The sequence below is a fragment of the Carex rostrata genome, chromosome 12 (assembly GCF_964058835.1).
Source record: "Carex rostrata chromosome 12, lpCarRost1.2, whole genome shotgun sequence".
Classification (NCBI taxonomy): domain Eukaryota; kingdom Viridiplantae; phylum Streptophyta; class Magnoliopsida; order Poales; family Cyperaceae; genus Carex; species Carex rostrata.
In genome coordinates, this window is record NC_135929.1 from 11,564,587 (window position 1) to 11,625,534 (window position 60,948).

General features: G+C 34.8%; 8 protein-coding genes and 2 long non-coding RNA genes across 17 annotated transcripts; 7 read left to right on the top strand and 3 right to left on the bottom strand.

The window, feature by feature from the left end:
* The first annotated feature begins 5,737 nt into the window (after positions 1–5,737).
* LOC144563634 (zinc finger BED domain-containing protein RICESLEEPER 2-like) lies at positions 5,738–8,111 on the top strand. Its single transcript, XM_078313115.1, has 5 exons — positions 5,738–6,014; positions 6,354–6,655; positions 6,770–7,795; positions 7,888–7,977; positions 8,066–8,111. Exons 1-4 carry the CDS (start codon positions 5,738–5,740, stop codon positions 7,945–7,947), a joined length of 1,665 nt encoding a protein of 554 aa, XP_078169241.1. The 3' UTR covers positions 7,948–7,977; positions 8,066–8,111.
* Positions 8,112–11,565: 3,454 nt separating this feature from the next.
* LOC144563635 (uncharacterized) lies at positions 11,566–14,996 on the top strand. The gene is made up of 9 exons (XM_078313117.1): positions 11,566–11,635; positions 11,934–12,096; positions 12,287–12,308; positions 12,649–12,782; positions 12,969–13,018; positions 13,169–13,266; positions 13,468–13,752; positions 13,869–14,158; positions 14,582–14,996. Exons 1-9 carry the CDS (start codon positions 11,566–11,568, stop codon positions 14,796–14,798), a joined length of 1,329 nt encoding a protein of 442 aa, XP_078169243.1. The 3' UTR covers positions 14,799–14,996.
* Positions 14,997–15,643: 647 nt separating this feature from the next.
* On the top strand, positions 15,644–17,707 carry LOC144563100 (large ribosomal subunit protein eL43). Its single transcript, XM_078312490.1, has 5 exons — positions 15,644–15,764; positions 16,412–16,451; positions 16,547–16,635; positions 17,026–17,108; positions 17,468–17,707. The coding sequence occupies exons 1-5, from the start codon at positions 15,762–15,764 to the stop codon at positions 17,529–17,531; spliced, it is 279 nt and encodes a 92-aa protein (XP_078168616.1). The 5' UTR covers positions 15,644–15,761; the 3' UTR covers positions 17,532–17,707.
* A 1,292-nt stretch (positions 17,708–18,999) lies between these two features.
* LOC144563636 (uncharacterized) lies at positions 19,000–23,296 on the top strand. The gene is made up of 8 exons (XM_078313118.1): positions 19,000–19,580; positions 20,223–21,065; positions 21,283–21,383; positions 21,627–21,758; positions 21,857–21,907; positions 22,015–22,155; positions 22,698–22,775; positions 22,904–23,296. The coding sequence occupies exons 1-8, from the start codon at positions 19,178–19,180 to the stop codon at positions 23,294–23,296; spliced, it is 2,142 nt and encodes a 713-aa protein (XP_078169244.1). The 5' UTR covers positions 19,000–19,177.
* Positions 23,297–26,860: 3,564 nt separating this feature from the next.
* LOC144562577 (uncharacterized) lies at positions 26,861–32,804 on the top strand. 6 transcript variants are annotated; one of them, XR_013514161.1, is made up of 5 exons: positions 26,861–27,251; positions 27,830–27,903; positions 28,748–28,893; positions 29,338–31,253; positions 31,492–32,804. It is a non-coding gene; the product is annotated as an uncharacterized LOC144562577 (long non-coding RNA). The 6 variants fall into 6 exon arrangements; XR_013514158.1 differs by having other exon boundaries at positions 26,865–27,251; positions 29,338–29,439; positions 29,704–32,804; XR_013514159.1 differs by having other exon boundaries at positions 26,865–27,251; positions 29,338–29,439; positions 29,743–32,804.
* Positions 32,805–36,760: 3,956 nt separating this feature from the next.
* On the top strand, positions 36,761–41,124 carry LOC144563101 (uncharacterized). 3 transcript variants are annotated; one of them, XM_078312492.1, is made up of 4 exons: positions 36,761–37,471; positions 38,117–38,959; positions 39,903–40,300; positions 40,601–41,124. In XM_078312492.1, exons 1-4 carry the CDS (start codon positions 37,069–37,071, stop codon positions 40,691–40,693), a joined length of 1,737 nt encoding a protein of 578 aa, XP_078168618.1. In that variant the 5' UTR covers positions 36,761–37,068; the 3' UTR covers positions 40,694–41,124. The 3 variants fall into 3 exon arrangements, with proteins under 3 accessions (XP_078168618.1, XP_078168617.1, XP_078168619.1); XM_078312491.1 differs by having other exon boundaries at positions 36,765–37,471; positions 39,897–40,300; XM_078312493.1 differs by having other exon boundaries at positions 36,766–37,459; positions 39,897–40,300.
* A 693-nt stretch (positions 41,125–41,817) lies between these two features.
* LOC144563048 (nitrobindin heme-binding domain protein) lies at positions 41,818–43,948 on the bottom strand. The gene is made up of 4 exons (XM_078312414.1): positions 43,645–43,948; positions 43,224–43,364; positions 42,624–42,692; positions 41,818–42,063 (listed from the first exon to the last, which is right to left on the bottom strand). The coding sequence occupies exons 1-4, from the start codon at positions 43,828–43,830 to the stop codon at positions 41,944–41,946; spliced, it is 516 nt and encodes a 171-aa protein (XP_078168540.1). The 5' UTR covers positions 43,831–43,948; the 3' UTR covers positions 41,818–41,943.
* Positions 43,949–44,903: 955 nt separating this feature from the next.
* LOC144562578 (pentatricopeptide repeat-containing protein At4g39530-like) lies at positions 44,904–47,879 on the bottom strand. The gene is made up of 2 exons (XM_078311768.1): positions 47,748–47,879; positions 44,904–47,395 (listed from the first exon to the last, which is right to left on the bottom strand). Exon 2 carries the CDS (start codon positions 47,283–47,285, stop codon positions 44,913–44,915), a length of 2,373 nt encoding a protein of 790 aa, XP_078167894.1. The 5' UTR covers positions 47,286–47,395; positions 47,748–47,879; the 3' UTR covers positions 44,904–44,912.
* Positions 47,880–50,024: 2,145 nt separating this feature from the next.
* Positions 50,025–53,266, top strand: LOC144563470 (uncharacterized). Its single transcript, XM_078312947.1, has 4 exons — positions 50,025–51,722; positions 52,083–52,190; positions 52,334–52,443; positions 52,926–53,266. Exons 1-4 carry the CDS (start codon positions 50,081–50,083, stop codon positions 53,007–53,009), a joined length of 1,944 nt encoding a protein of 647 aa, XP_078169073.1. The 5' UTR covers positions 50,025–50,080; the 3' UTR covers positions 53,010–53,266.
* A 1,904-nt stretch (positions 53,267–55,170) lies between these two features.
* Positions 55,171–58,076, bottom strand: LOC144563301 (uncharacterized). The gene is made up of 5 exons (XR_013514308.1): positions 57,818–58,076; positions 56,961–57,035; positions 56,474–56,517; positions 56,171–56,279; positions 55,171–55,683 (listed from the first exon to the last, which is right to left on the bottom strand). It is a non-coding gene; the product is annotated as an uncharacterized LOC144563301 (long non-coding RNA).
* Positions 58,077–60,948: the final 2,872 nt, after the last annotated feature.

The following is a 60,948-nucleotide window of genomic DNA, read 5'->3' on the forward strand; positions in this document are numbered from 1 at the left end:
AAAATAAAGAATTTCCATATCATCAAAGAAGAAAGATGAAGTAAAGAATAAAACATATGGATGCAAGCAAAGAATTTCTATATCATCAAAGAGGAAAGATGAAGTAAAGAATAACATAAAAGAAATAAAAAACAAAAGTATTTCATAGTATCCTTGTGGCAAGCAATGAATTTCCATATCATCAAAGAGGAAAGATGAAGTAAAGAATAACATAAAAGAAATCAAAAGCAAAAGTATTTCATAGTATCCTTGTGGCAAGTAATGAATTTCTATAACATCAAAGAGAAAAGATGAAGTAAATAATAACAGAAAAAAAAAATCAAAAGCAAATGCAAAAGCAAAAGTATTTCATAGTATCTTTGTGGCAAGCAACGAATTTCCATATCATCAAAGAGGAAATGAAGTAATGAATAACAGAAAAGAAATCAAAAGCAAATGCAAAAGCAAAAGTATTTCATAGTATCCTTGTGTTGCCATTATGCTCCACCTCTTTTAAAAAATAAAATCTTCAAATTTGCAAAAGAGAAGAGAAAATCAAAAGGAAGAGGTACCACAAAACGAAAAGAATAAGTAATTATCTTTGATCCTAGTAATAGTATTGAATTATGGTTACTTATTTATTGGGATAGCATGTCTTTGAGATTGACATATTGTTTCTAAATTACAGTAAAGAAAAGAAAAAGAAATGACAAGATTTAGGTACAATTGAAAACTAAAAATTTATTATCAAATATTTTTCTTATACAACAAAGACAACACCCTGGTTTTATATATGAAGAGGAATCCACTTACACTCTTTTTTGGTAACACCGGATTATACTCTATATTTTCAAAGTCCAAACAATCGATCCAAACCGTTCAACATGATAGATATGTTAAAATGTACTTGAATATCAAATTTTATATTTTTGTTTGAATTTTTTTACTATTTATTAAAATGAGTACAAAAATTCAATGGTCTGAAAACAACGATTTTGTAAAATACTTAATAAATAGTAAAAAGAATTCAAAAAAATATAAAATTTGATCTGCAAACACATTTTAATATATCCAGCATGTTGAACGGTTTAGATCGACTGTTTGAAATTTAAAAACTTTAAAAATAAAAAATGTAATTTAGTGTCATAAAAAAATAGTGTAATCGGATCCTTTCCCTTTATATATATGAATCGGACAATTATTATTATCGGCTATTGGGCTAATGGGCATACTGTATTGTTCATTGTTCTTATCTTTCAATATTTTTCATTTTCATAACCGTCCAACGCCGCTCCGTGCGTTAATTAAAGAGAAGTTTGGACTGGGCTGAGTCGTTATTGGGCTAATGGGCCATAACATAGATGCCTAAGTCAATAGGACTCATCTAAAATGGGTATACTTCCCAAGCAACCTCTCTCTTTTGCTCTCTGTCAACTATGTTTATTTTCGAAAGCTCAGTAGAGACTACCAAGATCACTGTCAACTATGTTAAAACTTGAAATTTATCAAAAAGTGTTGTTTAATGTTCAGAGAGTAAAATTGAATTTTTAAATTTTCCATGACAACTGGTTTATATTGCCTCATTCTAACCATTTTGAAACTCAGGCGTCATCATCTTTCCTCACCATTTTCTGGGTTTTCTTTCTTTTGATTGGATATGGGATTTCCATTCATATATGGGACATGCTATTGCAGGAATTTGTCCAAATTACTCTTAATTATTATCCTTTTTGCGGTGACAAGTAGGAATATATATTGTTCCAGTTGGGGCTGTTCGGCAACAAAAAATTAAGCCTCCTTAAGACTTAATCTGTTTTCTTTAACTTCCTTAGCTGCTTAATCCTGCCGAACACTGATTCTTTAGCGCTCCTTAGGCTCTTAATCCTTCACTCTTAATCTTTTATAGCCGAACGGTCCCAATTCAATCAAATTATCACCAATCGCAAGTGACTGAGATGTTTTCTAACGAGTAGGGAGAGGTATTAATTATAACTAGGAACCAATAGGCTTAATTTGAGTTTTATTTTTTCAACCAGCGTAATTAATTTTGGTGCATATTTCCTTTTGATTCACATTAGGACTAGTTATAACTTGATATTCTAAATTAACAATTTTAAGAGATGATATTGCATCATCTTGAAATTAATAATTTTAGAGTTATTAAGAATTTATATAAGTAGAATTAGAATATTACAGTAGTTTAACAAAGTAGATCTAAATATTACTGTTATTTGAATTAATGAAATTGTCATAAAGTTGTTAATTTAAAAAATATATATTCAACATTTTTAATTAGAACTCAGCCACGTACTTAGCTTCAATTATGATATAATATGTAAAAATATCATAAAATGCACTGAGATCAAAATTGCTTCCAAATTTATCTCGTAACTTTTGAAAATTGGATTACTTACGGCTACTTAACTGCTAGGCTTGTCTTAGTTTGCTGTTGCAATATAATGAACTAATACTCTGGTATACTGATGCCTTGATGTAACCCTTTGGAGTCTTTTTTTTACCAGTGTTAATAAAACCTGGCAGCCTCTTCCTTTGATCTCAAAAAAAAAAAAAAAAACTTTTGAAAATTGGAATATCAGTGATAATCTTGTCATTAGAATAAGAGCAATTTCCAATACATCATATTTTGTAAAAGAAAAAATAATATAACATAATTATTAGATCAACTAAATATGAATCACCCAACAAAATAAATGAAGCAATTTTCATAAAAAAAAAAAAAAATCATACGTTACATAGAGACTTTGCAATCCGTTACATAGACCACTACACGGCAAGTTACACTATAAATCCAATAAGAAAACAAAAGCCAGCTCACCGACTTTCTAGTTCCAAGGCCATTCAGGATTGAAATCCGCTGCTTTTCTCTTCTCATAAACAGTAACCCTGCTATCTCTGTTTTTTCGAATCCAACCGTTTAATTTTTTTCGGGAACGAATCTCAAAGTAACTTTTTTTAAAACTTTTCTGTGCACGCATATCGAAACAATTCAATGACTGGATATGGAAAAACAAAGATAGCAGGGTTATTATTCATGCACGAGAATTACAGCAGATTTTGATCTGGCCATTCAAGGGGTAAAGATTTTAACAGAGCACATTTTGCTCATTGCAGCGCACGAACACTATAAAGTGTTGTTTTGATTCTTTAATCGGTGCGCAGCATGAAGCTAAAACTACTGTGTTAAATTGTTTACCCAATTCACGGCACAACACCGCTCATACAAAAAAGAAGGAACCGAGAAGAAAATATAAATATATGGAGGAGAAGCTAACTGGAGAGAAGCAGGGGACATCATTGGAAATGAATATTTACCTTAAAAGAATAACAAAAGGGTTATGCTTTTTGACACAACAATATTACACCAAAAATGTTAATTATAAGAAGTTTAAAAAAAAAAATAGTATAGACGTGTCAAATTAGGGACGAAAGTATACAACTCAGTTTAATAAGTATCAATTATAAAATAAAATTATATTATAACTGCCTCACTTATATCTGCCTCTATGTATACAACTCAATTTAATATCAATTATTAATTATGTATAGTTATTATCTTAGTCTCAGCCAAGCAAATACTTATACATAGTTATTAAATTCAACAATTAAAAATATAATTCATATTCTATTTACATAAAAACATGAGAAATAAGGAATTTTTCTCAAAATGACTAAAAAAATTTCAACGATCCATATTTAAAGACATTTGATCAAATATCGATATTCAAATTGTAATATATAAAATAGTTCACAATCAATCTGAAAGATGATAACATAGTTAAAGTCTTTTAAAAAATAATAATTAATTTGACAAAATATTGTCAAAATTATCAAGTTAAGTTGTTGTCAGTGAATCTCAAATTCATAAATAAATATTCTGTTGTCAAATAATTATCAATAATTTTTTTCTAAATAATCAATGTTTTATATCAATTTCCACATAAAAAGAAACTCTTTTTTTTTTTTTAATTCCGGACAAGGACTGAAGGAGCCATTTTGGAGACAGTTAACAGCTCTGCATGGATCCATGGCAACATGGTCCTTTTGACCATCTATTTCTGGATAGGCTCGCCCACACGTGGCGACAGGATAACACCCGTTGCTATCACTTTATACACTGTTACCATATCTTTCTTTTTTCTCCGTAAAACCTCTGCAATCGATAATTCTACGGTAGGGCTGGCAAAAAAATTCGAGGTTCGTAATTCGATTCAGGTTTGATTCGAGTTTAGTTCGATTCGAAATGGGTTTGAAATGAAACGAACCAAACCAGGTTCGGTTCGGAATTAATTCAAACCAAACCCAAACCTAGCATGGTTCGATCGAAATAGGTTCGTGATTTTTTTTGAGTTCGGAATTAATTAAAATCACTAGCCATTCATTTTACCCGATTAAATCGAATCTCATAAAATCCAACCGATCATTTTACCCGATCATTTAACCTAACCGTTCATTTTACCCGATCATTTAACCTAGCCTCCGATGAAAGAGCCATTCATTTAACCTAGCCGTCCCCAGCCTCCCACGCTCTCATCTCGCTCTCTCTCTAACTCGCTCTCATCTTGCTCTCATATCGCTCTAAACCCTAACTTGGCCGTCGCTCCTCTCTGTCTCGCAAGTCGTAACTGCTCTCTCTCCTCTCTCTAATCGAACAGTACACCTCACGATCTGTTTCAGTACTGCACTAGACGGGCTTCGGAGCTAGGGTTTGGACTTCGGAGCTAGGATTCCAGCACCAAGGCGTAGCTCCGTCGATTGGAAGTCTTTCACTGACCCAGGGTTCCAGCACTATCGTTAGCAAGGCGATTGAACACCAACAAAGGTAACCGATTTAATTGGTACGCTATGCATAGTACCTTTACCTCACTCTGCCAATTGATTGCCTCATCCTTTGTTTTTCTTGCCTTGGCTAGATTTTAAGCAAAACAAAAATAGTATAATACCTATTTCTTCTTATACTGGTCATTACCAGTAACTTATCTGAATCCGATATACTGGTAAAACCTTTAGTAAGAAACTGGTTTGCCAATTTTAAGCTTAATTAGTTCCCCAGGTAAGTGCTAATAAGCTATGTATTCGAGGGCTCAATTTTTCCTTGATGTAAATCTCTACGTTCATGCTCATCCATATTCTTTTATTTGCTTGCAAGTGTTTTTTGGCAATGAGAAGCATGGTCACCTCGCTCTCTGTATAATTCGAAGGCAATTTTTCTGCCAAGTTCTTAGGCTTAGTATTGAAGTTGGCAACCTAGACAGAGTAGCAATGTGAGTTCTTTTTTTATTTTTATTCTTAATTAGAGTGATTTCTGAACTGAATGTTGCTGGCTTGTTGCAGATTTATGAACTGGATTCTTAATTTGAGTTATATTTAATCCTTTCCTACAGATTTGAGCCCTTCTCAATTGTGTAGAGTTGGATCTATTGTTTCAGTTGCGGATTGGCAAATTAGTTTAGGTATGTTCCTTATAATTAATTTTAGTAATTTACTTGGGGATTCTTTCTATTTTATCTTTTATATACTTGCTGATTTGCGTTTAGGTATGTTCCTTGATTCTTTCTATTTTATCTTTCTAATTTGAGTTTAGGTATGTTCCTTTTATATACTTGCTGATTTGCTAATTTTAGTAATTTACTTGGGGATTCTTTGCATATTTAATTATACTTGCTAATTTGCACCTTTTCTATTTTAATTAGACTTGCTGATTTGCATCTTTGTTTATTTGCTTAATTTTTTTTATAGAATGTCGCGGGTTGAATCTTCTCGTACTCCCACTAATGAGGTGGAAGAAGGTGAAACTGTAGATACCGACAATGGCAGTGAGAAAATTCTCATAGATGTTGATGAGACTACAGTGGTTGACCCAACTGAAGAAAAGGTAAAGGGAAAAGGTTCGAAAGCCGGATGCAAAAGAAAGTCGGAAGTGTGGGAGTGGTTTAAAACGTTTGATGTGGATCTGAAAGGGCCCAAAGGGACAACAGTAAAGATACAAAAAGCAGAGTGTACCCAATGCAAAAAAGGTACAATGTGAACCTAAGTGGTAGTACTTCTCACCTCTTAAAGCATGTTAAAGCCTGTTTTGAAATTAAACGAGTCAAAGGAATATCACTATCGGGTACGTTGAAATTCCCAAATAATAACCAAGTTGGACTTGATGTAGTGAGAGGGAGCGGGGGTTATGATCACATAAAATGTCGGGAGATTATTGCAAAGATGATCATGGCTCATGAATTGCCGTTTTCGTTTATTGAATACCATTGGTTTAATGTTCTAATGAAGTACAACAATCCCTTGTATCAAAGAGTGACTAGGAACACCATAAAAAACTGATTGCATAAAGTTTTTTGAATCTGAAAAAGAGAAGATTAAAAATGCTTTCAAGCATGCCAAAATGATATCACTCACTTCTGATTGCTGGACTTCAAATCAAACCATTGGTTACATGGTTATAACCGCTCATTACATAAATCCAAATTGGAAGTTGCAAAAAATAATCATTAGTTTTATTGAGCTTGCACCACCTCACACTGGTGAGGCAATCTCGGATGCCATTTTGGAGTCTCTTAGAAAGTGGGGTATCTTAAACAAAATTGGAACAATTACCCTAGACAATGCATCTAATAATGATAAGGTTGCGCTCATTTTGAAGTCCAACTTTGAGGTAACAGTCATGTTGCATTTTAATGGTTGATTTTTTCATGTGAGATGTTGTGCTCATGTATTGAACTTGATAGTGCAAGTTGGACTTGACCGAATTAATGATTGCATTGTCAAGATTAGGGAGGGTGTTAAGTACCTTAGAAAATCCCCGGCTAGATTGTTCAAATTTGGAGAAATTGCTATCCAATTAGGCATACCCACTAGGCGATCCTTGTGTTCTGATGTGAAAACTAGGTGGAACTCAACACATCGCATGCTCCAATCGGCTCTTTATTACAAGGTTGCGCTTGAAGGGTATGCCAAGAGAGATTCAACTTTTAAGTGGCTGCCCACGGAGTTAGAGTGGGCAAATACCGAAAAGGTAATGAAGTTGCTTGATGTTTTCACTAAAGCGACAAACCTTTTTTCGGGAACTGCCTACCCCACCTCAAATTTGTTTTTTAATGAAGTGTTTAAGGTGAAAAAGGCAATATGTGAGGCTTACAGTTCGTCAGATGATTTCTTGAGTAAGATGTCTCAAGTCATGTATGTGAAGTTTGAAAAGTATTGGGAAGAAGTTAGTCTTTTAATGACTGTTGCTTCTATATTAGATCCAAGGTTCAAAATGAATTTGATTGGATTTTGTTTCAAAAAGTTGTACCAAAGTTATGAGGTTGATGCTCGTATTGAAGAGGTTAGAAGTAAGGTTGAATTGCTTTTTCAGAAATATGAAAGGGAATATGTGGCTTCCAATAGTGTACCGAGTTCTTCAACCTTGCTTCTAGATGGTACCTCTTTAGATAATACCCAACCCGAGGATGACTATTTTCATTTTGTGATTGAAAACCAAACCGAAGAGTCTCCAAAAACAGACCTTGAGGTGTACTTAGAAGAAAGGGTTCTTGTTGTGGGGCAAGGAGAGAAATTTGATGTGTTGGAGTGGTGGAAAGTTAATTGTGTGAAGTTTCCAATTTTGAGCAATTTTGCTCGAGATGTCCTTGGCATTCCAATATCAACAGTCGCCTCTGAGTCGGCTTTTAGTGCCAGAGGTCGTGTACTAGATGACTACAGAAGTTCCCTAACTAAAGATATGGTCGAACTTTTGGTTTGTGGAGGTGATTGGATAAGAGCAAGTTCAACTGTCACATTACACACTTTACAAGTAAGAGACGAGGGTTACAAAATCTATTATTCATTTATTTGATTATTGAAATAGCTTTCACACTTATCTTTTGTTTTTGTTAATATTTTCAGCAAGCAGTCAAAGAAGAGGAGAACCTTGAAGTGAAAATACCGATGACAAAAACTGATTAGAGAAGCTTAATATTTCAGCATGCTCAACAGGTAACTGATTAGTGAAAATAATATTTTCTTGTTCTAGCTTTGCTTGGCTGCTGATATGAATGGTTGAAATATTATTTTCTTGTTCTAGCTTTGCTTGGCTGCTGATCTAAATGGTTGTTTTGGCTGTGCTGGTTGTTTTGGCTGTGTTGGCTGTGTTGTGTTGGCTGTGTTGATTGTGTTGTGTTGGCTGTGTTGGTTGTGCTTCTCTGTAAGCTGGTTGTGTTGACTATGTTGTGTGTTGGCTGTGCTAGTTGTGCTTCTCTGTAAGCTGGTTGTGTTGACTATGTTGTGTGTTGGTTGTGCTGGTTGTGCTTCTCTGTAAGCTGGTTGTGCTGGCTGTAGCTCCTCTCTGTGTTGACTATGTTAAGTGCTTTTACTGTCATGCCTTACCTGTTTTGCTGGCATGTCTGTAAGTTGTTGGCTATGGATATTAGGATGGGTGTAATCGTGTTTTGCCTATGGTCAATGATGTAAATAATCGACATGGCTGAAACCTTGATACTGCTTCTTTTGGAGTTCAGTGTCTAGTTTAGGATGCCACATATGATACTACACATGATACTGAGACCTATTATGGCATTGGTTTTCTGTTTCGGGTAGCTTTCTATTTTCTGTCACATGATACTGAGACCTATTATGGCATTGGTTTTCTGTTTCGGGTAGCTTTCTATTTTCTGTCTATTTTTCATTTGAACTATTGTATGTGATTGGTTGTGCTATTGTATGCTGTTTAATGGATTAATCAATGGATTGTTTAATGGATTGTTCTATTTTCTGTTTATTTTTGCACTTGTTTAATATTTTGTTCAAAATCAGATCTCATTTCGAACCTATTTCGAACCAAACCGAACCAGTTCGAATATGTACCGAACCAAACCCGAACTGATCTATGAGGTTTGAAATCAGATTCAATTTCGAACCAGGTTTGGTTCGAAATTATTTCGAATCCGAACCCGAACCTGGGTTAGGTTTGGTTTGGTTCGGTTCGTTGCCAGCCCTATTCTACGGTGTACAATTATTTGATTTTAGTTTATTAACCGACTTATTATTATTCTGTCTGTTTTAGGGTGGTAAAAAAATCATTGCTTGTGGCTCGAATGTGACTTGTATTTGACTCATCTGTTATTGAACCGAGCTGTTAATAAATTAACTTGCCACTAGCTTGATTCAGAATTAACAAGTTCAAGTTAAGGTCTAGTTTGTTTGCTAACTCGCGAGCTAGCTCGGCTAGACATCAGTTTGTGAATTTATATGAATGTGTGCATTTTATACTGTCTAGCTCGATCCAAAAAGTTTGTAGAATTTATTTTCTTCTTAAAACAAGATTCAATCAGACCCAGCAAGCCAGCCGTTAGCTCGCAAGATAGCTTGGTCTAGCTCGTGACAATTTAAAGCTGAGATTTCAGCTCACTCGTGACGAGTTCAAGCTGGACCCAGCTCGTTGCCACCCCTACTTTGTTTAAATAATTGACATATTTACATTTGATTAAATTTAAATACAAAGAAAAAATTTAGCATTGAACAAAATAAAGAGTATATACGCGTCAATATATTTTTATTTATTTTAGAGATAATATATACATGAATAAAGAGTAAAAAATGCTTATATGCTCAACACATATTTCATTTTTCTTTTCTAAATTATTCATTTTTTTATTTATAAGATTGACTTTGTCATTATAATTATGTTGGTTTCATAAATTTAGTTTCTTCTAAAAACATATGAGAAATATGCTGATAATTAAGTGGATGCCATGCAAAACTAAAATTGATACTTTAAGTGTTTAAATTTAAATATGAACATACCTGTCATACTAATTGATAATCGATTACAAACTCTATATTAATATCATGTCACTAAATAAAATATTTAATAATATTTTTTTTCATCACATGAAACTTCCATATCTGATTTTTTTGCCAGTATTAATAAATATATATAGGTATATGTAATATATTGAAATAAGTATTTCCAACTTTAACCTAATACATAATAACAAAACCATATCAAAATTTGTTGACAATCCACTATTAACGATTATACAATCTTTAAATCACATTATAAGATTTTCTCAATTTTGAATTTTGAACAATAATTGGAGATTTAAAAAGCTAAAATCAAATTTATCAAATACTAACCAACACATTAGAAATAAAAGTTATAATTGAATTAAAAAAATACACGCTGATTTCATTCATCTTAACTCATAAAAAATAGAACTTTTAAGGTTAAAAAAAAAAAAAAAACTACCATCTAATGAAAGCTGAAGCCATTTTAACTGGTGCACATACCATAGTAACAAGATTCGTGAATTATATCTGAATTATTCACGAATAATTCTTTTTTTTAGTGATGACGAACCTAACACCGAATTATTCGGTTGATCGAACTTTGACCGAATTATTCTTGAATAATTCATAAATTTTACGAACTTTTCCTGAATTTTTCGTGAATTTTTCACAAATTTTCTCAAAACATTTTTTTTTGCTTCCTTGTAGGACTGAGATCTTTAATGCGGATAATTCTAAATTATTCTTGAATTATACCTGAATTATTTTCAAATCGCAAAATTTTGATCTCGCCGAACCGAACCGAAATAATTCATTTATCACTATGGTACATACTACCTTCAAAATTTTTATTGATATTGATATTTTTTTTAAATAAGTTTGGAAATTTTAAATTGTAAATTAAAAACATCTTGTGAAAATTGTAGATAAACGACCTCATCTCCCACTCCCTCCCATTTTATTGCTTCAAGCCACTGCGCTTTCTCTCTAATTTATTCCTATTTTGCCACTGGGCTCCATTAATTAATAACAAGATTGCCATCTCAACAGTAGGTCCTTTTTGTCTCCATTACTACAACTACAAGGTGCCGCTTTTCTCCTTCAACTCGGTTAGTAAACAGTATTTCTCTTCATCTGGTTATAAATTTGATTTTTTTACATGCATTTTTCTTTTCTTTCTCCTTACTGATCTCTGGTATGTATGTTCTCTTCTGTATTTATCATTCAAATATTCTGGTATGGAATGTACCAGTTTATCTATTCTTCTTTTATCATTCAAATATTCTGGTATGGTATGCATTTTTCAAAAGAAATAAGACATGAAATTAATAAATTCTGGGTGTTTCTATCAAAATTTTGTCTTATTAGTTCAAAGGGAAAAAAACCAACAACTTATTTTCATGAAAACTATTTAATTTTCTGCCTAGTTTGAATAATTTTATTTTAATTGTGTATTTTCTTGTTATTGTTTGTTCAGGTGTGTATAACTGGAAGAACAATGGTTTCATGGTGACAAAATCCTGCCTTTTGTCATGTAGTAAGTAATCCCTAAAACTTGTTTTACCATCAATTTATACCTCTTTAGTTTTTTTTCAATTAGTGGTGAATTCTGGATTTCCTTTAATGTACCAGTTGGAATCATAGCTAGCTTGAACTGGTATGTATTGACTTGGATGGTACTGTACCAGTTGATGTACCATTTTTAACAATTTATTAGGTAAATTTAAGCTTAACTATGGAATACTGCACACGTGTTATTAGGTTCAAGGTGTTGTTTATGCACTATCAGAGCAACCAATGGAGGATTGTTTCAATCGTTTTCTCAATCTAGCTTGTGAAGTAGGTCACTGTTTTGTTCAATTTCTAGGTAAGATGTTTTCTTAAAATAATTCAATAGTTTTCTGACACAAGGCCTGGAATCAGTCTTAACAAATAATATCTCTTCTCATTGGCCTGAATTTGCATCAGAATCTTGGTACTAAATTCACAAAACCACTGTGCTATAAAAGAAGCAAAAAATGACAAAAAAAAACTTAATTTAGTATTGGATTGATCGTTCTGGTATGGTTTAGTAAAGGATGACAGCTAGAACTATTAGCCAATTAAAAAATAGGAACCTTGGATCTTAAATTAATTTAACTCCTAAAATTGAATTTTATTTGTAGAGGACGCATTCGGATATTATTATGAAAGCAATCCTTGTGATTACGAATCATTGTTCGGTGAATTTTCTTCATCTGATGAAGCCTCTTCGGCTTTTATTGACGCTACAGCGCAAGATTGGCCTTCCAGTTGTATTCAAAAGGCCATATCATTGATTAAAAAGAGGCATGTTTTAACTGAAATTATGAAAAAGAGGAGTTTAACTTCTTCTTTTTTTTTAATTCTGAAACAAATCCCCCCTCATGCTTTTTTTGGTGCTATGTCTTATACAGCTTACTGGCCCCTTCATTTGGAGTCATATTGGGACGTAAAATTGTGACTCCTTGCTTTGATTACTGCATTATTTATGTGACAGAAATTCGAGAAAAGTTACAAGTGTTAGTTTCTCTTATTCCAGTAAACGATTTAAACTTTCTATTATAAGTTCTGAAATTTTTCATTTTAATTCATTACTGAAAATAAGAGATGCATAATGAGGTTTGCCCAAAAAATCCAAAATTTTCAACTTTATCCCCTTCATAAAATGAAATTACATAATACTTATTTATTCAGCACCTCCGATCTCAGTTTGCTGGTTGTTAAGTGTGCCTCTGATCTCACCATCTTTGAACTGCATGGCATCAAGAAGTGGCAATCCAACCCCTGTTAGCACAATTTGCATCGATTTGCTTTTTTTTTTTTTTTTTAATCATGCATTAAAGTTTTTTTTTTTTCAAGTATAGGTTGGTAAATCGTCTGAGAAGAACATGGGAGGGATCATCTGCGGATATCGGATGGCTACAAAAGACCGAAGGCCTGACTCCTGTTGTCGATGGAACGACCCGATTCGAGGAACTTCTTCATAACGTCAGGTCTATTTTCTTTCCTTTGGTTCTTTCTTTCTCTCTCTTTTTCTCCCCGTCACACACACACAGATCTGTTCCAATATGTTCTGGTATTGATTTAATTTGATCTTTATTGTACGATGATGCTGATCTACCTTGCGTTATTTATTTTTTTGTTTTGTTTTGTTTTGTTTTGTTTTGTTTCTTTTTCAGAAATGGCATGCACAATCTACCAAACACTCTGGTTTACTTATTTATTCCTGGTAGGATTCATGCATAATCTGACAAACACACTAATTTATTCATTTGTTCCTGGTAGTGTTTCGCAGTTTTCTTTCATTTACTATTTTACTATTTTCTCTCTCAAAGAATAAGCATTCTTTTTCTTATTATCTTAATTCTTTTTTTAACAGGCCTTTTTAGCAATCACAGTCCACTGTATTTTGTCAATACAAAAAGGTTCTTTTCCAGGATGGGTCTTACATGTCATATTGCAAAGATACACAGTGAGGTAATTACTTTCTCTCTCTACCCATAACTGTGTCTATTTTACTTATTTATGGATTTTTTTTTCTATTAGATGCAATATAAAATTAAATAATGCTTTGATGGGCCTTGATTTTATCACCTCTGCTCTAATAATATGTGAACGAAATAATCAAGTGCCTCTAAAAGTGTATGTGGGCAATTTAATTTCATCTGATTAGTTCAGGCATCTACTGAGAAAAATGCATGGGAACTGAAACATTACATAGAAGAGCTCTACTGGGGATCTGGTAAAAAAATACTTCTACTGGGGCACAGCAAAGGTGGTATAGACGCAGCTGCGGCAATTTCGTTGTACTGGTACGACCTCAGAGATAAAGTGGCAGGGTTGGCACTGGTACAGAGCCCGTTTGGTGGTAGCCCAATTGCATCTGATATACTGAGAGAGGGTCAGATTGCTGACAAGGAAGCAAGGAGAATTATGGAGTTTATTGTATGTAAATTAATTAAGGTGCTTTCTTCTTTCTTTCTTTCTTTCTTTTTTTCCTTTACAAACCAAGACAGAAAATAAAAAACAAAAATACACCATGTTAGTTGACTAATACATAAATTTGGTTTAATTAAAAGGGTGACATGAGAGCACTAGAGGATCTGACGTACGACAAGAGGAAGGACTTCATTGCAAGACACAGGCTCCCTTCTGACGAACTGCCGATTGTCTCTTTCCACACAGAGGCCAGCTCAGCACCAGGTGTCCTTGCAACTATGTCTCATATTGCACATGCCGAGCTCCCCTGGCTCCCTTTACCACAATTTATTACGCAATACGATGACTCGTATTCCTTCTCAGCCACTGCCAAAGTTCCCGTTGTTATCCCTTTGTCGGCTGCTATGGCCATCAGTGCGCTTCATTTGAGGTTGTTTCATAGTAATTCAAATTATTTACTATTCCATTGGAATAGAGGAATAGTGAGGAAAAGTGGAATTTAGAATAGGCTTCAATTCTTCACTATTCCGGTCATGTTCGGTTAATGGTAAAAGAGTGGAAGAAGAGCATTGGTAAACAAGCTAAATCTATCTCTTGAAAAAAAACTAATTCCTCTATTCCACCTTTCTCATAGAATTGAGAATTGATTCATAGAGGAATAGAGGAGGGACTAAAATGCAAAAAAACAGTGGTTTGATTGCAAAAGTTCAAATCCAATTTCACTCACTTCTTCTCTAGTTCAGCGGAAATAAAACCTTTTTTCCACTCTTGCCGAACAGACTCATTAGGAAATAAAATGAATTTTTGGCTCCCGGTAAAATGAAAAATTATAATTTTTTTCTCTGGAAATCAGGTTGAGATATGGTGAAAGGAGTGACGGTCTGGTTATGAGATGCGATGCAGAGGTGCCGGGCTCGGTCGTGGTCAGGTTAAACAGAAAACTGGATCATGCTTGGATGGTTTATTCTTCATTCAACAAGGATCCGATCGAGGCCGATGCTAGTGAGATGTGTGAGGCTCTTCTCACTATGCTTGTGGAGATTGCAAAGGAGAAAGGCGACTTTCCTTAGTTATTTTTTGAGGAATTTCGGCTGCTTTAATTTTGTGATTTTGAATCACTATTTTGAAATATAGAATATATATTGGACTTATAAGAGAAAGGTGTTGCTATTACATGAGAGAATTTTACTTAAATTTCAGAAACTTAAGCTGTATTTATTGGATGCTGTTTGTTCTAAAGTACTTGATGCTATTATTAAACGATCTTATATTGTACCTGTTATTTTGAATCACTATTTTTTTTTTGTGATGTCGAATATTCAGTTGACCAAATTTTGATCGAATTATTCATCAATAATTCACAAATTTCATGATCTTTTTCTGAATTTTACGAATTAGTCGCGAATAATTTGTGAATTTTACAAACTTTTCTCAAGTTTTAGGAATTATTTGCAAATTTTTCTCAAATCTTTTTTTTTTTTTTGCTCCTTTATACAACTGAGATCTGATTCGATTCCAAATTATTCTCAAATTATACCTGAATTATTTTTCTGAATCACAAACTTTTAATCTCGCAGAACAGAATTCGAATAATTCCTTTCTACTGTGGTTATTAGTGCTGGCGAAGGATTTACAAGGCGGCAGGTATGGACAAATATACAGTCAGGATTAGTTTCGACCGCTCCATCTGAAATAAACGGCCCAGATTTGCAGGGACGAAATAAAACATATTAACTCTGATCTTTGTTTTACCGAAGGCCCATGGATCTGTCTACATAAACACATTTCAAAGTTACTTTTCGGGCCTAAATAGGGCCCATATAAGTTTTTCCATACATTTCATAAAGCCCATTAAGAATCCATAGATGTCGGATTGATGCTTAATAAATCCGACGGCCTTGATTAAATGCGAAGGTAACCCTAATGCCACGCGATATAAATAGCAATCGCGCAGTAAATTCATTCCTGCTGCCTCCAGCTTCTAGGTCTCGCTTGAAGGGTTTAGGCGCCACAGTTCCTCCGAATCGAACGAAATGGTACGATCTGATCTATTGTTGCTTTTGATTCGGTAGATTTCTGCATATTTGTTTTGATCGATCGTAGGGGGAAGAAGATTGTAGTTTTAAGCGAAGTGCTTTCTTCGAGAAATTGTATAGACTGTAGTGTAGAAGCGATTATGATATCTGGCTTCAAAGTTACTTCTATTAGGCTGTGTTTTGTTTCAATAGGTTTTTAATTTCTCTTTAATTCAAGTTGTAATTTAGAGTAGAATTTGTTTTTCTATGGAAGCATCCAATCTGTAGGTTACACAATTGGTATTACTCCTTTCTTTTATTGATTTTAAGCATCGAATGGTTTATGTTCTCATCAATACTTAATTCAGATGTTTAGGTTCAAACTTTAGAAGTTCGTTGATACAATTTTGTCTGAGTACTTGTTCAATGTCAAACAATGTGATTTAGGTGTGTAATTTATTTATTACTGGGATAGTTTAAACCTTTAATATCATAATCTGTTTGAATTTGGAATATAACCCCTATGGTTGAATTTGGGTTTTTCCTCAAGTGCGTTTACTATGTTTATCTTTTCTGGATGCCAATTTCATGAAAATTCGACGCCAATTTTTATCAATTAAATGCCTTTTATTATTTAACACTGACACTGCACTTTCTATATGGTGCAGACGAAGCGTACCAAGAAGGCTGGAATTGTTGGCAAATATGGTATTAATTAATGGAACAGTTGAATTTCTTCATGTTTTATTTAAGTGTCATGTATGTATATTTTGTAAATCAAAATTTCTTCTTTTGAAACATAGGTACCAGGTATGGTGCTAGTTTGAGAAAACAAATCAAGAAGATGGAGGTCTCTCAGCATGCCAAGTACTTCTGTGAGTTCTGTGGAAAGGTACTTGGTTTTGATGTATTGTTTTCTTAATATTTATTTGTTTGTGTTTTGTTTTGTTTTGTTCTTGTTGCCTCGATAAATTTGAGAATATTGTTCTGTTCTTGTTTCCAAGTATTTGAAAAGTCGCGTATATTAGGGGTTTATGTGTGAAATCAATAGATCAAATTATCCTTCTCTCTCATAATCAGTACTGATTAAGATTGAGAAAGGTGGGTGAAAATTGGGTATTATCTCTAGTGGTGAAGCAGATGCAGCAGCAAGGTGGTGTTTGCAGGGTATTTGTAGTATTTCTTGTGTTTTTACAGTATTGCATTTTATGCACAGAAGCACACTTGAATTTGTTTTTCTTAATAAATATTAGCTAATTTTGTGTATTTTTTTTATTTTCAGTATGCTGTGAAAAGAAAGGCAGTTGGAATCTGGGGATGCAAGGACTGTGGAAAAATTAAGGCTGGTGGTGCTTATACACTGAAGTATGTTCTATGTTATATTATCTTCTTGTTTGTCTATGCATCTGATTTCAATTTTCTCAAATTGGTGGTTCACCAAATTATGTTATATATTATTTTTTATAATTGTTATGCATGCTGTTTGGATGCATCTACCCTTGAATCAATTTATTACCATAATCAACCATTTTGTTATGCATGTCAATTCCCTCGCATGTTTTTCCAGTTGTGAATTCTATTGTTAATTCTGTGCATAAAATGATCTTTAAAGAATATTTAATGAGCAAAATTAGTTTGAAATGCCTAATTGTTATATGATTATAGATTGTATTTTTTGTTTAGAATTGATGACTAAATGTGTGTTATTTTTGTCTTTTTTGCAGCACGGCCAGTGCTGTTACTGTTAGGAGCACTATTCGTCGCCTTAGAGAACAGACTGAGAGTTAAATTTAATCAAGACCCTTTTTGTTTGGGCTTTAGCCGAGGAATTTGTAGTGTTTAAAACTTTTTTGAGAAATTTAGACTTACAAGACTTTTGTGCCTTATCTTTCTGTATTCTTCCGAGTAAAGATATGTTGGAGTTCTACTTTTTTATTATTGTATTGTGATGTTGGCATTTTGCATTTCATTGTGGTATTTGTGCGTCTGTGTTTATTTTTGTATCATGTTGAGTACAGAGGAAAGGCACAGATTAGTATGTGTTAGAGTGGTGGGGATGGTAAAAAAACCTTCACTCATGGCTCGATTGTGACTCGTACTTGACTTGTTCGGTAGCTGCTTATCAAGAATTAATGAGTTAAATCTGGGGCTTATTCACTTCCTAGTTGGTATATCTGCCATGTCATTTACAACATTCACATATCCAATTATATTGTTTTACTCACGCTATATATCAATTTGTTTTTTTTATTTATGGATACAGTAGAAGAGTGGATGTATCATAACTGATCAATTGTAATCACTGATTTTATATATGAAATATAACCTAAGGACAATTGAGTTGAAAATAAAATAAAATAGAAGCCAATCAAATTAAAATTTGATTTTAATTAACGATCTCATTATAAATATTTATAAACTTTGTATGAAAAGTAGTAAACAAATATTTAAATTTCGGATCCGGAGTCGACCCGGAATCTCTAACTTTGCTAAGTTTCCGACGTAAAATAAAACCCTTCCTCTCTCCCCCAGTTAGGAAACAAAGTAGATATGGGTTCGATCCCAACCAAAGGCTGGAAGATGTGTGAGTGTGTGGGGCCTACGGGCATATCTCAAAAAAAAAAAAAAAAAAGAAGGAAACGAAGTAGAATTGGGGATGAGGAGCGTCGATTTTGACTTATTCAACGTATTCGTTGGGGAAGGAGAGTTCAAATGGAAAGCGGGCCGAGAAATGAGCAGCCCAATTCATAATGGACTCTCTCCGAAGATGGGGATCATCAGTACTATAGCTGGGACTGCAATTAACGAAGGCAGTGGATGTCAAGTGGGGCCAAACACATCAGAACTGGAGGAAGTGATAAAAGACTTAAGGGGAGACAAATTCCGTGGCGTCGGTTAGAGGCTGTCGGCAAATACTGCTGACATGGCAACGCGCGATGCAATTGCCGCGATCCTTTGGGGTCCGAATCCCTAAAGTAACTTAACTTTTGAGTTTTAAATTGAGACCGTTCGATTTGAATCCTTCGATCGAGATTACTTCGGAATTCGGATTCGTTGCTCGAAATATGTGCAATCCACTTCGGATGAATTGTCACGGATTTAAATCGAACGGTCTCGATCTAAAACCCAACAATTGGGTTACTTTACTTGATCTGAACTCGATTTTTTATCTTTTCTTTTCTACTTTCTTCTACAGCGTCGTCTATATATATAGACATCTCTTGTACTGTTTGAATTAGGAAATAGAATATGATTTTTGTGTTTTCTCTCTCACCTTTTATCTTTCGCCATTACTAATCAAACTGAGATCGATTGGAGAAATTCGTTCAAGTAAACAAGCAATTGGTTCAATTGCGATTCTCTGTCACTTAGTTATACCTTGTATCTGACACACTCCCTCCTCTCTTCGCATCAAGTTCTCCTCGGGAAATAACATGTGGGCCCCACTGTCAGTTAAACACGAATTCCCTGAGCAACTACCACTGCCGGAGACAAGCCCGATCGCAGATGGCAATGGAAATTTGGTGGAGTCGCACAGGCTGATTAATTTGGAGCGATCATCTCTGTTGATGGTGAAACCTGAGATGGCCACGACATTACCGGGAGGAAATGAACCTTTTGAGTGTCAGGAAGCATCGCCTTTGTCAGCACAGGCATTTACTGGTAGCAAAAACCTCGACGATTTACCGCCTTCACCACCACCTTTGCCATGGGTTTGTAAATCAACTACTGTTCCTGAAGAATCAGAATACAAAAACAGGGACCCACTTGTAAGTGATACTAGAGATTCCGAGACACCAGCACCGCCTGAAATAAGAACTAAGGGTATTTCTCCTGGTTGGCATCCCCCTAATTTTTTTTTTTTCCTTCTTGAACATATACTGAAGAAAGACCAATGAAACTTGAGCTCTTACTGTTATTTAATTGGTATTGTATGGTAATTATGGTTTTATATCTAGTAAAATATCTCAAGCCAGTGTAACAAAAAGAAATATATCGGTATTGAAGATTGACCATAGAAACTCAACCAGAATAAATTTGAGCTCTTACTGGTTATTCAATTGGTTTGTACGATAATTGTGGATCTACGTCTAGTAAAATCTCTCAAGCAGTTTACTGGTAGTTCATTCAGCAGTTTTTGACATTTAGCTAGATGTTACTGGTGTTATTTCGTTTGTGTTGATAGTTGATGGTTTTGTGTTGCAAACTTTTTTCTGGTTTCAGATTGTAGTAGGATATGTGATTTACTTTGATGTACCGGTTACTTTGTAGCAGGATATGCAGACAGGTACCAGAGGTTTGGTACCACATCTGATAAAAACTTTGTAGGTTTCGTTTCTTAATGAAATCAGTGGTATATACCACTTTTAACAAAAAAAAAAATCTCTCAAGCAAGTATAACAAAAAATATTATTCTGTGAAACATATCATGCTTACAAAAGGTCCATTAATATAATTTTCTTTGTTTGGAAATTGCAGGTTGTTTGAAAAATACGATCCCTGTAAGTGTGTATGCTGGAGGTGAAGTCCAGTTTAACCATATGGGAGTGGCTTACAGTATTTCTCCATCTGTTACATATTTAGGTACTGAACGTACCACTTTTAAAGATGTGACAGATGAGATATATAAGGTTCTAAAATTATCCGAGGACCTGGTTTCATTAAATATCCAGGCTCGGTATAATGCAGTATCAACCGGGCCATTCTTCTTTACCTTACTTGCAATCAATGATGAGAAAGCATGGCGGCTGATTTATGAAATGGCAGTATCAGGAATGAATTGGCGAATTATTGAATTATATGTCGAATTTGTACCAAATCAGACATGTCAGAATTACAATTCCAATCCAACTATGCCACATAATGCTCCTGTGCAAGGCTCCTGCTCAAGGCCAAATCCAATTCCGAGAAATTTCCCTATCAAGAGCAGCAGAACCCAGCAGAATACGCCCATGCATGCTAAACCTTCTCAAACTGAACCAAAACCTCCACTGCCACTAATTTCTGAATTAACGATGCTTGAATCTGAATGTGACAACGTAAATCCTGTGACACAAAGCCCTCGAACAGTACACGAGACACCTGACCAATTAACCAAGGCTTGCCAGCCAGATGTCAGCATGATCCCACTTGTAAGTGGAACAACTGACACGGGCCCAACTGGCGATGAACAAATGGAGGTTTCCCAGATAGACACCAATAAGGATGATGAGGTGGCAATCTCAGACAGACCACCAACAGAGGTGGCCCCACCTGGAAGTGATACGAGGGATTCTGAGACACCAGCCCCACTTGCAATGAGAATTCTGGTTACTCCTTCAGGTGAGTCCCCTATCATTTTAACTGCTTGTGTTGGTGACTTAATTAACACTTGATATGCAACAAGATACTTCACCATCAAAGAAAAACAGAAGGAGAAAACCTCTTACTGGTATTTAATTGGTGTGGATACTTCACCACCAATTTCTGACATGATCGACTTGGTCCCAAAATCTAATTTACAAATCCCTTTCTGTAATCTATTACCTTCTTTTATTAGGGTTGGAGCATGAGAACGTAGCAAGTCAGAGCCCAGGAATTGACTCTAGCGATGAGGTATACATATATTTCTGCACTATTACACACTTCTACCTTTTACTTGTATTGAGCACTATGAAGGGCTTTAAAACAATTCACTTCTATTAATTACACCAAGTAAAATCCGGTAAACTGTTGCTTACTGGCACATGACCTTGGAAAGAAGAGAAAAAGGATCTTGTCTACAGAAAGAAAGGCTAAAAAGAAGGTTCGATGCCTCCTCATTTTCCTAAAATCAGCTTTTTGTTTTATTTAATTATTAATTTTGTTTTTGTCTTGGCTTCATACTGTTGTATTGGTTTGTAGAAAGCATATCGGATAAAGAGAGCAATAAAATTAAGAGCAGATGGGGTGAATAGGTTGCGACTACCACCTCCAGTCAAAACAGAAAAAGAGAAGAAAATATGCAAATTTTACTTGCAGGGGAAATGCCAACAGGTTTGTTTCTCAAATCTGATATATTGACATTTCGTTGTTCTTTTTGCAAATGGAGCCATCCATTTAATGCAACTCTTTCTTATTGTCTTGTTGTATAGGGAGACCAGTGTAAATTTTCTCATGACGTCACCCCTGTAACAAAATCCAAGGTAATAAATTTTATCTTGTGTACAATCGATATTGTAATAGATCGCTGATATCATATGTTTAACATCTTTTATTTTATTATTGTATCTATTTTCTTTTTTTTTCTCAGGCATGTAGCCATTTTGCACGAGGTGAATGTTTGAAAGGCGATGAGTGCCCATATGATCATGACCTCTCTAAGTACCCATGTCACAAGTTTGTGTCAGAAGGAATATGCATCCGAGGGGCTAATTGCAAATTTTCTCACAACGTATGTGTTGAATGGTCTAGCTGAAGTTCTTCCCTTTATTATATCAATTTAGTTGTTAACCAGAGATTGGAGGGACCCAACTAGTTCACTATTTTCTTGGGGTGCACACGTGGTCGGAACGAGGGTCAGTGTGACTCCCATTCTTTGGAGAAACACAATTGTCCTTTATATTTTGTTAATTTTATCATTGTAGTATTCAATATCTTTAAATGACCCCTATAAATATGCAACATATTTTCACTAGGCCCCCCATAGAAAATTATAACTGATAGAATTATTAACACTCAAGTGTTAAGTTAAGGTTGTGGGGTCTATTAGTCCTTATTATCTGTTCCCTAGGAGAGAGATAGTCTATAGAGTATTTACTAAAAGATATCTTCTGTTGCCTCCATTTGAGTAGCGTTCTGCTCTTGTATTTACTGGATTTATATTTGCATAACCCAAGCGGATGAAAAACATATAACTTTACCGAGTAACCTTATATTCAAAGGGGTGATCAATGCAAGCAAACACATCTGTTTATTATATAGTTGCTCTTATAGTCTGGTCAAATAAAAGATGAAAATGAGATTTTTAGTGCTGTTACTAGTCTTAGTGCTGTTACTAGTCTGTACAGTCCGGTAGGTACCAGTATCAAAATGACTGGCATTATATAGAAAGTCTTTGAGTGTTGCAGAGAAATACAATAATACGATTAATTGCCCAAACATTGAAATTGTTCTTTCTTTTTTCCTTGTTTTTCCCTCAGATACAGAATACAGAAGGTTTATCAGTGCAAACCAAGGAACCTGGTGAGGAATTGTCAAAGAAGTCAAATGCGGAAAAACCAACCAATATAAGTCAGAAGTCTTTGATTGCTAAGTGCACCCCAGTGGACACATCTAAGCATCTCAATCCCTGCTTGAATAAGTCTATTGAAGCACCGCTCAAAGTCCCGAAGGGCATCCACTCTCTCTCTTTTGGAGCTGATACAAAACAGGAAAATCTTAGTGATGCCAAACCAACTACTAAACAGAAACCTCATCTAATGGGACAAAATCTGAGGAATGTACCAAACAAAGAGAGAGAAAATTTAGTGAGTGAAGCAGCTGCTGTCTCCGGGTCTGGTGAGTTATCAGAGGCATCAAAGATTTTGCAGTAGTACTTGTTTGATGCTCTTTCTTCCACAATTTAGCACCAGGTCAGAATGGTTCTATTTAATGGATGGTTGAGATTATGATGGCAGTCCCGGTGTAGCAAAGTTGTCATTTCATGGTAACTTTCTATATTTGGATATCTATGCAGTGTAATTTCATTTACAATTCGACAACAGTTTGAACAACTTTAATATGATTTTTGTGCATCTAAAAATTATAGTAAATGTGTTGCTATTCCCGTGGATTTTGGTGTGGTGCAAAAATATGTACTGAACTGAGAGCTTGGTTTCTTTTGCAGAGTTGTTACAATGAATTGCAGAAACTGTGGATTGAGGTGTGATGTAATGAAGAGTGCACAGTGCCATATCAAGAACAGTACATATGTGGTCAAACACAATGCAATAATGTCTCTCAATTAACATGAATTTTCAAAGTTGCCTTTCTTAGCTTTGAAACCTCTCACATGGGTTGCTTTTCTCAAGTCCAAGACAAGTACTCTTGTAACGGCCGAGAAAGGTCCCATTTAGACCCATGTAGACTGAAATGTTTGTACTGTCGAGCTTGAGCTTTAATTGCTCGTATTTAAGCCAACCTGCTTTCTATTATTTACTGTTTGAATTGGCTCAAGCACACCTGTTTATCTGTTTATTTTATGTGTTGTTTAGGAAAAATATAGAAATGCCATTGGTGCCATAAGTTAGTACCATCTGTAATGAGCAATTGGAATAAAAAATGCAAAATTATTACTTCTGTTTTTTTTTTTTTTTTTTTTTTTTTTGCAAGTATTTTGGATAATACATCATGTTAGCCTTTGATTTTCTCTGTTTATGTTTTTGTGGTATATAAATATAATTGTTTCATTGCAAGAATATGATCGAGGGCATTGTCGCTTAATGCCATATTGTCATTCTATTCAATTCAAAAAGAAATCTAGGCTTGTTAGATATTGCTGTAAGCCTAGTACCTCGTATCTGTACAGTACCGTACGGTGTTGGTGATCTAATAGCCGAATTTTTTATTAATAGAAAATAAATTAATAAAATATCGAGATTGGAGATCGGTTTTGATTTTTGTCGAGAACTAAGAAGTACGGGCTACGTTAACCCGTCCAGCGGACGGGTCTAATTAACCCGTCCGGATTACATCCCTAATTAACCAATTCCTAATCTTAGCGGTTAAAAAAACAAAAAACTCAAAATCCGGACGGGTTTACCCTTCCCGTCCAGACCAGGAAAAAAAAAAAAACCCAAAACCCGAACGGGTTCACCCTTCCCGTCCAATCCAAAAAAAAAAAAAAAAAGCAAGCCCGGACGGGGAAGTAAGACCCGTCCGAGAAACTTCACATTTCAAACATCATGCTTATATATTTTTTGTTTTTTCTATTATATTATTTTTTGTTTTATATCGAATATAATAATATAATATAAAAACAAAAAAATAATATAATATAATAACATAAAATAATATAATATATATAAGTAGGGCTGTTAAAAAAATTCGTAGTTCGTGATTCGATTCGGGTTTGATTCTAGTTTAATTCGATTCAAAATGGGTTCGAATTGAAACGAATCAAACTAGGTTCGGTTTCAAAATTAATTCAAACCAAACTCAAACATAGCTTGGTTCGATCGAAATGGGTTCAAACCTAGCCTGGTCTAATTAACCCGTCCGAGTTACATCCCTAATTAACCAATCTCTAATCTTAGCGGTTAAAAAAAAAAAACCCAAAACCTGGACGAGTTCACCCTTCCGGTCCAGACCAGGAAAAAACAAAGTTCGTGAACCCATTTCGATCGAACCAGGCTAGGTTTGAGTTTGGTTTGAATTAATTTCGAAATCGAACCTGGTTTGATTTGTTTCAATTCGAACCCATTTTGAATCGAATTAAACTAGAATCAAACCCGAATTGAATCACGAACTACGAATTTTTTTGCCAGCCCTACTTATATATATTATATTATTTTATGTTATTATATTATATTATTTTTTGTTTTTTATATTATATTATTATATTCGATATAAAATAAAAAGTAATATAATATAATATAAAAAAATAATATAATATATATAAAATCATAATATAATATAATAATATAATAGAAAAAACAAAAAAATATATAAGCATGATGTTTGAAATGTGAAGTTTCTCGGACGGGTCTTACTTCCCCGTCCGGGCTTGCTTTTTTTTTTTTTTTTTTTTTTTGGACTGGACGGGAAGGGTGAACCCGTCCGGGTTTTGGGTTTTTTTTTTTTTTTTCCTGGTCTGGACGGGAAGGGTAAACCCGTCTGGTTTTTGAGTTTTTTGTTTTTTTAACCGCTAAGATTAGGAATTGGTTAATTAGGGATGTAATCCGGACGGGTTAATTAGACCCGTCCGCTGGACGGGTTAACGTAGCCCGTACTTCTTAGTTCTCGACAAAAATCAAAACCGATCTCCAATCTCGATATTTTATTAATTTATTTTCTATTAATAAAAAATTCGGGATCTAATAGTTGCAAATTCAAAATCCGGCAAAATTTTGGAGATATATATTTTATGATTTGATAATAATTTGGAATAGGAAATATTGGAAGTCTGTTAAATTCATCAATTCATTTTGTTTCTATAGCTGATGTAATTAAGATTAATAGTTGTGGATTGCATCTCCATCTCTAAGATCCAATGGCTCTAGATCTGCAAACGGCTCCTATATTATCCATCCATATTCAGATTCAGATATTAATTAAGGTGCTTATACGGATACAAATATGATTTATGCAGAGACGGCTATAACTTAATACGATTTTAGTTTTGGAAGCAGATTGAACTTTTTAATTTTTAAAATATATGTCTCTGCACAATGCACATACACATCTGGATTATTTGTATTTTGTTTTTTATATCCGTTTGTACGTATACGAATACATATAAGGATAATTTTGGTACTTATATTTTATTATCCGTTTGATTTGGAAGAGAATTTTTTTATTGCTATTTTTTATTAAAAAAAACAGTTAAGTTAGTGGTTAATTTTTATTAACAAAATATATATTTTATAATGACATAATAAATCTAACATGAGAAATATTATTTTGTTCAATAATAGCTAAATATTCGAATTAAATTTGTACTTTATATTATTTTTATTTTCTAATGAAAAAATATTTTGTTAAATAATATATTAATTTTGTAGTAATATTTAAATTAAGTATTCGTATCGGCAATGCGGTTGTTAAATTATCAATATATTAATTTTGGATGGGTTTCTACTGTAGCATGAACAGTAGCACCCATCTTAATCACTGTCTGATACGCAAGGAATGCATCTCACTGATTTACGCTAATTTTGTCGTTGCTCTTTTCTCAGTCGGTCAGGGAAATGTATTTATATCGTCCATTCAAATATCAATGGTTCACCGTCTGGATAGATATTGCACTGTTCATTCAGTGTTGTCTCCTTGTCAGCCGTCCGATTTGAATCCAACAGTTCTCAACGATCCGCAGTTTGTTCTCCCCCTGCGCTGATGACACGTCTTTCCCTTCCTCCACGCGTCCACTGCTACAACTCTTCTAGATCCTTTCTTCTTTTGCCTTTCTTCGGTGTTTCTTTTCTAATACCGGTCTCTCATCTAAGTATCTAACATTCCTTCTTCTCTCTCCGTCTCTTTGAAAACTCTAACCTCACCTCTCTCTTTCCTCTCTCGGCCGCGTCAGTATCAGAGCTGTTGCTGGCGCCGCCGTTGAAGCCGTCACTTACCGCGCGCTCCTCCCCTTGGACGCCGTTAAGGATCTGAGCACATCTCTTCCTCCTCCCTCCGCCGCTGCTTTCTCCTCTTTTTACCCTTCTAAGTTTTAATACCTAAATATTGGATACACTTACCGAACTCTTCTGTCTAATGCTATTTTGAAGTTGGGGAGGTCAATCTGATGACGTGTTTGAAGCCTTATATTCTAATTTATTGAGACCAGGGATCAGTGAGGTACAAGTTATTATATCCTCTTATTAAATTCTAAAGGTTAATTACATTATTCATTATCCAACAAGTAGATTTGGTTCCAAATCAGTGTTTCCGAGTTCATTTTCATAAAGAAAGAAGATTGCTTGCTAATAGTATTTTTTGCATGGTTTTATGCCTATTCTTTGATGACATTTCCTCAAATCTTGAATTTCCAATACTGATAAAAGTGACCAGTGTTGAGATAGGGAAATTGATTTTATTTTGGTAAACCATTGAAATAAAATTGACCAAATTAGAGCTTCATTAAGGTTGGGGTATCTATAGAGATAACAGTGAGGAGAATAGAGTAGATAGGAGATGAAATTCAGGGACCTTTAAGCAAACTTTCCCGAAAGATAGATATAAAAATGCTCATTTTTAGTCTCAGCATGCAGTGCTATAAGAATATAATGTATGGAGTCCAATGCCTTCTCAATTTCCCCTTTCTTGCAGTCCTAAAATAGTGTTGTTGGTCACCACAGTAGGCTCCTACCATTATAAAATCATGACATTTAAGGTATATATAACTTAATTAACCCTCTCTGATCTGGTCCTGACAGGTTATTTTCCTTGGGTTGCTACTGTAGCATGAACAGTACCCAGCTGCCACATAAACTTTCTCAAATTTATAGAGGTACAAGGCTCTAACTTTTTATTATGATTTATTAATTTCCATTAGGTGTGACGAATTCTTCAATTGCAGTCTCAATTTCAAACTTACGATCCCAATTTGTATTAATTTAAGCCTCTAATTGCAACTGAAAATTCTTTAAAGTTCTCACTTTCTATTTCATGCGTGCGTAAAAGAATTCGTCAACTATGAATGGAAATTCTTATTATGTTATCCCAGTTTGTTTCTCAATTATTAACTCCAAGTGAAAAGTTGCTTTCACCAGCAAATTTGTCAACTATGAATGGTAAAAAAAAAATTTAACTGTAGTATAGTTAGGTGAAACAAATTGTATTTCATTTCTTTGTTTACTGGGAACAAAGGATGCATTACCTATAGATACAAACTGGAAATTGCTTCCTTTCGGAAAATTTTACAGTTTGAAGTAAATATTTAGTAGAAATTGCTCCTCTTTCAATTCTTTTAAAGTTAATTAGTTGCTTAGTACAATATGCAATACAAGGTCAGCCTGTGTAAAAGAATTCAACTGCAACGTAAAAAATGAAAATTCTAAAATTTCAGAAGTTAGAAATTGAGGTACAATATACTAATAGATTTTAGCAAAAAGGAAAAATTATATGCATGCCAGAGAGGAAAGATAACAGGTTGATAATTAGACTGCCAATTTATAGTGTATTAGAATGTCAGATTTATAACCTAAGTAACAGTCTAACAGAGTTAATTTCTTTTTTTTTTTTTTTTAGAGGGAGGGGGGGGGGGGGGGGGGGGGGGGGGGGGGGGTTTAATATTTACCAAGAGGAGCGGTGAGAAACGAGAATAAATTCTTTTTTTCATTGAACTCTTCCAGGCTTCTGGAGAAACCAACCCTACAAGAAGCAAACTCAGTAAAATAGTATTCCAGATGCTCCCAATTCTCTCAGGTAACTCTTACTTAAAATCGAACTTTTAAGTGGAACTGAGATTGAAGCTGGTGATGCTCTACACAAATAGAAGGTATGCTATATATACTAAAAAATCTGGTACAATAAAACTTCCTAGATGGGCATTTACTTGACAGGAAGAAAGCTGTAAACGGTTAGGCTTAAGTTGAGCTAGGATTTCTATATAATCCTTTTAAGTAGAATGCCTTACAGAACCTTTGGTTCAGTAAGCTGAAACCAGTCAAATAGAAATTAAAATTGTACCACTGAATTTCAATAGTATAGTCAAATCACGAGGTTCGAAATTTGCTCTTTCAGGAATCAGATTGTTAACAAATGTTAATTTAAAAATAACTTTTATTGATTTTTCACCTTTCTCAGTATAATATAGGCATAATTATGACTAATTTACCTTTTTCTTCTGAGTGTACTAACCACATATTGGTCAATTACAAATATAAGTTCAAATGAAATTTAACAGAAGTTAATTTATAACAGTTATTTTTAAAAATTGCAGTAATTTCTCACCTGCAAGATTGTTGTGCGTAAGAAGCATGTCAAGAATAATTTCTGCATAGGTTGTTGCGTTTGGCCACTCACTGTTTTTGTAGCTGTTAAGGTATTTGTCTCTTTTTCTCTAAATTTTCACTTACATGTACAGTTTTCAATTTCCCATTCATGGTAAAGATATTCAGGTATAATCTCTGTTCCGTAATAATAATAGCATATGTTAACTGTTCGTTAGGTTCATAGTATTTATTACATCCAAAGTTCTACCTAGAATTTCAATTTCCCCATAATATCAATATGCATAACCAATCATATAATAAATCCATTCTCTTACGAGTAGTATTCTTCCTTCAATCTTAACATTCTGTGATAGTTCCTATCCACTGTGGTTGTCTTTGCTCTCCCCTCAAAGAATGAAAAGACGACATAGGTCCCAGGATCCATCTCAATCAACTGGTGGTCCACAAATGCCGTACTCAAATCAGATTCCTTATCGTTCGCGACGTGTATTACCTTCATCTTCATTTCAAATTCCCAACACTGCAACTGATTTCATTGACGGCCACATCTCCAGTGGTGATGCTGGTTCTTCTTCTTCCGAAGCTGGTTCCTCTTCGTTACCATATTTATCTACCGACTGTGGGTCTCAGTACAATGCTCCTCCCGAAATGGAACAAGCATGTAAGACACAATGTACATCTCATTCTTGCTATCTGAACTTCCCACTTTGATTCTGAAATTTTCTCAATTTTCCTAACACTGAAATTTTCTCAATTTTCCGGTTACATTATCCCACTTTGGAACCTCTAAAATTAAATTGCAGAGGTGCAATGTCATGATACGATAGCAAACAAAAGAATTGGAACCATATGTTTCTTTTTCCTGTTTTGTTTGTCAGAGCAATAAAGTCTAAAGAATTGGAACCATATGTTTCTTTTTCCTGTTTTGTTTGTCAGAGCAATAAAGTCTGATAATAGAAGAAAAAAATGGAATTGCTCTGACTTATGGATCTTCTTTCAATCTCATGAGATATCTCAATCTTTATATGGAGGCAATTTTGGAATTGATGTTACTGGAAGGACAAATCATATTACTGGTACAAGGATTTTAATTAGAATCATATTACTGATAGGTGAAATCATGTAACATGAACAGGAGTTATTTAGAATTGATATAACTGGCCTGCAGGCATCAATGTTTCAAAAAAATGGAAAAAAAAAAATCTGATGCCCAATTTTTAACAATTTTTTTATTATTTATTCAAAATCTAAATTCCAATTGGCCATCTGTGCATACAGGAGGCTTTGCCTGTTTTCCTCATCTGATTTAGGGTTTAGGTTATTCAGCGATATCTCAGTAGGCTCACAATTTCCAGTAGCGATATCTCAAAATCTAGGTGCATGGGTGCTGGATCTGTGGGGTCCACTTTTGCCGTGCTACAAGAGTATGATGTCGTAATTGTTAGGCCCATCATTCAATTCGCCTGAGGTTGTGATTTTGTTTTTTTAGATTCTTTTAGTCCTTTTTATTTATAAATCAGATAATTAATGCGTTTTAATGAAAGCAATCTTCACTGTCTTCTGACAGATGCCAATCTATAATTACCTTTATGTGCAAATTCACTATTATCTGTCATCTTTGATCTTAACATCTTCTACAATGGTCTCTATACATCAGTCAGTTAAGTTTGCAATCAATGTACGTTTTTCATTCAAACTGCACATATATAATCATATAATCACATAGCTTTCATAATGTAATTAATGTGTTCAAATTTTACAGATGACTATATCCTTTTTGCAGAGATATAGATGATAGGATTATACTTTAATTGTAGAGGGTAATTTGTTGATATTATATATTCTGAACTTCTCAATGGTAATGTCAACAGCAAAAGGCAAGCGCAGTCAGTCCGAAAGCAAAGTTAGTAATTTCTTACTGTGTTTAAATATTTTTTTTAGTTTACTTCTATAATTCATTTAGTAATCTTAGTTATCATATTTCTAAGCTCCATTGCCTTGCACATAAAATTGACTGGGAGAAGAATGACATTTTTTTTTAATTTTGTTTTCAACATTTTGTTTTTGGTTAAGCATGTGACCTACATATGCCTTCAATCACCTATAGTTGATTAAAGGATGCGCGTGCGCTGCATGTGCAGATATTTGCTGATTTTACAATGGGAAAGAACCTTACTGTCTCAAGCGGTGCCTCAAATGCAAATGAAGTAAGAGGTCACAATAATGATTCAAATTTGATTTCGTCTTTACTTGGCCTCTCTAAGGAAAGAGCTAAACCTGACATCTCTGACAACCGCCATTTAGTCAGCTTGCTTGGTTTGTTTTTCATTTGTTTTATATTTGTCTGGTTATGGTATATATTTTAGATCATTATTTTACTGTACATTGAGTTTTCGGTACATTCATGGTCATCTTTGGATGGTGTCAGTGACAATCAATGTCCAGTTGTCCACTCACACTGAAACATGGTCCCCAATACTGAGTCGAGGGCTTGCTGTCCTAACCAGAAACTAACAATTATATTAGGCAATTAGGATGTTGAACTTTTATTTTTCAGCTAATTATGGTCTAATTGAATCTAAATTAAAAAAAATATCCAATTGATATCCAATTAAGAAACATATACATATTATGAAAATTGGTACCGGGTTTTAACCTCTTTCTGTTGATGGTAGAAAAGTCTTTCATTTATGCTATAGTGTTGAATTAATTATATATGCCCCCCCATATATCCTTTAATTGTGTTCAGGAGGCAGTTGCTGTGACAGCTGCCATTTGGAGAAAATTCTTCTTGAGATGGAAATAGATGCATGTTTCTTCAATTCAATTGCTTTTTAATTTTTAGTTTTGGATTTATCCTTTTCCTTCTGGGTGTGAAACGTTAAGAAATGTACAATTTTATTTTATTTTTTCTATCTTGCTTCATTGGTTAAAATCTTCGACTGGCAGTACTAGCTATGAATCATAAACCAGTACATAATACTGGGTTGCAAGTGCTGGCCTAGTAAAGCTATTTGGAACTCAATTTTATGATTTGTGCCAGTGATGATTTGGCCATCATTTCATCTACAAATATGTGTGCTTCTATGTTTATTTATTTATTTTTTCTAGGTGGGCTTTATTTTCTTCTATAAATGCAGGATCTACTGATTTGCTTTCAACAATCCTCAAAATTCAGATCCAAGATTCGAGATCGATTGCTTAGGCGAAGTGAACACAGTCTACGAGAATAACATGGAATTGATGATCAAAATTTATCATTTTTTTGCAAAGTAAAGCATTGTTTTTAGTTTTTATTTAGCAATACGGTTAGGTATTAAGGTTAAGCTCATCTCATGGAGGAGTGTACCATGAGATAAATTGTCTGATTTGGTATTATATACAATAGTGTTAGGTCTTTAGGTTTAATCTCAACCTTTACTGTGACATTGATTCTATGAGTTGTTTGCACTTACATTTTGCCCAATTTCAATTCCAATCCAAGAAGAATATGTGCTACAATAATCACAACAAAAGCAGCGAATAAATTGACCCATTTTACACAAACACGCACTCAAAAACAGTTGCGGCAACACCGCAACAAATTCATCAAGATGCAGTAAATGACAATTGCCGCGTTGGTCAAAAACAGTTGCGGCAACGCCGCAACCAAGCACCTAGTTCAAAATATAAAAATGGATACGGAGATAGATATCCGTTCCGTTTGCACTTTGTACCCTACTCAAATCATTAGTTGAGGAAATGGATTTAGGTCAGCATAAGTTTTTAAAATATATTTAGTTATGATAATACGGAGCATTATGGAAAATCCTTTTTTTGGTACAAGTAATAGAAAAAAAAATAAAAACATAAAAAAAAGCAAAGAAAATCGGGAGGAAAAAAAAAAAAAAAACAGGAAAAGGACAACAGTTCCTTGCCTCGATGACGAAAATCCAAACCATCTCACATTTTTTTCGAGATCGAATTCTCTGCTCCCTGCCTCCAGAGTCACTGTTAGTGGACCCCAAACTCAAAAACTAACAGTGACCGATCCCAGCTGCAGTGACTGAGGAAGCAGGATTTTCTTGCATCCCAGGAGACAGGTGATTTGCTTTTCATTTCTTCCCTCTCTCTCCCTGTACATGACCATGAGCTCTGATTCAGATCCCCCAAAGCTCCCCCAATTCGTACCCCAATCTCTCATCTCCGATCTTCAGTCCGCTCTCCTGTCTCGTCGAGCCGCTGCCTCCCCACCTGAGGCTACCTCCGACGAACCGACCTCAGAGGAGGCGAAAGGAGGCGAGGTTACCGCCTCTCCCATCGAAGAGTCACCGGGAGTCGAGTCTTCGTCCGCTGATGTGGCACGATCTATCAGCGAGACCAAACCGATCATGCTTGTTAAGTGTGCAAATGGAATTAACTCGGCCGGGCTTGAATTTCTCGTCACCGCTCTTGTCAGCACCAGCCAATATGACGTTAGAGTAAAGGGATAACCTCGCATAAAACAAGAAATAGAATCAGATTTTGTGTCGCGCAAAATCTCGTTTTTGATCGGAAGCGGAGGCGACGAAGGAAAAGAGAGTAATTCACGCGATTTTTTTCCTTTGAAATCCCGCTGGGAAATCTACACCAAAACAAAGAGATTTGGCGAGAATTGTACGGAACCGGGTGAAGAGACGCAAAAAGTCTTCCTTCTTCTTCCTGTCCGCTTCTTCTTCCTTTTTTATTTGCCCGTTTGCTCCGACTATGTGTGTTTTTAGTTTTTCTTCTCCATTCTTCTTCCTATCCACTGTCAATATCTCTTTTTTTGTTTCTTTTCTCTTACAAGCTCAAACCCTAGAAGCTAGGTTTTGGTGACATTATTTGTAAATTGAAAGAAATTTGAGGGTAATTATAAAATTGTTGAGAATGAATTCGTTCTTAGATAATAGTCTAGCCGATCATAAAATTTCAATTTAAAATCATGTCTATTTTTTATTTTCTATTCTATTAAATTCTTACTTATTTTGTTTCCGATCACAGTGTATAGTCCCTATATTTTTCACTGTTAATTCAGACGAGTTTGTAATTTTTAAATTTTGTACCTTGACATGTATTCAGTGGTGGACCACTTGGAGCCAACATTCAGATAAACAGTGCAACTGAGAAATCAATTGAAGTGCAACTAATTATGGTTGGAAACTGAATACAACAAATTTGGATAGAGAAACTATCATTATTTCCTAATTAAGTCACCTGCTTGTCAATATCCACTTCAATGTATCAATCAGGTTCCATTTTCACCAATGGGCAAAAAAAGACAAAAAATAAATAAAACTGTTATAAAATAAAGATAAACAAGCATAAAGAAGAATAAACAAGATAGAGAGAAAAAAAATGACAATTTCTTTTATTCATATATTTCTCATGTGTGTACAATACAAGAGTACAAAGTTTTTATTTATAGATCACAAATTGTAAATGAAAAACCATATAAATTAATTACAATAATAAATGAAAAAATGAATTATAATAGTAGTGGGATATTAATTCTAATAGTAGTGGGGGTAGTTGAGAATGACAATTTTTTGAGATCTTTTTGCACTTTTGGTTAACATAGCAAGACTGCATGTTTGTACGAAATCTCCAAACAGATTATGAGATATCAGGTCTCAAAAATTGTCCGAACTGCTAAAGAAATGCATTATGAGCCCAACTTTGCATCCCTGGTTAACATAGCAAAACATCTCTAAAAATTGTGAAAATTGACCAACATGCAGTCTTGACATCATAGAACAAAGCTGTGAAGTTTTGTACGAAATCTCCAAACATATCATGAGATATCAGGTCTCAAAAATTGCCCGAACTGCTAAGGAGTACATTATGAGCCCAACTTTGCACCCCTGGTTAACATAGCAAAACATCTCCAAAAATCGTGAAAATTGACCGACATGCAGTCTTAACATCATAGAACAAGGTTGTGAAGTTTCGTACAAAATCTCAAAACAAATCATGAGATATCAAGACTGTATGTCGGTCAATTTTCGTACGAAACTTCACTGAATTCCAAAAAAAAAAAAATTCGGATCGTAAATATTCTGTGCGGTTCGGAATTTTAATTCCAGACCGTAAATATTCTGTATGGTTTGAGCATTTTTATAATTTTTTCTAAAACCTGATTATTTCTAATAAAATATTTATTTAAATGGGTAAAAATAAAAATCACGATTATGGTAATATGTGGCAAGTTAAGAATGCAAGCATGACACGGCTTGTGAAATGAAATATAAGAACAAAATAATCATATTTAAAAATATATAAATTAAATGTCAAGTTAATCCACAACTTTTGGGAATGCATATCCTCTGCATTAACTCAAAAAGGGAATCTTTTGAGTTAATGAATCTCAACCGTCTGATTTTAAACAGAGTCAATCCAGTTCAGATTATGATATAAGGAGTCATTTCATATTAGTGCGGATTTAGTTTGCACGAATCTTAAAGCTGATTGGACGGTCAATATTCATTAACTCAAAATATTCCCTTTTGAGTTAACGTAGAGGATACGAATTCCAATTTTTCCTCCCTTCGTGTAGAATTGTGAAGCAAGTAAATCTATTTAAATTCTAACATTCTCTCTCCCTCCTTTACCCTTTAGCCCCGACATTTTTATTTTTACTCCATTAAAAAATTATTTTAATAATAATAACCAAAGTTTAGCAACAATTTTAAAAATACCCCACCCGTGGAAATTTTTCACGGGCTGGAATTTTAATTCCTTTTTTTTTTTATAAAACAGAAATTTGTTTTTATTTTTTATTTTTTGTATTGAAATATTATAAATGTTGGATATATTTCTTTGAAAATAGATGGAATACAATATAATTTGATTTATTAGAAAGACTGTAACAAATAACCCGGATCAATATTTTTCAGGTCGGATTTTTCGCGGCTGTAAGAAAAATTAATATATTTTTGTATGTGTTATTGGAAAAAAAATAAAAATGCTTAGATTCTGAGTTATTGATCCCGGTTCAAAAGTCACTTCTATGTAATCTAGAAAATATTGTGATCCTTCTAGGACATTTAATTTATGGAAAGTTGTATCTATTTAAAAAAAAAAAAAAACTTTAAGTTATTTAATAATTATTATTCAAAAAGAATTCTCAAAACAGATACAACTTTTTATAAATTAAATGTCCTAGAAGGATCACAATATTTTCTAGATTACATAGAAGTGATTTTTGAACCGGGATCAATAACTTAGAATCTAAGCATTTTTATTTTTTTCCAATAACACATACAAAAATATATTAATTTTTCTTACAGCCGCGAAAAATCCGACCTGAAAAATATTGATCTGGGTTATTTGTTACAGTCTTTCTAATAAATCAAATTATATTGTATTCCATCTATTTTCAAAGAAATATATTCAATATTTCTAATATTTCAATACAAAAAATAAAAAATAAAAACAAATTTCTGTTTTATAAATAAAAAAAAAAGAATTTTTCAGCCGGTGAAAAATTTCCAATGGTGAAGTATTTTTAAAATTGTTGCTAAACTTTGGTTATTATTATTAAAATAATTTTTTAATGGGGGTAAAAATAAAAATGTCGGCCTTTAGCCCCTCCCCCTCCCCCTCCCCTTTGCCAAGTTTCCGACCAAAAACCCTTTCACAATTGCCCAAAGCCCTTCCTCTCTCCTCTCTTCGCATCAATTTCCGATCAAAAACCCTTGATTACGATTTCGGGAAATGACATGTGGCCCCCACTGTCAGTGAAACACGAATTCCCTGAGCAACTACCACTGCCGGAGACAAGCCCGATCGCAGATGGCAATGGAGATTTGGTGGAGTCGCACAGGCTGATTAATTTGGAGCGATCATCTCTGTTGATGGTGAAACCTGAGATGGCCACGACATTACCGGGAGGAAATGAACCTTTTGAGTGTCAGGAAGCATCGCCTTTGTCAGCACAGGGATTTACTGGTAGCAAAAGCCTCGACGATTTACCGCCTTCACCACCACCTTTGCCATGGGTTTGTGAATCAACTACTGTTCCTGAAGAATCAGAATACAAAAACAGGGACCCACTTGTAAGTGATACTAGAGATTCCGAGACAACAGCACCGCCTGAAATAAGAACTAAGGGTATTTCTCCTGGTTGGCATCCCCCTAATTTTTTTTTTCCTTCTTGAACATATACTGAAGAAAGACCAATGAAACTTGAGCTCTTACTGTTATTTAATTGGTATTGTATGGTAATTATGGTTTTATATCTAGTAAAATATCTCAAGCCAGTGTAACAAAAAGAAATATATCGGTATTGAAGATTGACCATAGAAACTCAACCAGAATAAATTTGAGCTCTTACTGGTTATTCAATTGGTTTGTACGATAATTGTGGATCTACGTCTAGTAAAATCTCTCAAGCAGTTTACTGGTAGTTCATTCAGCAGTTTTTGACATTTAGCTAGATGTTACTGGTGTTATTTCGTTTGTGTTGATAGTTGATGGTTTTGTGTTGCAAACTTTTTTCTGGTTTCAGATTGTAGTAGGATATGTGATTTACTTTGATGTACCAGTTACTTTGTAGCAGGATATGCAAACAGGTACCAGAGGTTTGGTACCACGTCCGATAAAAACTTTGTAGGTTTCGTTTCTTAATGAAATCAGTGGTATATACCACTTTTAACAAAAAAAAAAAAAAAATCTCTCAAGCAAGTATAACAAAAAATATTATTCTGTGAAACATATCATGCTTACAAAAGGTCCATTAATATGATTTTCTTTGTTTGGAAATTGCAGGTTGTTTGAAAAATACGATCCCTGTAAGTGTGTATGCTGGAGGTGAAGTCCAGTTTAACCATATGGGAGTGGCTTACAGTATTTCTCCATCTGTTACATATTTAGGTACTGAACGTACCACTTTTAAAGATGTGACAGATGAGATATATAAGGTTCTAAAATTATCCGAGGACCTGGTTTCATTAAATATCCAGGCTCGGTATAATGCAGTGTCAACCGGGCCATTCTTCTTTACCTTACTTGCAATCAATGATGAGAAAGCATGGCGGCTGATTTATGAAATGGCAGTATCAGGAATGAATTGGCGCATTATTGAATTATATGTCGAATTTGTACCAAATCAGACATGTCAGAATTACAATTCCAATCCAACTATGCCACATAATGCTCCTGTGCAAGGCTCCTGCTCAAGGCCAAATCCAATTCCAAGAAATTTCCCTATCAAGAGCAGCAGAACCCAGCAGAATACGCCCATGCATGCTAAACCTTCTCAAACTGAACCAAAACCTCCACTGCCACTAATTTCTGAATTAACGATGCTTGAATCTGAATGTGACAACGTAAATCCCGTGACACAAAACCCTCGAACAGTACACAAGACACCTGACCAATTAACCAAGGCTTGCCAGCCAGATGTCAGCATGATCCCACTTGTAAGTGGAACAACTGACACGGGGCCAACTGGCGATGAACAAATGGAGGTTTCCCAGATAGACACCAATAAGGATGATGAGGTGGCAATCTCAGATAGACCACCAACAGAGATGGCCCCACCTGGAAGTGATACGAGGGATTCCGAGACACCAGCCCCACTTGCAAAGAGAATTCTGGTTATTCCTTCAGGTGAGTCCCCTATCATTTTAACTGCTTGTGTTGGTGACTTAATTAACACTTGATATGCAACGAGATACTTCACCACCAAAGAAAATCAGAAGGAGAAAACCTCTTACTGGTACTTAATTGGTGTGGATGCTAACTTTGGTTTTTCATCTGGTTAATCCTCTCAAACAAGTTCTATAAATTATTAGCCTAAAAAATATTGTGATTACAAAAAGTCTGTTGGAAATTGCAAGCTGTTTGCAAAATATGGTATAGTTTTTTTCATTTTAGATTTTTTTTTTTTTTAAGAACTGGGAAGATGATGAAATTATTTTGATGGCATGGGAGGAACCATACCAAGTGTGCGGTTCCTTTGGGAATTTTCTAAGGAACCGCATATTTGGTGTGGTTCTTTAGCGTGCCACAGCGCCACCGTTCTGCAGTCACAAAAAATCCTATTTGATGCGGTTCCTTCATGTTTTGTCTTTTTGCGCCGTGCTACCTCTCTCTCCCTTCTTTCTTTTCTTCTCCTCAAAGGCTCGGACCGAACCCCTTTCATCTTCCCTCTTCCATGGCATTTTGGAAAAGAAATAATTTGTACTTCTCATTTTGTTGCCCATTTCACATTCCATTAACAAATAAATCTCTTGTTTGAGAGAAGAACTCAAAATATTTAGATCGACAACTTGACAAGGTAAATTGCCTTTAATATTTTAATTATTTTTTTCTGGAATTTAGGTTCCAAATTAAAATATGATTTTTAGAATGTGGATAATTGAAGTGTTGAATTGCATGAATTGATTATTAATTTATTGTATTAAATTATTGTTGTGATTTTAAATTTAGAGGTTATATTGGGTAAAATTTGTGGTCATTTAGACTAGTTGTTTTTTTAACTTTGACAATTTTGTAAATTTCATAGACGAACAGTTAAATTACTTAAATCCTAAATTATTTGCAGAGACAGATATGAAGAAGGGGAACTCTCATGTGCCAAAGGTTAGTGATGGTGAGAGGAAAATTCAGAAGGGCAAGGGCAAAGCCAAAGCCAAGGGAGGAAAGGGATTTGGAAATGACAAAGGCAAGGGGAAGGCCCCGGTGGAGACCACGAGCGCTTCCAGGCACAAAGCTCATTCTGATGCCGAGTGCTACTATTGTAAGAACAAGGGGCATTGGAAGAGAAATTGCGCATTGTACCTTGCCGACCTGAAGGCTGGAAATGTTCCAAACTCGTCAGGTATCTTTGTTAGTAATGTTCCATCTGATGTTGAGTGCTGCTATTGTAAGAACAAGGGACATTGGAAGAGAAATTGCCCATTGTACCTTGCCGACCTGAAGGCTCTTGAAATTTTCCGATCTCGTCAGGTATCTTTGTCACTAAAGTTTATCTGGCTTCTTCTATTTCCGATTGGGTATTGGATACCAGATCTTGTTTTGCAATGGATGGGAGATTGTCAGAATTTGTGTTCCTCATGGCAGCCTCTTGAGGATATTATACAGTTTGGCATTGTTTAACCTCATGCTCAACAACATGCTTTTTTTTACAATGATCAGTGCATTTTGCTGGTCAATCTGGAAGATAAGAAATGATGTTTGTTTTAATAATCATATTGTTCCTTCAATTAGAAATGCTATTATACTCGTTCTTTGTTGGAATCTTGATAGGTGGAAGCCAGTGTCCCCCTCGATGATACTTTGGAAGGACATTCAATGGTGACTGATGCGGGGTCTGCTAGTACCCCTGTTGGATTGCTTTAGTGATCCAAAGTGGAGGAACGAATATTTTTGTATATAGCTTCCATGAATAGCAAGAAGCTTGGTTTAATTCTTGTAATAAGTGGGCTTCTGTTTAAGCCTTAGTTTTGAACTTTGGTTGTTGTTTTTCTACTACTGGTACATGTGGTACCAGAGAGGATCAGTTTGTTAGATAGAATAAATGGGTTGTGTTTGATTGGCTAGGTATATGATGCTAAAAGAGAAAGACAGATTTAACTAGTTAGTTTTGCTCATGTACCAGTTACTGTACAGTAGAGGTGAGACAACTTAGTTAAAATCAATGATGTTAAAGAGTCACTTGCTGAGACCAAAATAGCCAGGGTTTTATATAGGCTGATAGAAACAAAATCATAGGAACATGTAATACTGATACATAGTTCAATACATAGGCTTTTTGTGGTTCTGAAATTGGTAAAATTCCTTTTAATATTGGATTTACCACCGCGTGTAGTTTAATATTTGTGTTATATCTTGTTTGGCTTATTTTAGTAATATTAATTTACAATCTCATTTAGTTAATTTTGTAAAGATGAGTATTGAATTGTCAAGCTGCAATTTATGCTATTACGAACTTTGCATGTAGCATGTGGCAGCAAAAAAAAAAAAAACTTTTTTGTTCTTTTGGATTGCATATCATTATCTAATTATGATATATTTAGTATTTGCTTGCATATGACATTTATGTGTGTGATTATGCTCTTAGTTCAAAATTTCATATATTTAGGCAATCTTTGTTTGTCTCTTCCATCTCCAAATTTCCAAAATAAGGAGAAGCAAAGTAAAGCTCCATTAGCAAAAATTTAAGCTTTGCTCATGATATATTTTGTTCGGGAATAGTAACCACATCTCAAATTTCATCAGCCGTTTGAATTTGGAATTTAACACTTGAATTCTGGCTGGATTTGGCATATCCTCTAGCTGCTAATATCTTTGATATAAATCCTTGGTAGAAGCTTTTATAAATCAAATGTTTCTCTTCGTTTACGTCAAAATAGTTGGAAAATATGACATTATGGTGCTAGTTTTAGAAAGCAAACCAACAAGTTGGAGGTTGCTTAGCTTGACAAATAGTACTTGTGCCAGTTCTGCGAGGTTTTTTCCGGGTATACATAAAATTCTCTCATAAATTTCAGAAAATTCCCACATGTTGTAGATGAACATTGTATGAGCTAAAGCTCTAGGAAGTTTAAAAAAAGAAGAAGGGTGTTTTCATATTTTGGGAGGAAGAAACATCAGATCTTTCTCAGAATGGCCTGGAGATGTGGTTCTAAATTTGTCACAGTTGTGGCCATCTGAACTGTATATGAGAGCTCTATATCAGTTGCTTTAAATGCTCTTCTTATTTCCTTCACCTGTAGAAAACAAACCAATATTTGGTGAACATATTGAAATTACGATTTTTACTCGGTTTATATAAAATATGAAATATCTCATGAGTCCACATGAAGCATATATAATTATTAGAATAATCCCTTTCTTCCTTGTGTAGAAAAAGGAGACGAACACTCACAAAGAACAGCCAAGTATTCAATATCTTCTTAATAAGTGGGAAAGGGGGGGGTGTTATCAGAATATTTTTCACAATTTGGGGTTGTACACATTGTTACTATCTTGTATGTCTCTACTATTTTATGATGTTTCAATGTATGTGAGATATTTCACAATAAGGTCCTCCTGAAACTACTCATTTGCACTATAGCCAAAAGGACCCGAAAAATGCTATTCTTGTCAAAAGAAAAGGGGGGGGGGGGGGGGGGGGGGGGGGGGGGGGGGTTCAAACCATACAAGACTTTCTATAGTGGAGATTGGAACAAAAATACTATTTTTGAAGTTCTTTTTTTTTTTAATTTATGTTTTATTTGTGCTTTCCACTATAAACAAATATGAACATCCAAATTCAAATAGAGAGTACCTTTGATGCATTTCCAACTAGTTCACTTTTTAGTTCTATAGTTTGATGCTCGGCATCTAATGAACCTTTCTGCACATAAGTTAAGATTTAAAAAAGAAAGAAGAATAAGAATGTTTTCAGAAATTACAACCAAATATTTGCATGTTTTATTCACTACCCCCCGTATTTTGAACTTCTTTAGACGCTGAAATTGTAATTTCAAATTGACTACATGATCATTATACCCTTAATTGAGATTAAAACTAACTGTGATGCTATCCATTGTACAAAGTTGAAATCTAAGTGGTCAACGAAAAAGCAGTCAAAGTAGCTTGCTAGAATTAACAGAAAATTGATCAGATCTGGACCGTTTGATCTGTATTGAAATCTGTGCTCCCGGTTTAGATTAATAGGGCGGTTTATAGTTTTAAATTCCGCACAAATCTTAAAACGGATTGCACGGTCCAGAAAGGACATCAGACAGAATTTGGTCTGATGCCCATTGGATACACCCCGTTACCACCTTTACACACCACTAACTATCTAATCAGTAAGAAAACAAGCAAGCAAAATCTGAATAAGCACCAATCACATCTTCTAAGATAGAGAGAGAGAGATAACCTGTACTTCAACGAGGCCGGTGCTCTGAGCAATGACGACCTCAACGGACCTGTCAGATTTCAAGCGCCAATAGCCGCTCTCGGCATGCATTGGCTCTCCTGATTCCAACTTCCATGTCTTCTGGGTGTATGCTATCACTGGCTACAAATCCACAATAATTCAAAATGCTAGATAAGTAGATACAGCGAAAATCAAATCAATTGCATTATTATCCCTTTCTTCATAGTCATAGATTCATTTGTGTATTTTCTTTTTTAGAATATAAATTAAGAAACCATTGGTAATCGGAAAACTTATACAGAGCAGTTTTGACTTCGTGCAGCGCACGGACCATAGAATCAGAACAACGCTGCATATGGTTCGTGCGCTGCATGAAGTGAAAATTGCTCTGTTAAACCCAGAAAAGAAAAGAGAGGAGAACCTTGCCAGAGTGGGAGAAGAAGAGTTCCTCGCCGTAGCGAAAGGATTTGATGGTCGGAAAACCGCCCTCTCCCTCACCGCTCCATCTCCCAAGAAGAAACTGTAGTGGCGCTATGGCTGGGTGCAAAGGCAGTTCACTCACCGGCGGAGGACCCGATCCCGATCTGGCTTCTCCGCTTCTCTCCATGGATTCTGTATTTGTATATCCGTTATGGCGTTATCAGATTCCAGAACTAGTAATAATAATAAAAGTCTAAAAGAGTGTGGGTGGGGTCTTTTTGCATTTCAGCCCTCGACAGTTTCTGCAATTATTTAAAGAGGAAACTATTGTCGGTTTTAAGGGAGAAATTTAGATTATAGACATGTTACTTTTATGGATTAAATTTGAATTAGAATGGAAATTTTGACTTTTTAAAATTTGATTTCAATATTTTATTCCAAACTATATGCAAAATAAGATATAAGTAAAAAAAAATTGAAAAAAAATGGAGATGACTCCATTCCTTTAATGTGGCATTGTGACTCTACAGATAATTAATTATTATAATTTTTATACGGATGAAGCGCGTATAAATATTAGTGCAGACAGCTCAGAGATATCATACTGAATTTGATCTAATGCACATTAAACCACCCAATCTGTGGTGGACAGCTTCTGGCATACGACATACTTTTCTGATGGTAATGGCAGCTGATAATGTTATTCACAATGTTGTAAAAAAAGTCTATTTAGATTGATTAGTCGCTGACGGTAACTAAACTATCACAGGTCTTTCCAATGAATTGGTCGATTATTTCTGATTATAACCGATTATTCCCGATTAATCGCTTGACAGTACTCTATAACCACATACCGTTGTTTACAACACTGGTTTTTCATTTTGTAGCATACTCTAGCAAATATCCTATGGAAAGATCAGAAAATCTGCATCCTCAGACCAGCACCTATTTAGAAAAGAAGTCGTTCCGTTATTAGAAGTAGAAGCTTAAACAAATTGCAGTCTAAAATATAAAAATAATATTTTTAAAAAATTATACGCATAAAAGAGGCAAAGCCAATTGCAAGGCTATTCAAATAAAATGAACACAACAAAATCATGAGAATCGAGGCTCGCAATTGGCTGATTAATGAAAAACATGATAATTTTTAGTATAAAAAAAAAATATCCCTACGGAGAATCCCTGCCAAGTCAACCAACCTCATCAAGACAACTAAATCTAAAAGAAATCAAGCATATGAATCAAACAGAGACATTCTTTGCAAACAAATCATGCATATTTATCTCTACAAAGATCTAAATCAAATACTTGAATCTTTTTCATCACCTGAATTACACTATATCCTGGTTCTTTACTCCAACACTGCAAATTTAAATATATTCTTACTCTAGCTACATTTTCCCACATACCCTTAGATGCATAAATATTCGACAAAAGGGTGTACACACCACTGTCAGTGGGGTCCTTCGTCAGTATCTTATCAGCTGCATGCTCTCCAATTTCTATATTACCAAAAACCCTACATGCACTCAATAAGATCCTCCATAGGACTGGTGCTTGCTCAACTGGTAATTGTTCGATGAAAACTTTAGCCTCATTTAACCTCCCCAATCGGCCAAATGAATTAACAATTGAAGAATGATGTTCTATTCCAGGTTCAATACTGTATGTTTCCTTCATAGACTTAAGATGGTGCAAACCTAACTCGACATGTCCTGCATGTGCACATGCTGTCAGTACGCCAATAAACGTTACGTAACTAGGGTTTATGTTTTTTTCTCTCATCAGGTTAAAAACTCTAAGTGACTCCTCTGCTTCACCATTCTGTGCAAAAGTCGAAATCATGGCATTCCAACAGACCACATCTTGTGTGCTAGTGGAGTTGAACAGTAAACAAGCTTCTTTCACGCAACCGCATTTACCGTACAGGTCTATTAGTGCACTTGAAATGTGTGAATCTGAACTCAGGCCAAACTTTATGACAAGATTATGGAGTTGAAAGCCATGAAAAATGCAAGTCAGATTGCTTGCAGCAGTTATAAGTGCAGCAAAAGTTAGCTTGTCAGGTGTAGGACCATTTGCATGTAGGTGCTGAAAGAGTTTCAATGCCTCCTTATGTTGTGAATTCTGAGTGTACCCCAATATCATTGCATTGACAATTACCAAATCAGGCTTGGCTACCAGATCAAAAACTAATCTTGCATCTCTAGTAAAGCAACACTTTGAATAAACATCAACTAAGGCACTGCCAATAGACAGATTCAACAAAATGCCAGTTTTAACAACTAAACTGTGGATTTGTCTGCTCAAGTTGACAGATAACAGCTCTGAAGAAACGCCAAGAACACTAACAAATGTGAGAATACTTGGAGTTACTGATCTAGATCTCATACTATTGAATAAACACACTACCTCCTTGATTTTCTTGTGCGCCGAGTAACCTTCAATCATGGTATTATAAGAAATTGTATCGTCCTTTGCAAAATAATCAAATACAATCTGTGCATCTGCTAACGAGCTACATTTGCAATACATGTCAATGAGACAGTTTTTGACATAATCATCGGAATCTAAGTTGGCCTTTATGGTATAACAATGTACTTCTTTCCCTTGAGTTAAGGCCCTCAACGAGCCACAACAGCATAGGATGCTTGTGCTAGCAAAAGAATCAGGTTGTAGCCCGGAATGGGTCATTTCTGAAAACAATCTCATGGCCATGAAATTGGAAGAACTTTTCATGTAACCCGCAATCAAGGTTGTCCAAGAAACAAGGTTTTTCGCATGCATAGAATCAAACAACTTTTGCGCACTCTCCAACCAACGGCATTTGGAGTATAAATCAATTAGTGTGTTTTCAATAGATATGTCCATCTCAATTCCATTTCTATACAAATATCCATGGATCTGGCTCCCCCCTTTGAGAAAATTAAGTGCAGTACAAGCACTAATTGCACTTGCAAGAATGAACTTATCAGGCTTGATTGGCTCATTTTTCATCAAAGTGAAAAACTTCAACGCCAAATAAGAATTCCCTGTTTGGGTGTAACCAGTTATTACTGCTGTCCAAGTTACTGAGCTTTTAATTGGCATTTCATCAAATATGTAGAATGCATTTTCCATGGTCCCAAATTTAACATAGAACTTTATTAGAGTGGTACCCACAAACCTGTTTGTGCTAAAACCCAATTTAAGTGCAATGTCATGCAGCTGTAGAGCCGAACTCACATCTTTCAACTGGACACAGGCGCGTAACACACTGGAAAGGATATACTCATTTGTGCTACCCCGTGAATATCTTAAAAGGCTTGAGAATAGTGAGAGAGCCGTTTCCTCTCTTCCTTGGCTAGTGTACATGGAGATCATATATGACCAAGAAATCATATTTCTCTCGGTCATTCCATCAAACACCTTGCAGGCAGTAGAAACACTGCCTAATTTTGTATATCCATTCAGTAATAGGTTGTTTAGAAAAATATTCGAATGAAATCCTAAGATAATTAACTGTGCATGGATTGGCGCGACATGAACGTGACAGGTATGATTTGCAATGCATTTTTGCAAGAGACGAGTGAGAGTTTGGGTTCGAGAAATGAGATATTTGACAGAAGAGAAAGGGAGAGCTTTAGTAAGGTTTAATTTCATTTCATACGAGGAACATCTTGGATGTTGAATCCATTTTGACACACACGATGAGCCTTTGTTTGCGGTTTGTGATATTACTAGATATGTGCCTCGCGTTGCTCCGGCAATAGCTGTTGAGGCAAAAGAATAAGTGTATTCAATATTCAAAGTTCAGGTAAGAAAACTATATAAAACAATAGCTGATGCAGTGCGAAGGTAGTTCAAAAACTAAACATAAAACGATACAAAACATATATATACAGTATAGAAGTATTAGATTCTAGTGTTACGTGAAATAAATTAATATTGGTTTACCGATTGTGTTTTGGAGGAGAGATAAGGGTTGTGGGATAGCAATAGCATGTTATCTATTCAAGAGTTTCAATTTTTATGACAAAAGACAAACCTAAACCTTAAATCGGTGACCAACAGAATCCCAAATGGAGCGATAAGACGGAGAAAGTTAGCAACAAACAAGGTTACCTTATCCAACAGAGAGATAGAGAGAGTGAAGCAGTGACTCCAAAAGAAAAGAGCAATTTCTTCGATTGGATGCGCGATTTTGGGAAACTAACGAAGAGAAAGAGATAAAGAGAGTGTGAATTTTAGTGAGCTCAAAGAGAGATTCTGGAAGAAGGTTGTGGAGAGGAGAGAATTTTCGAGAGAAATTTTCGCCAACATCGAAATTCCCAGAGAAAGAGAATCCGTATCACCTCAGTACCTGAGGTGCAATGCCAAATCTGGACCGTTCTTTTTACCTGGCACGAATTGCAAAGCAGATCCCCTATAGCTTCAATAGGCACCAGATCTAATTTGAATCAGCTGAGATTAATCTGGACCGTCTGTTTTGTTAGATTGTACCTCAGGTATCTGGGGGGACACGAACTCAGAGAAAGAAGCGTGGCGATGAGAGGGGTGCAAAGGTTGAGATTCGGATTATTGAATCAAATAATCCAGACTGTCAGATTTAAGTACTGTAGCATCTATCAAAAATTGGATTCATAGATAGATAGATAGATGTGTATTAGTTTTTATATATAATTTAATTATTTGATATTTAATTAAATTTCTTTCATTATGAAAATTATATGAACAGTGGAACTTGTATCAAATATTCCTAATGTTAATGTTTATGATGTGTATAAGTGTTGTAAAAGACGGTTTTAACGGCCGTTTAATCGTTAACTGTGGCCAAACTATTAGAATACACTTAACGGATATTTGTTTGTAGATAAAAATGATTAATCAGCCGTTTTACCGTTTAATAGTCCGTTTATTCCCTTTTATTCTAATAAATATTTATTTTCACATTGTTTTTTTTTCTGTGTTAGTGTATGATAATCTCATTTATTCTCATTTTGTCTCGCTGAAATTCTGTATTGTAGTTTTATTTGTGCTTGAATTTACATCTAATATCTTTTTTATATATTTTTTTCTTCTTACTTACTTTGATATTGATTAATTATTCTATTATTTATATACCATATATTTTTCTTACTTACAAATGTAATTTTTTCAATTAGTACAACGTGTTCATTTATGAAATTTAATTGTTATCATAAACTAAATTCAGTGATTTTATGTTGAAATGTTTCATTTCTTTCAAATAATATGTTATTAGTATTTGAAAAAACTTAATTCTCAAATTTAATTTTTTTATTAAATAAATGTGTTACTTACACATATAAAATACTTATGCGTTAAGAAGAAATAAACGTAGTATCATGTTATAATAATAAAACTAAGTTAAATTAAGTTTATTTGATAAGTTTAATGAGTTAAATAGATTATTTTTAATAAATTAGGATATATATACATAAATTAATAAAAATATTAAATTGTCCGCATAATTACGATTAATCAGTCGCATACCGATTAATCGCTCGATGATACCCCATCCGTCCGACAACCGCATACCGTTACTTACAATACTAAAGTGTAAAGTATTATTTACTCGTCAGATTGAAAATAAGAGATATTAAATTTACAAAAAATAAATTCAATACATACACAATTATAAAACTAAATATTAAGATATATATCAGTCAAACATAAATAAGATAAATTAAATCAAACTAAATATATTAAATTAAAATAATTCATGTAAATATCAATTAAATTTTAATTTATTTGATTAAACCGAAACAAAAATTAAATCTAACTAAATATAAAAAATTAAAATAATTCAATTTGAACTGAACTATTTAAATTGAAAAAACGAATTATTTAATCTGAAATTTGATAGGTTCAGTTGAAACCAAATAAACGGATCCAACGACCTGATTCGGAGGGTCCGATCCGCTTTAATTTGATCCGACTGGAATGTATAACCTCAAGTCCGCATCGTCTGCATAGCATCTTTTGAATAACGCATCTTGACCGTCTGATTTTAAACGGAGCCAATCCGATCACAGCATTTATTTCAGAGGCCTTTAGTATTAGTGTAGATCTAGTGCACACAAATATTAAAGCCTATCGAACGGTACACATGCATTAACTCAATAAATTCTTTTTTGAGTTAATGCAGAGCAAACGAATTCCTAGAACCTCGTCCTGCGCTCTCCGAATTCGCATCCTCTGAGATATCTCATATTTTGCGTGACTATATGGAATATCTCAATCGTTCAAATATGTTCTGCACGAATCTCAAAGCTCAATAATACTGCCCTGCTCTATCCGCGAATAAGAACCTGACACGTCGGTCACGCAAAATATGAGATACCTCAGAGGATACGTACTCGCCTTCTCCGACCCATTCGCTCTCGCTCTCTCTCATCGCCGAAGCGAAGGCTCGGAGCCTCTAACAATTATACAATATGGCTAGTTCGCCGGAAATGGAGCCGCCTGGATTCGAACAAATCTCCCGACCGCCGTCTACGCCACTACCACCGCCGTCGGAATCTCCACCTACTCAAATCGATCCCCTGAACTCGAATTCGCCTGACGCGGCCCCACCTGGATTCGAAAACCCAAATGCGTATCCGGTTATGTGTGGAACTGACACGTGGGACCCACCGACATTTGATAAAAATTCCACTGAGCTACCAGCGCTGGAGACAAGCTCAATTGGAAATGGATGTAGAAGCGATGAATACCGAGAGACGGGGATGGGCCCACATGTAAGCGAGAAGCCGGAGGTGGCTGCAGTCCCATTTAAGCAGGAGACTGTTGACCCGTTTCAGTCGGTGAGCAGCGCAACCGAAATAAAAACCCTAGGACCTCTACTAGAGCCACCAGAAATTGAAAACCCCATGGAAAGTATGACAGTGGGTCCACAGAAGATTGAAATTCTTGATCCAGCAATGTGGGTCCCGCCGCCGCCACCTTCGGAATCCTCGGAGAAAAACTTAATTGGAGATGAATTGGAGGGGACACAGATCGAGGAAGGAACCTTTGAAACTGTGGCGAAACCTGAGACAGCACCAGGGTTGATTGGAAATGAAGCCCCATTTGGGTGTCAGACTCCACCGCTTCTACCAGTGCCGGTATTTCAATCACTGGTACCTGAATCTGTATCTGTATCTGTATCTGTATCTGAGAGCCTTGGCCTCCCACCATCACCACCTCCACTGCCATCACTTTCTGAATCAATACTACCTGAATCTAGTCATCAAAACTTGGACCCACTGCCACCATTGCCACCACTGCCATCACCGCTGCCGCCACCTCCACCTCCACCTCCACCTCCATCTTTAATTGTACATGATACACCTTCACTAACTGTAGTGAAATCAGAATATGATAGTTTAAACCAAAATACCTGTGACAATGGTCTCATTGAAGATGCAATCCCATCTGAACATTACACTGTGGGCTCAGCACAGCTACCACTGGCCCCACAAGAAGTTGAAATTCTTGATCCAACAATGCTGCCACCACCACCACCTCCTCCCACACCACCTCCCCCTCAATTTAAGTGTGAATCGGTGGTTCCATTGTTACCAGAAATGACTGAACTGAGACGTGACAACCACAACCAGCTCCAACCTCTCAAAGAAGAAATCCAGGACCCACCAATTCAAGTAACAGAGATAGTTTCGTGTTCAAATAGAGATGACACTCCTGATATGCTCTCGTTTGAGACAGGCTCACCAGCAAACCAAATTACAGATGAGCCACCAATGAAAAAGTTTCGAAACATGTACGAGATGCAAGGCCAGTTGACACCCGACGCCTATCAACGAGAGGTGGAGAAGTACCCACCTGTAAGTGAGACACCTGAAATGAACTCACATCAAGGGGAAGCCATGGAGACACTGCACATAGATATGGAAATGAGTGACGATGAGACCTTTGACAGGTCACCAACAGACATGGGCCCACCTGGAAGTGATACAAGGGATTCTGAGTCTCCGGAGGAAGCCCCACCTGGATATGATACCAGTGAAGCTCCACCTGGATATGATACAATTGATCCAACCAGTCAAACAGAAATGATATTTCAGGACGCTCTTTCTGGTGGGTCCCTTTCTCATTTCATTATTTTCTTCCTATGTCAATGTCTAATTAAAGTTTTAAACCTCAATGTATAATTAAAGACTGCAATGCTGGGAAAAAAAAAAAGAGCTTAAGGTGAGGATATTTAGCTCTTACTATATACCGGTGTAGCTGCAGTACCAACTATATACAGTTCACACTACATGTAAAAATTGAACCTAGTGCCTTAATAGTGATCTTGTCCTGTAGTTAAAGAAATCTCCTGCAAGTGTATATGTATTTGGTGGTTAATTTGGTTTAGAAATTTGATTTCATGTTAATATGCAACTATAATTGGAGGGATCTTGTAATTTATCGAACTTTACTAATGTCTTAACTTAGGTATGGGCCAAATGGTATGTGGTAGTTGTCATGAGCTTATCTACTATCCACGTGGAGCTCTTCATGTACTATGCACCTGTTGTCAAATCATCAATCTTGTATTAGAAGGTAATATCTCTTTGTTTCTAATTTTATAATGGATACTTCATAATTTATTTTCTAAATGATTCCTGCGTCTATCTTTCTTTGCTCTTAGTTGTAAATCCTATTTTCTTTTGGGTCCATTGTCTGATTTTTGCTTGTTTTTGTAGCTTGCCAAGTTGGTAATATAACTTGTGGGCAATGTTCAATGCTACTGATGTACCCTTTTGGGGCCCCTTCTGTCAGATGCTCTTGTTGTCGTTATGTCACAGAAATTGGAGTAAGTGCTTAATTTTCATTTTCTGGCATATCCCATCATACTAACCACAAAATTATTTTGTCTTAGTTTATGTATTTTTCTTAAATATTCTTTTTGGGGGCGGGGTTGAAAAAAAAGCTAGAATTTTAACCGAGGTTCAAAAGGTATACCTAGGATGTGCATAACAGTTACACATGCCTGTGCTGCAATGGATCAGTATTGTAGTGTCTGATTTGGATGAACTTGGTTTGTTGAATATATTTTAGCTTTTAAATAGAAGGAATATTTCTAAGCATGATGATAATATAGATAGAACCTAAAATAAGTGGCTACTGTTATCTCACCACAAGGACCTCTTGTCAGATCCATGCTGCAAGGATACCATTTGGATTATATACAATTATACACTGCAGTCAGGTTCAGTACCTGTATTGGTACAACTGTAGGGAGGACGGTATTTGTTGCCTCTGTTCTAACTTCTAACCGTTGCATTTCTTTGGCAGGCACATAATATGAGGCCTCCGCTTACTATTCAGCAAGGAGAAGGCTACACTACTTTAGACCTGCAATCAACTGAAATTAGTTAGCATCGAATTGTTCACTAATAAAATGTTTATTGAGGAACTTAGGATAAAAGTTAGAAAGCCTATGAGGCTATGATCTGAAAACAATTTTAGACTTGTAAATAGTAGGTAAGGTACGGGTTCAAATCCTGTTGGCACCATAGGTTTCTTATAATTATATTTATTAGTTTTTTGTTTGAAAATTGTACCCACCATTTAATCATATTTGCAACCAAAACCTATTATACAGATGCTTGCATGCCTAATTGATTACACCAGTGGAATAAAATGGCATGTTCAGTTGATTTCAGATCTATATATATGTTAATAGCCTATGATTTACGCAGAGGTGCAGAATTCTTATCAAGTCTTTCGGGAACTTATTTGAGATTATAGGATTTCGTGACACTTAAGAGAGACCAGTTAGAAAATACAAATTTGAGCTCTTTTCGTTGCTTTCTAGACTGCACATTTCTCGTGTGCTGTCATAACAATTTTTTTTTTATAACTTTTGAGCTCTTTGCTTTAGTCTCAGTAATCTGTTGAAGAAAATGCTGAGGGGTCCAAGCCTTCAGAGATCTTAGCTGGTTCGAAATTTGAAGGTAATCTAAGCACTTTTATTTCAATAACCTTCACATCATAAATCAACTGTACAGATATAGCTGTCTCCTCAATTTTAAAATCAACGTTTATTTTTCTCGGTATTGATTCGTCCCCTGGCACAAGTTGCACCCACAGTTAAAATTATATATATAGAGAGAGAGGGAGAGTGACTAATGTGCATTCGTATGCATATGGGCCGATATGCATACGGTCCAAATTTGAAATTTCAAAATTCAAAATGTTGATCCGAACCGTTCATCTTGTTCTCCATATTAATATGTACTTGGAGACCAAATTTTACATTTTTCTGAATTTTTTTACTATTTATTAAGCCACTTTGAAAATTGTTGATCCAACGGTGGCTTAACAAAACAGTAAAATCAGCAGTCATCGTTGGATCAACAATTTTCAAAGTGGCTTAATAAATAGTAAAAAAATTCAGAAAAATGTAAAATTTGGTCTCAAGCACATATTAATATGGAGAACAAGATGAACGGTTCAGATCGACGTTTTGGATTTTGAAATTTCAAATTTGGACCATATGCATATCGGCCCATATGCATACGAATGCACATTAGTCACTCTCTCTCTCTCTCTATATATATATATAGAGGTTGGCTAAGATCAAAGTGGTAATTCCTGAGCTTTGGTGCTACCAATTCATTTTTTAATTTTCAAATTTCAAAACGTCGATCTGAACCGTTCAAGTTGATCTCTATATTAAAATGTGCTTGAAGACCAAATTTTACATTTTTTTTGATTTTTTTTACTATTTATTAAGTCACTTTGAAAATCGCTGATCCAACAGTGGCTTAACAAAACAGTAAAATCAGAAGCCACCGTTGGATCAGCGATTTTCAAAGTGGCTTAATAAATATTAAAAAAATTCAGAGAAATGTAAAATTTGGTTTTCAAGCACATTTTAATATAGAGAATAACTTGAATGGTTCGAATCGATGTTTTGAACTTTGAAAATTAAAAAACAAATTGGTAGCACCAAAGCTCAGGAACTACCACTTTGATCTTAGCCAACCTCTCTCTCTCTATATTTATATATATATACTAGTATCGTACCCGTGCGTTGCAACGGAGACATGTTATAAGATTGAACAAGTCAAATAATAAATAACAATAAAAGAAACAACAAATGACTACTTAAGTTCAACAACATCCTTTGTTTGTCAGTACATAAACCTTTTTTTTAATTTTTTTTTAATTATTTAGAACACAAATGAAAAATATATACTAAATTCAAAGTTGAATAGGAACTAATGGCGTGCATTGCAACATAAATATATTATAAAAGAATAAAGTGAATTCTCATACAAAATGACATATTTTTATTACAAAAATTAACTAATTATATATTGCACAAAAAGTTCTCATACAAAATGACATAATTTTATAAAATAATAAACAATGAAAAAATAGACAACTTAGATGCGACCATTACATTGATTAAACCAACAGATCTCATACTTGTGCGCACTGGTTCGTGAAACCAATTGATGAGTCCTGCCTTCTATTTCGTGAGATGCATCAGACAAATCCACACTACCATTTGACATGGCATGGAAGGAACTTATTCTCTCTTTTTTAACAATTACCCCTTTAGGTATACCTTCGCATGGATTTGGAGATTTGCACATGTAATGCTTAGATGGTTCAGCTACAATTTGACCTATCAAGTTTGTCACGCTGCCACATCAGAAGTATAATATACAAGGACCAGTTTTGTTTTAGGAAAAAAAAACGAATGAAAGAGAAGAAAAAAAAAACTTGATATTCACAAATTATATATTAAGGCAATTTAATAACCCAACAAACAATTGGTACCACCTCAATTGGTACAAACAGCTGGTATCACAGCAATTAAAACATCCAAAGTTAAAAGTCAAAGAAAACCGAATGTGTCAAAATCTTTATTTTTTTTAGTGCCTGAAGGTTTTGACAACCTGGTCTATTCTCCTCTGGCACAAGGGGCAGCTTGTAAGTTGAGATGAGCAAGCAATACAGCAACACATGGCTGCAACTAAGAAAACATGAACGACTTCTTCTTCTTCAAAGTCTTTATTTCCAAACAAGTTGGGGTAGGCTAGAAAACATGAAAGACAATTAAATATATATTTTTCAAGTAAATACAAATGAATCCAAGAGCTATAGTACTGCGTTGGTATTGAACTTTCTTGCTGCAGTACTAACAAGGTCTAAGTTTTTGTTGAATTTCAATTGAAGTTTAAATCAGCAGTATGAAGAAATTTGATTACTTCAAAAGTCCCTATTGGTATTGGTACCATGTTGTGCTTCATCCAAGCACAATAAGATCTATCCACAAGAAGGTTTTGTCTATATCTGTACTGAGTGGTATTGTATTAGAACTCAGGCATACTACACACCACTACAAAACATGAGAACCTCCCTGACCCCCAACAATCCCTTCACGGTTTCACCCAACTTATTAAATGGCAAATGTCTAAACTACCCCCACCCAACACCTCTCCATAGAAAGTGATCAAATAAAAGAACATTCTTGTTATTCTGAAAGAAACACAAATCAAAATCAGGAAGGTAAAAATACTTACGGGACAAAAACAATATTATACTCTTGTTTGAGGCAAACCACACAAATATCCAGTATCAACCTATCCTTATTTTTATTGTCCTCAACTTCTTCACTGCTTCCATTTAGGGCTGCACAAACACATAAATGAATCTACGTAATAAATCAAACAAAACTTGGTCCAGAAAATGCAATGTGCTACCAAACAGAATAGCACAACTGAGTGTATGCTGAACCAAATTAGAGTTGCAGTGCTTCAGGTTAAACCAGTAATTAATAGAATATATATGTGGGCAACAGGATGCATAAGTTGTTCTTAACAAACCTTCAGCTTCTCTTGATTGTCTTTGTGCAGCAGCTGCTTGAACCCTACAATTATAAAAAAAAAAAATTACCAAATAAAGAATTACTTCAATGTAGAATCAAAGTCAGATAAGAAGAAAACTCTCATACAAAGTCAGATAAGCCGAAATCAATAGCCTTCAATGTAGAATCATCATCTTTCGACGTATAGAGAAAATTATGAATAAAAAACATAAAAATCTCAGTTTTGATTATTTTAAGACCAGATCCAGATAAATTTTATTTAGAAGACATCTTAAATATCCTAAAATAAAACATTCAATTTAATGATTTGTTTATTGCATCATTCTTCAGGAGGGCTTTTTACTTCAATTCTATTTAAAAATAATACATGATATTTAAGCAATTGATGAGCTTAAAATGTAACATGCTTTTTTTCATATATGAAGTTAGGTGAAATATCATTCATGGGCTATAGTTAGAATTCCAGGAGCAGCATGACGCCTTACCAGCAACATGTTTTCCAGTTTCTCAAGTGCAAGGAGGTTCATCATAATATCCATCCTTGGTTTTGCTGCCATTACCTGCATATATTAGGCAATATGTAAAGACACATTTTAATTTTGGACAAAAAAAATAGGTAGAAAAGCACTTGCAAAATTGGATATTTTTAAAATAAATTGAAGTGATTGTTCTGACTTTTTTAATGAATTCCAGATATCTATTAGTTTTGAGGGTTTGCCTGATGGAGTCATTTGATCCTATGTACTTGTTGTTGTGCCGTTTGATTCTATCTGCTTGTCTACAAAGAATATAAAGTTTAAAATTTAACAAATAAAACATTATCTAGAGATGATGGCGAGTTTGGATGGGATGACGATGAACCAAGAAGCTGGAAGAGAGTTGATGAGGCAGAGGTACGGAATTCTTTCAGAACTCTTTGTTTCTTTTGTAAAATTTATATTTTGTATGATACTTTACTCATAGCGATTGAAATTGCACTGTACTAATTGGTTTTGAATTTCTCACTGAAATTTGGAATTTGACTGTCAAATTACTCTCATTTTGGGGTTAAGATAAATATCTTACTTATTCACAGTTTGTGGTAATGGAGTAACTAACATGTAGGTACTGCATCATGCTATTGAAAATTATTCTGGTATAGTTTAAAATTAATTTTAACCTGTAAGTAAGAGCTCAATCCATTAAAAATTGCTGGATTTTTGTTGCTGCATATTTTTTAAATAAATCAGGGTTCTAAATGTAGAAAAAACAATAATAGATAGTAAATATAAGGAAAATAAAACATATTTCAATCTTATACCAGTTAGCTTAAGAAAAGAGTTAGGGTTTAGGGTTTTTGTACCGATCTCAAAATCAGAGGGAAATTAGGGTAGGTCGAGGCAATTGTGAAGAGTCGCTCTTACGACGGCGCTTCAAGGGGGGTGGCTTCGGAGCCACTGGATCAGATCAAGCGGATACTTAGACTGTCTGCTTGTGGGGCCAGGCCAACTGATCACAAGCGAACCCGCACCGTTGAATCTCAATACTGATAGAGCGCGCGCGCGCGAGAGAGAGAGAGATGGTTGGGGCTGAGGCAAGAGAGAGAGAGATGGTTGGGAAGAAAGGGATGGGGAGGGGATGGTTTGGGAAGAAAGGGTCGGGGGTTTAGAAGGCGGCTCGCTGGGAGAGAAATTTCTTTTTTTACGGATCAGCGAAAAAAATTGCGTATCTATGTAATAATATGTGTGACAATACATGTGGCGGGTGTAATTTTCATTAAATTTAGACTTCTACACAGAGAAAGGGTGTATTTAATCAAAAAAAGACAGATTATTTGTTTAGATGGCTCAGATTCAATCTGAATTTCGATCAATAAATCTCAACCACACGACTTTCTGTCATTCAATTCAATTTAAGGTGCATAATATAGAGGAGAGATGAGGAGGGATCTGATTACACCCTTTTTTGGTGACACCGGATTACACCCTATGTTTACAAAGTCCAAACAGTCGATCCAAACTGTTCAACTTGTTGGATATGTTAAAATGTGCTTGCAGATCAAATTTTACATTTTTCTGAATTTTTTTACTATTTATTAAGATGGATAAAAAAATTCAACGGTCTGAATATAGCGATTTTGTTAAATACTTAATAAATAGTAAAAAAAATTTTAAAAATGTAAAATTTGATCTGCAAGCACATTTTAACACATCAAACAAGTTGAACGGTTTTGATCGACTGTTTGGACTTTGTAAACTTTGAAAATAGAGAGTGTAATTCGGTGTCACAAAAAAATGGTGTAATCGGATCCCTCCTCTATCAGTTTTTTTTTTTCAAAAATAATAGTTATAATGATGTGAATCATGCGCATAATTTCCTTTCATGATTACAGTATAATCAAGTCCAAGAACAGTCCAGTGAAGGAAATATACAAATACCAAAGAAATTACAGGGGTCTTTGTATAAATCATGATTCCTTCTGGTACCACTTTCTCTAGGAGCAGAACTCAGGATGACATGATGTTGTGCTTGTACGGTTGTACCTGTACCAACATAAATAAATTATTAATCGGCCTAAACAGCCATTTTTTACAACACTGATACAAATACCAAAGAAATTACAGGAGAACAAAGACCCTTGCTGGCCTTTGTATAAGTCATGATTCCTGCTGGTACCACTTGCTCTAGGAGCAGAACTTAAGATGACATGATGTTGTGCTTGTACCTGTACCGACATAAATAAATTATTAATGTTATATTAATATTACGCATACATTGGGCCTGATGCATTTTCAGTAGAAGTATATATTGCTTCTCAAAGGTATTATTTCACCTTACAGGAATAGTAGCTTGAGATTAGAGCCCAAACCAATTCATGTCATGCAATTATGGAAAGAAGTCTATTCCTGAGCCTAAGCACCCGAAACTAGTGCACCCATACACTGAATTCACATTCTATGAGATCTCTCAAATTTGAGTTGATCTGTGGAAAATCCGGACTGTTCAATTTTTTCCTGTGCAAATCTCAAAGTATAAAGAAAAAACGAACCCTTGCATTTTGAATAGACACAAAAAATTTGATCTGATTTCCGATAAACTGAAAATTTGAACCAATACACTCCTATCCCTCACCTTGTTTGGATGGAGGGCAGAGGAAGGGAGGGAATGGAAAGAAAATAAAACTTTTCTATTAAATCGTGTTTGATTGACAAAATTATGTTGGAGGTGAAAGATTTAACTCTTATATCATTGTAATTAATAGAAATCAATTTCCCTTCCAATTTGGAGTGTTGGACGGAAATAAATTTTGTTGCAAATATTTTTAGAAAAAATAACACAAATGTCCAACTATATATCTTTACCTATATAATTCTCATACAAGTTTTTTTGTCACAATCCTACAACAGCCATTGAATTTTTACTAACCTTTTAAATTTTAATTAACCAAACAAGAAATAAGACGGAAATGAAAGTTAAATTTATTTTCTCTCATTAATTATTTAAACATGAAAATGTTAAATACGTTAATCTTCCTTTCTATTCTATTTCACTCCCTTCTATTTTTTACCTCTTCTTTTCTCTATTCTCCATCCAAACATGGCGAGGGTCTGAGGGACAGGAGTGTATTGGATCAAATTGATTGTTTTTTTATGTATCAAAACTATCTTACTTTTTAAGTTACCATTTCTAAGATTTTGACGAGTTTTAAATAATTCTTATGTCTTGCAACGAGAACAAAATACGATATTAATTAAACAAATAATGTGATAACATGATAACAATAATAATAATACACATAAACCTTCATAACTAAAATAAAAAATTATAACAACACAAATATTAGTATATGTATATATATACTGCAGGAGTGCAGGGGATGTCTCTTGTGCAATTAGCTGGAAAAAGTGGGTTAGAACTAAACCTAAGTTAAAAAGAATAATGAGTTGACATGATTACAACAGTGTCAACCTTTTTGGATAGTTGTTTGTTTTTTCGCTTGCTAAGATAGCAAAAGCTGTGGTAACTGCTGGTTTTATTTTAGATTTTCATCTTTTGTTATAGTACCTGTATTAGTATGATATAATCTGTGTTGTTCTATGAACCAGATAAAAGTATCTGATATGTTAGTGTAATAATCTAGAAGTCAATAATACGATAATTTATCATAAAGCTTTGTTCATGAATTGGATGATTAATATCATTTTGTTGCCTTGAGTATTATTGCATTTATGGATCATTTCGAGTTCATGACTGAAATTGTGAAACTCCATAATATAGATGATATATACTCTTAAAATGTCACTGACCAAGGTAATTAGCAGGAACACTAATTACCGCTGTAAGGTTAGTATGTGGATTAAATGATGGTCAAGTTTTACAGACCATAGACAAGGAGTTGTCATTTTAATCACATAGATATATGTTCCAGGAACATGATATCTGACAGACCCCGAATGAAACATTATACGGAATTGTGTTCGTGTCATTATGCTT

What these genes read in the sequence shown, in the direction of transcription:
- LOC144563634 (XM_078313115.1), top strand. Translation starts at nt 5,738, where the DNA reads ATGTCGCGGGTTGAATCTTCTCGTACTCCCACTAATGAGGTGGAAGAA. An exon ending in GTGTACCCAATGCAAAAAAG is followed by an intron (nt 6,015 to 6,353) that starts GTACAATGTGAA and finishes AATCTGAAAAAG; the next exon opens with AGAAGATTAAAAATGCTTTC. An exon ending in TCACATTACACACTTTACAA is followed by an intron (nt 7,796 to 7,887) that starts GTAAGAGACGAG and finishes TAATATTTTCAG; the next exon opens with CAAGCAGTCAAAGAAGAGGA.
- LOC144563635 (XM_078313117.1), top strand. Translation starts at nt 11,566, where the DNA reads ATGGAGGATTGTTTCAATCGTTTTCTCAATCTAGCTTGTGAAGTAGGT. An exon ending in GGTTTACTTATTTATTCCTG is followed by an intron (nt 13,019 to 13,168) that starts GTAGGATTCATG and finishes TTTTTTTAACAG; the next exon opens with GCCTTTTTAGCAATCACAGT. An exon ending in ATCAGTGCGCTTCATTTGAG is followed by an intron (nt 14,159 to 14,581) that starts GTTGTTTCATAG and finishes TCTGGAAATCAG; the next exon opens with GTTGAGATATGGTGAAAGGA.
- LOC144563100 (XM_078312490.1), top strand. An exon ending in TCTGTGAGTTCTGTGGAAAG is followed by an intron (nt 16,636 to 17,025) that starts GTACTTGGTTTT and finishes TTTTATTTTCAG; the next exon opens with TATGCTGTGAAAAGAAAGGC. An exon ending in GGTGGTGCTTATACACTGAA is followed by an intron (nt 17,109 to 17,467) that starts GTATGTTCTATG and finishes TCTTTTTTGCAG; the next exon opens with CACGGCCAGTGCTGTTACTG.
- LOC144563636 (XM_078313118.1), top strand. Translation starts at nt 19,178, where the DNA reads ATGTGGGCCCCACTGTCAGTTAAACACGAATTCCCTGAGCAACTACCA. An exon ending in TGCAGGGGAAATGCCAACAG is followed by an intron (nt 21,759 to 21,856) that starts GTTTGTTTCTCA and finishes CTTGTTGTATAG; the next exon opens with GGAGACCAGTGTAAATTTTC. An exon ending in CCCCTGTAACAAAATCCAAG is followed by an intron (nt 21,908 to 22,014) that starts GTAATAAATTTT and finishes TTTTTTTCTCAG; the next exon opens with GCATGTAGCCATTTTGCACG.
- LOC144563101 (XM_078312491.1), top strand. Translation starts at nt 37,069, where the DNA reads ATGTGGCCCCCACTGTCAGTGAAACACGAATTCCCTGAGCAACTACCA. An exon ending in AACTAAGGGTATTTCTCCTG is followed by an intron (nt 37,472 to 38,116) that starts GTTGGCATCCCC and finishes TGGAAATTGCAG; the next exon opens with GTTGTTTGAAAAATACGATC. An exon ending in AATTCTGGTTATTCCTTCAG is followed by an intron (nt 38,960 to 39,896) that starts GTGAGTCCCCTA and finishes AATTATTTGCAG; the next exon opens with AGACAGATATGAAGAAGGGG.
- LOC144563048 (XM_078312414.1), bottom strand. Translation starts at nt 43,830, where the DNA reads ATGGAGAGAAGCGGAGAAGCCAGATCGGGATCGGGTCCTCCGCCGGTG. An exon ending in TCTTCTCCCACTCTGGCAAG is followed by an intron (nt 43,365 to 43,644) that starts GTTCTCCTCTCT and finishes GTGGATTTGTAG; the next exon opens with CCAGTGATAGCATACACCCA. An exon ending in TAGTTGGAAATGCATCAAAG is followed by an intron (nt 42,064 to 42,623) that starts GTACTCTCTATT and finishes TGTTTTCTACAG; the next exon opens with GTGAAGGAAATAAGAAGAGC.
- LOC144562578 (XM_078311768.1), bottom strand. Translation starts at nt 47,285, where the DNA reads ATGAAATTAAACCTTACTAAAGCTCTCCCTTTCTCTTCTGTCAAATAT.
- LOC144563470 (XM_078312947.1), top strand. Translation starts at nt 50,081, where the DNA reads ATGGCTAGTTCGCCGGAAATGGAGCCGCCTGGATTCGAACAAATCTCC. An exon ending in CATCAATCTTGTATTAGAAG is followed by an intron (nt 52,191 to 52,333) that starts GTAATATCTCTT and finishes TTGTTTTTGTAG; the next exon opens with CTTGCCAAGTTGGTAATATA. An exon ending in GTTATGTCACAGAAATTGGA is followed by an intron (nt 52,444 to 52,925) that starts GTAAGTGCTTAA and finishes TTTCTTTGGCAG; the next exon opens with GCACATAATATGAGGCCTCC.